At 40.1% G+C, this 71,565-nt stretch overlaps 2 protein-coding genes across 5 annotated transcripts; both read left to right on the top strand.

Moving 5' to 3' along the window:
• Window positions 1–7,646: 7,646 nt before the first annotated feature.
• ARGLU1 (arginine and glutamate rich 1) lies at window positions 7,647–18,551 on the top strand. 2 transcript variants are annotated; one of them, XM_062487823.1, is made up of 4 exons: window positions 7,657–9,878; window positions 13,772–13,997; window positions 16,334–16,417; window positions 17,692–18,551. In XM_062487823.1, the coding sequence occupies exons 1-4, from the start codon at window positions 9,523–9,525 to the stop codon at window positions 17,854–17,856; spliced, it is 831 nt and encodes a 276-aa protein (XP_062343807.1). In that variant the 5' UTR covers window positions 7,657–9,522; the 3' UTR covers window positions 17,857–18,551. The 2 variants fall into 2 exon arrangements, 1 of the variants encoding a protein (XP_062343807.1); XR_009932978.1 differs by lacking the exon at window positions 17,692–18,551 and having other exon boundaries at window positions 7,647–9,878; window positions 13,772–15,906.
• A 7,700-nt stretch (window positions 18,552–26,251) lies between these two features.
• Window positions 26,252–67,824, top strand: EFNB2 (ephrin B2). 3 transcript variants are annotated; one of them, XM_062514990.1, is made up of 5 exons: window positions 26,252–26,876; window positions 48,137–48,420; window positions 64,871–64,963; window positions 65,719–65,832; window positions 67,442–67,824. In XM_062514990.1, exons 1-5 carry the CDS (start codon window positions 26,749–26,751, stop codon window positions 67,822–67,824), a joined length of 1,002 nt encoding a protein of 333 aa, XP_062370974.1. In that variant the 5' UTR covers window positions 26,252–26,748. The 3 variants fall into 3 exon arrangements, with proteins under 3 accessions (XP_062370974.1, XP_062370975.1, XP_062370976.1); XM_062514991.1 differs by lacking the exon at window positions 64,871–64,963; XM_062514992.1 differs by lacking the exon at window positions 65,719–65,832.
• Window positions 67,825–71,565: the final 3,741 nt, after the last annotated feature.

The raw sequence follows: 71,565 nt of genomic DNA, 5'->3' as shown, positions 1-71,565 counted from the left end.
CCTAGGTAAACTTGACTGCTCAAGAAAAATCGTTTTGCTTGCCCTCCCAGTACAAATACTCTACTACTGATTCTGTCACCTCTGAAAGTTAGCAAAGAAAGCTACTGGCCTGTGATTTGCAAAGTCTCTTGCCTGCCATAAGCTTTGCAGGTGTAAGCACTGCTCTCCTGCAGGCTCTGTCCCTCATTTGTGAAGCAGAGATAATAGCTACTCCTTGCTTTCTGCACAATAGCTATGAGAAGTCAAGCACAATAGCTATGAGAAGTCAAGCACAATAGCTATGAGAAGTCAAACACAATAAACCCTTGGGAACAGTGGGGTCATAAGAAGAGTAAAGCAGCAAAGGTGAAAAGTCAGGACATCTTTATTTTCCTGGCAGAGCCCTGCTCTCAGAACAGTAAGGCAAACAGGCAAATGACCCTGGTATAACAACAGGTAGGGTTGGTTGCAAGTAAGATGCATTTGGCCTGTTGCTTTTAACTGGTATTGTTTCTGTTGCTGGCTTTGTAGGACACTGTGATCAAGTAATTATTGTTTCCTTGGTTGCCAACTATTTTTCTTTTATTAGTAATACCGACCTTTGTTTATTCTTCTTCCTCCCATGGGAAATTTCAACACATCTCCAGAAGGGACGTCGTATGACTCTCATTTATAATAGGATCCCTCCCCTTCTTCCCAGGCAAGGCTCTCTCTCTTTTTTTTTTCCCCCTCTATATTTGTAGAGAGGAACACCAAGTCAAATCTCTGCTGTGTTCACATTCATGTGATCTGAACAAGATGAACAGATCAGCAGTCCTCACACATTTGCCTAGGAGACGTACAGCTGAAGAGAATTCATCTCAGACACCATTCCATTTGAACCATTTAACATTCATTCTGACAACATTAGCAACAGACCATAAAGAAAAGTACTGTATATATATGTATATAGTATATATATATTTTTGTGGCTTTTTTTTTCTTCCGTTCATGCAGTGAATGTTTTCAGAGATTTTGCACCCCTCATTTCTCGGTTCTTTTGCTCTTAATTTCCTACTTGCTTTCCCACCACCCTCTTTCCTTTCTCACCAAGGCATGCATTTTACTATCCCCAATATTGCTCACTCACAGCCCGTATCTTGGTGTGGTTTTGTCTGCTTTAGTTACCTCTCCACCCCCCCACCACACACCTGATGACCATCTATGTGGTTGATTTTGCTTTCTTATCATGAGCTACTACCTTTTGTCCTAGAAAATCCTTTTCTTTCACTAGGTCATCATGTACTTCTGTCATTCTCATTTGTAGCCCCCAGCTCTACTACTGGCAGCTCCTGCTGATGACAGATGTCTCACAATCAGCTGCAAGCCTGCTCTTGGCTCCGAGCCTGAGGGAAGCTCCAGACTTTTGCTCACATTTTCTCTTTGCAACAGCACTTTTGTACAGATGCAGCAAAGTCACCTTTTCCTGAAGTACAGCTTCTTAGAGAATTCCAGGTCTCTCTGCACCACCAAGACTAAATACCTGTAAAAACAGTCTGAGAAAAATTGCAGACAATGCTGTCCAGCAGGGTGAGGAAGCATGGATGGCATTTTGCCCTGGAAGTCCTGTTTTGAGCAGTCAGAGCATGTCAGTGCATTATTTCATTGCCTAATATACACAGCAGGAGCTCCAGAATTGAGTGTGCAGATGAACCTTCAACATACCAAACTGAGGCTGCATGCATCCGCTCCCACCATCTAGTGCAATACTTTCATCTCTTCCCATGACTCCTGTGCCATTCAACCTCAGTATTATCTTCCCCTACTAATTTCTTCTACTTACCTTTGGCAAGTCATAAAGAATACATAATTGTCCAACATGGAGCTAAATGAAGAGAATCTAGGATGTGCTAAGTCATCAAGCAACTAGCAGGAAAGTCTATGTATTCAGATTAACTAGATATTCCAATGCTATACACATTTAGATTGGCCTGGTGCCTGTCTATGAGGTGCTGGCAGCCAAACACCACAGTCCTGTAGTGTGCAAGAAAATGTCTTAAGGGGATGTACAAATGTCTGTACAGATCCAATATATAAAGTAATCGTATCAACTTTTGGCCTTTTTGCCCTCTGTGCTCTGGAGCAAAAAAACCAACACCAAAGGACTTGCTAACTCAGCTCTATGTGATGTTACCGCATTGGCAAGTAGCACTTTCCAATAAAAAGTCTGTGAACTAAGAGAGCGGCTGCTGAGAACTGGATGCCCATGTGACCCTCTTTTGGCAAGAGCTTTAATTTTCAGCAGACTGCAGCCTCAATAGCAGAGAGAGTTCTAGAACACATCATCAGATATCACAGAAACAGAACAGTTCAGGCTGGAAGGGACCTTTGGAGGTCAGCTTGTCCAATCTGCCCTTGAACACAAGCAGGGCCACCTAGAGCATGCTGCCCAGGACCAGGCCCGGAATATCTCCAGGTATGAATACTCTAAAACCTTCTGGGACAACCTGTGCTGGGTCATCCTCGCAGTAAAAAACGTATTTATGTTCAAACAGAACATACCATATTTCAGTTTTTATTTTAGACTTGAGACATCCAAAAATAACCCAGTTCACCCAGTTTGAGACCACTCCAAATGAAATCAAATTGATGTTTGAGAGATTTGCTTCAACAGCAAAACCAAGATTTTATTCTAGCTGAAATGTTATTGTAGGTTTGTTCACTGTTTCATTTATACAACCATGTTCTGCCACTCTTATTCACAATCAGCAGTACCTGCCTTTTAAAAGTGGTGTTTGACACAGTAGGTCTTCAAATATTTTAATGTTGTATGGACAACTTTTTCTTCTTCCATTAGCTGCTTCCCCATCTGCAAAAACTAGACACAAAGCAAAATGCAGAGAACTGTCCAAATGCAAATATACCACCACACTACACGTTGCAATGATTTAAACAATACAAGCACATGTTTCATCCTTCAAAAAAGTTGGTAATAATGCAGGTAAGGCATAAAGAAGAAATGTGCTTTCCATTCCACATTTCCCTTGTTTCCCACATTACTGAGATTATATCCTGAGACTTCTTAAAGCCACAATTAGCATCTAAGATAGAAACGTGAAAACAACTTTACCAAACTTGCACACCAACACAAAACACTGTCAATGACCAGAAACCACACAGACATTGATGCCAGGTATATCTCTGGAATAGTACATCTAGGCAGTAGATAATCCATGCATTTAGAAGCTGGTTTTGTTCTAACACAGTGCCATCTTAGACTTAAATGAACCAAACCCATCGTGAAATCAGTGCCCAGCTGTTCCAAATACTGCTGAGATCAGAGTTATGGTTACAGCTGTATGGCAGATCATCATCAGGGACAAGTCAGCCAGATTCTTCATGAAAACACCTGCAAAATTGCTATAATTGCAATTTAAAACTTATCAAATAATCTGCAGAAAACTACTACTAATATAATTTAGGAATAAAACGTAAGGACCAATACTAGAGGAAAATAACATGTGCCACAGTATTTTTGGTCTTCCAAGAAAGAATGAAGAGACATTCAAATGAAAACTCCCAGAAGAACAGACTTCAAAATGTCTATTTCCTCCTCAGTATTTTATTACTCTTCAGATCACTGGGGGAAATGTCTACAAGTACAGGCTCTCAGCTTTTGTCACTGTAGTGAGATTTTTCTCAAACAGTTTCATAAGTAAAATTTCTGTTAAAACGAAACTGTACAATAAAATTGCATCATGCCCCAAAACTTTATTCCTTCAACTTTTGACCTAACAAGTCAGGGAAATTAATTAGCAAATCAACTTGCAAAACAAACCACTACTTTTGTGAATACAGGAGGCAGAAACTGGCACTCAGAACACTTCCTGTTAAACTGGCTTGCTCATGTCTTATATTTTTTAACTAAACATAACTGATATTTTCTGCCCACTCTAATATGTACAAGTTTTAAAGTTCATCAATTTGCATGGTGATTAGAAGAAAAAAAAAAAGAAAATAAAAGAAAAAGGCTTAATCTGATCTTTTTTTGATAACATTTTAACAGAATAGCTGTAAACATTAAATAATGCTTCAGGGTCAATTCCCATTAATTGTGGCAGCATTGATTTAATTTTAAAGTGTAGGTGGGCTGCTTTTCCCATACTTGTAACCCTATTTTTATCATAAACAAGTTGCTTCTTGACTACTTAAAAAAAAAAAAATCACTCCCAGTCATTTTCATACAAAAAAAAAAAAAAGTGGTAGCACTAGAGATATTAGTCTGTTTAAAGAAATAAGCAGGAAAAAACCCCAGGAAAAATCATGGTTACAGATAAAATATGCAAAACATTCTGGACATAAAATTTCCACAGCTAGTATTTAATCCAAATACTTTCTTTCAGGATTAAACATAATTTAGGAACTCATCAAATACACATGCTAACTAGGAGTCACCAAGCCAAGAGGAAGTGTTGTACAAGAAGGCGTGGCTGTCGACCTGTTCAAGCCAAGGTGTCTGAGTCAGCACCACAAAGGTGGCATCTTCATCTATTCAGGAGCCAAAAACTGGGAGTCCTCTCCCGAGGGCAGCGCCTACAGTAGCCTTTGAAGAACAGAACACGGCTGAGTCCTTTTGAAACGCAGCTGCTGTGGGAGGGGAAATGTTATACAACACCCATGCAGTTACAGCACCTGCCAAGTTTTGTGATCCAGCTCTCAGGGTTAGCCCTGTCTCTTTTCTCATGATTATGTAAAAAAATTCAAAACTAGTCTGTTGAATAGACTTAAATCCAGAGCAACTTGCTCCCCCACTTCCAGAGTACCACTGACATTAGGTTACAACATGTTGCCTCCTGCCTCTGAACATTCATTTTCTATTTTGTGAAATGTGTGAGGACAAAGAGGGGAACTTTGCCTCTAGCTCCCTTCTCACCTTCCTCCAGCCTAGACATTGGCCTGGTGATTAACATACGGTCATGGGAAGGAAGAGACACTGATATGAATGAGGACACACCTGAATCCCATTTTCCTGCTTGTCCAACTAGTCTAACCACTATGGCAACCACTGAATCATCAGCAACCTGGTTTTGAATAACAGTGTTCCCTTGCTACTCTGGTTTGTTTTGTTCGTGGTTTTTGGGGTTTTTTTAAAGGCATTGTCCCAGTATTCACATTGGATCAGTCCCTCATGAGGCTTAGATGACACCTCAACTCATTGGTGATTAGCTTAAATCCCTAGTCACACACTGTAATTGCTATGAAATCCTTGAGATAAATAACAACATGCCTACAGAGTTAAAGTAGCTCTTGATTATGAAGCTGCTCGGGAAGGTTGGTTTAACTTTTTTTTTGCCAAACTTTGATATATCAAGTCATAGCTCCATATATACATAATTATATGTGATCATAAATGTGCATGCATTATATGGTATCAATGATACGGAGAAAAAATACTGAGAGAAAGGTGCATTACTATTAATCACTATGGCTGCAGATCAGTGCCTCAAGTTTTGACCAGAACTTAAATTCACCACTTCTAATAGAATTCAAGAGCTTTTGTGAAGGACCTAAATAGACTAGGCACTGCAAACAAAGCATATAAATGAACATTCCTTTCCCTTCTTCCACGTAGACAGAAAAAAAAAATAGTCCAAATGTTAAAAAAGTGGTTAGTGGGCTTACAAAAAACAAAAAATAATGTCTTCTGACATTGATAATTACTTTTTAAATTCCCACATTGATCATAATTTGGCAATTTTATTTATTTGCTAGAACTAAATCCACATAGGAAAGAAACCAGATATTGTTTTAAATTAATTTGAATATTGTATATACACATACTAGTCCTGATTACTCAAGCTGTGCCTTTTTGCATATTCAAATTACAAAACACTCTCAACAGCATTCTGTACAGTATTGTTCATTTCCAAGGACATGATTATCATCTGAACATATGGAAAAGAAGAAAATAGTTATTTTACCTAATAACTATACTCATGTATACAATCTACTCAAGTTTCCTTTATAGGTACAATGTGAAAACTCCTTCCATTTATTTAATTTCTCACTTTTCAGTGCTTCCTCCACATTCTTTCAATTAAAGTGTTTTCCCCTTTTAACAGTGCTTTGAAGCAGAGCTTTAGTGACTTATTCTCTCAAGTTTTAGAAAGGAATATTTCTCTTTCTGCCAATTGTTCCATGCTCCTGCCATGCCTTCCTCACAGCTGTTCTGCCAGTCTCCCGGGTGCTTCATCTCTCTACCTCTGCAGCTTAGCAGCTCGGAACTCCACAGAGCTGCTCAAAGAGAAACAAAGCACCTGACAGAAAACATAGAAGCACAACAAGCAGTTCCAGCATCAGGTACAAAAATATCGTTAAAAAGTGACTAAGTGATACAACTTCTACTCCTGTACAGCTTCTGTGATCTACGTGACATGAATCCCAGCGCTGACTCAAAACAAAAAATAAAAATTAAGACCTCCCCAACCTGTATTCGTGGTTTCTGACCTTGTAATAACCCCTGGCTGAAACAGCTACTTTGAAAGAACCAATACACTTTTAAACCACCATTTTTTTCCCCCTTCAGCTCTTCTGTGCTACTTATGCCCGCCTACTATTGTGAGGCAGACTATACCAGATGACAGCAAATTACATACCAAACACTTTATCCTATTATGCTCTTGCTTTCTTCCCCTGTTTACCCTCCAGAGCTCTTCTGTTTTAGACCTATTGCCAAGATCTCACATCCAGCTGTGCCACACTAGCACAACCCAAAATAATCCACCTTTAATCTCCCAAGATCCCTCTTGACCCAGCTACTGACAGAAGTGGTGGTGCAAGTGAGAGCAGGTACAATCTGGAGATTATAAGAACATAGTATGTCCATGGAGCTACCCCCAAATGCCTATGGGTTGAGAGATTTCATGTGATGACAGTAGCCAAGGTAAAGAAGGGTGAGGTGTTCCAATTATGCTACCATTTGGCTGTCAAATAAGGTATTTTCCAACTCCAAGGCAACCGTTTTAAGAAGCAAATTATGTACTTTAATATACTGAAATAAATTAAAATGGAAAAAAAATGCAAAAACACAGGAGTGCATGGAAATTCAGTATGTCTTGCAAACTGGGAATAAAACATGTACTTACATGGGATTAAAAACTCAAAAATTATAATATTTAATAAAAAATTTGCATTGCTTTAATCAAATATTGAAAATTTTGAACGGAAACTGACAAGGGAAATTACCATCTTCTGTTTTAATTAACTGAAAACAAGAAATTAAATTATGTAATTAAACAAAGTTTTTAAATTAAGTATTTACTAAAAAGTTCCTTTTAGTAAATTCCATATCAATTGTAATTATATCTGAGTGGAAAAGAACACCTAAATATTAATATTCTACTACTATCAAGCTATGAAACATAAGGTGATATAATTAAAAAAAAAGAAAGAAAAAAAACAACAAAAGCAACAACAAAAGCCTAGCAATCAAACAACTACCAAACTTTTAAGTATAAAGAAATCATAGCTAAAAATGTTCTACTAAATTTGTATCTATTAGGAATACTAGGAATGTATTTTTAAGTGGACAAGGGGCTTTTTCTAGAAGTACTAGAATTTAGTCCTCATAAATAACAAAGTAAATAGACTAATGACTTTAAGCTATTACAGGTATTAAAAATCTTGTGTTCTTATTAATTTGGAAACTTAAAAAAAATGAGATGGAACAATGCAATAATGGTTTGGGGAAAATTATTGAATTAATCTATATAATTCCTTAATTCTACACAGTATATAATAATTAATTGTTCTCACAAAATATAGCATATTTGTTTTCATAACTCTGATGAGTCAATATTACTGAACAAGAATAAAACAACGATAAACATAGGTCCAGGTTATAGTGACTTACCAAGGAAAAAACTTGGTTTATGATAAATATTCAAAAACTCATTTACATTTATAAGTGACTGTAAAAAATCAATTCTGCTCCTTCCTCCCTGCTGCATTTCAGTTCAGATTTGGTACATCCACTATGATACGTAGTACTAAAATAAATATGATTCGTTTCTTATCCAGAACTTGACGCACTGTGTGCATTTAAAAGCTCCAGTACACACCTGTAGACAAGTTGCTGCAGGAAAAGTGCCAGCTAGAAACTCACCTACCCAGTCAGGGGCTAAAAGGTTTGATTATCAACTTCCTTAGTTACCTGTTGCATGAGCTTCCCCAGGGTTAGGGACAAAAAGGAGTGCCCAGGGCCTGCGGCACTGGAATTCCTGCCGTGAAGGTTTCACTGTGTCCATTACTGTGCTGCTATTTGCACAGTGACCTGTCAGAAAGATGCTTCCATTTTATTTATTTTTGGTACTACACAGACTGAACTTCAAAATAAGAAAGTCTTGCTTTGAGAAAAAGAAGGCAAAACAATCAAATTAATTAGAAAAAAAAAAGACCTTTAACTGAGATTGGATTTTGTCCAGTGGCTAAAGGAATGATTGGCAAGCTTAGTAAAAGTACTTCGAAAAAGTGCAGACCTATTAAAAAAAAAAAACCAAAAAAACACCAAAAAAACCCACAAATTGTGAAAGATATCAAGGAGCTAAAAATTGCAGTTCAAAGTAAAGAATGAGGTTAACTATCTATAGATTGCACCAGTTTACTGAAATAAAAAATAACACCAGGTCCAAATTTTGTCATAGCAGAAACGGCTAACAATTGCATGGCAGAACTGGGATAAGAAACATCTTACACAGATGCCCACAGAACCTCGGAGTTCATACTCTCTGCCTGACCTGGATACCACTGAGTTCATCCTCCCCTATGCCTACACACCCGTCGCTAACAATTGATAAAACTTTCTGGTTGTTTGCGACCCCTCTGACTTTCGTCGCTCTTTCCCACCAATGAGCATTTATTAATCTCAGGTGATTGTTTCCTTTCAAGGGTGGGTGTTCACAGCGGTGCAACAGAGGATTCAAAAATTCTTTCTCACAATTCAGCGGGGGCTCTAAGTGGTTTTCGCAACTTCCGTAACTTGCAATGATAATTCGCTCTGTTCCCCATACTAAAATTACGGGGGGGAAAAAAAGAAAAAAAAATATCAATGTTTGAGAGCACTTTCAGTTAAAGCAAACACAGCAGCTCTCTCTGAGGCGACCCCTGGACCGGCGAGCTCTCCGCCGCCGCTGCCCAGGGCCCGCTCCCACCGCCGCCCGCCATTGGCTGCCGAGTGGCGCCGAGCGCGCTCGTGCTGCTCCAGCGCGGCGCCGGAGGCGGCGGGGAGGGGAGCGAAGGGCTCGAGCACGGCGCGGTGCATTGTGGGGCGGGAGAGGAGAGTCACTGCTCAGCCAGGGCCGCCATCTTGGCTGCGTCCGGACTCGCTCCCGCTCCCGCGGCCTGTTCCTTCTCCTCGCAGCGCAAAGCGGTGAAAAGGGGGAAGACCAAAGGCCCGCCCGGGCGGTGCTGATGCACGCAGAGCATCCTCGCACCTCTCCGGGGCGTCGCTAGTAAAGGGGGCGGGGGTGGTCGAGCAGTCGCCGGTGCGGCCTCTCCTCTCCCGGGATGGGTCGGTCCCGCAGCCGGAGCTCATCCCGCTCCAAGCACACCAAGAGCTCCAAGCACAACAAGAAGAACCGGAGTCGATCGCGGTCCCGCTCCCGAGAAAAGGAGCGGGCAAGGAAGCGCTCCAAGTCCCGGGAGAGCAAGCGGAACCGGCGCCGGGAGTCCCGCTCCCGCTCGCGCTCTAACACGGCCCCCTCCTCCCGGCGCGACCGGGACCGGGACCGTGACCGTGCCTCCTCCCCCCCCGACCGTATCGACATCTTCGGCCGCACGGTGAGCAAGCGCAGCAGCCTGGACGAGAAACAGAAGCGGGAGGAGGAGGAGAAAAAAGCGGAGTTCGAGCGGCAGCGGAAAATGTGAGCCCCGGGCCTGCACTGGGGACGAGGGGGGTGGTGATGGAGGGGAGAAGAAGGGAAGTGCTCGGTGCCTCTCTCTCCGCGCGTTCTTCCGTGGGTTAGGGCAGCCTGCGGCCGAGTACAGGCGTTCGGGCCCTCGCTGAGGCCTGACCGGTGCCTGTTTTCCCGCCATCCGCCCCGTTCTCAAAGCTCGGCTCCCTCAGGTGCGTTAGGAGCCGCCCACTCGGAGTGCGGGCCCCCCGCACGCCTCCTCCCTCTCGGCCGGCTCTGCCCGCTTCCCGTCCGCTGGTCTCTCCCTCCTGCGCTGCTCCTAAACTTCCCTCTGCGGCGGAGGCCTCGGCGCCCCTGAGGCTTTGTGCTGCGCTGCCACACGCCCGCCCCTCCCCTCCGTGGCGTGGAGGTTCTTACGCGTTGAGCGGAGGCATCCGGAGTTGCTCGAGTGAAGGTTTCAAGAAACACTGTGCAGCTGCTGTATTTAACACTGGGGGATTACTTTATTGCCAGATGGGACGGTGAGATCCGGTGACTTGTTTCACTTGAAACCTTGCCCCTTTTTCAATTTATGTTATGGGGAGTATGGTTATTAAGTCTGCAGATAAAAATACTATTTTAATAAACGATGGGGTGCATTAATATGTTTAGTAGCATCTAAAGTTTTAAAATAGACCTTTTTGCAGCAGAGAGAAGAATGGTTTGTAATGAGGTGATTCTTCTTCTTTGAATACTACCCTTGCTCATTGGACCACCTAAAAAAAAAGGCAGGAAAAGCGCTTGTTTGTATATATGAAGCCAAGTGGTGCTGTTAATTCTCAGGTGGAGCTTTACTTAAGCCATATCATTCCCAGGAAATACTAGTTGTCATTATCGGGCTTGGTGAGGCCAAGCTGTCACTTTCATTTCCATTTGAAGATAATCACCTTCGCTAAGTTCAGAGTTTTGACAGTCAAAAACTTCCACAGTAACACAAACATGTGAAAATTGACATATTTTGACATACTCATCATAGTTTTGTGGTTTCGAGTTTTATTCAGTGCCTAAGAAAAATATTCTGTGCATATCTACAATGAACAACCGGAATGTGCTTAAAAATTTGAGAATAGAATGAATAGTTTGTTCTAGTACTTAGGAGCTGGTTTAGTTCAAATGTAAGTAAATTTTCTATGTAAGTTAGCTTTGAAGTTTTAAAAAGCTCATTAAGCTTTTAGAAGGAATATGGTATTTCAGCAATACTTGCTACAGAATAGTAGACATTTGAAGAAGAATCAATATTAGAGAAGATTGGGCATGGCATTTTGCTACAGTACACTTTAAATTTTAAAAAGAAAAAGCAATAAAACAAGAGTAGACAAATATGGTACTTTAGTAAGTCATCTGTAAATTGTGTTACATATGTTAGTACAGATTCATGTTAGATAACGTAAGCATTTCCTTTCTGACTGAATAAATTAGTGGACAGGCCGTAGATAGGAACTGACTTTCTTCTCATGTCTTGTTCAAATCTCAATACACAGCCTAACTTCAGCCCTTTCCTATAGTGCTCATTTCCTTGCCTTGCAAATATGACTTCTTTCCCCTCAGAAATGTGGTAAAATGTAAATGGTTTGTTTTCTGCAGACGTCATACAATTAGTCTTTAAGAACCAAATAGGTCATACCAAAAATACTTTTTTACATTAATGACTTATCCGTTGCTCTGGAATCATAACTCAGTAGGCCAGGAAAATAAAATGATAAAATACTGTAAGTTCATGTGATTAAAAAAAAAAAATAGTTGGTATGCTACAGAATAAATCATTGACATTTATGTCTGTGTTTATAATTTTATTTTCTTAGTAAGGTCTAAGCCATTGTGATATTGTCTGTGAGTCTAAAAATACATTTGATTAGTTTAATTAAGTTTTAATGGAGTTTGTTGGAGTGAAAGGAGTGTGCAGGCACAGTGGTGGATTTGAGTGCATCATCAGTTGCTGAGAATATTTGAAAATCTGTTTCAGACACAAGTGTCATGGTATTTTTGTAACTATGCACTATCTTTATTCAATTAGCTAACTTTTTTTCTGGATTTCCTGATGTTAAACGTAAAGCTATGATAGTTTAATAAAACATGAGAATATGAACTTAATTCTCTAGAACTCTGGCCTCTTAAGCAGTATTGGTTCAGGATGGTGAGAATACTTGCTGCTGAATAAGAAAGAATGAAACCTTTTAAAATAAAATCATATTTAGTATGTAAAAAGTGTTTAAATATTTGTCCACAAAGGGTTGTAGCTTGGCAGAGAGATACTGACAGAGGAGGGTTGATGCATTTTTCTGGGAGTGGTATAGGTTTTTTGTTTGCCTTATGTTGCTTTGCAGTTTTTTCTCTGAAAAAAAAATCACCTCAAGATATTTTGTGTCCATTTTGAAAAAATGAATTCTGGTCTAATGTGCCCCCAGCTAAATTTGCTATCTCTTGAGGATTGTAAGACTAAAATTGGTCTTCTCTGGCCAAATGATTGATTTGAGGATTCCAAAATTTTCTACTGAAGGAGATCCACTTAGTTCAGTACACTTTTTTTTGAAAAGATGACACATGACATGGGGAAGTTGGGAGCCTCTTGCCTTTGTATTTCCTATGGTTATCTAGATAAGTAATACATACTTCACATCTATTGCATATATGCAAGTTGTTCCTTGGGTCATCTAAAAGCTGGTAAATTATGTAACTTTTTTTTGTTTATTAGTTGGTTTTTGGATAAAATAGATTAGGAAAGATTTTCCAAATGAGATAAGAAAATGAAAACAATCTGAAAAATGACAGAATATTAAGATACTCGAATGGTAGCTGTTCTTCTGAATCCTGGATTTGTGTTGCTGACAGGCCAGAAGAAATGAAGTTTCATGAGATTGTTCTGTACTTCATGGAATATTGAAAACAAAAGTTTAATATCAAGTTTAAAACCAAGAGTCTTATCCCCAAAGCCCATAGTAATTCCAGATAAATAGTACTACGTGAGATATAGAAAAATCACTGTTCATCTTTGGATGTGTAATTGCCATGTTGTGATTACTACCTGGATATTTTTTTCTGTATTTGGTAATTAGCCTGTAATTAACACCTGGTGTTTTTGTATCCTTTTTAATGAAAAGTTGAAACAGTGCTCAGGCTAAGTGATAATGCTGCTGCTAAACAAAAATAAAGACAATACATTTGAATATATTTCCAAAATTCAGAACAGGAAAAGCTGCAGTTTCCAGGGATTTATTTAGTGCTTGGTTTTGGTATAATTTATTTTGGACTATTATGGTAGAAACAGAGTCCTGCAGTAAAAAATTTTTAGAGATTATTGAAATTTGCTAAGGTAAATTGTTGGATAACTAGGTTACAGGTAAAATATTTAAATCACAAATTTTATTGCTTCTGTCTTCTCTTTTAAGGTACTGGAGATAGTTTGGTGCCTCTAGGGTGGTAGCTTTAAGGCAAGATTTTACAGGATGTTATTGTTGTATGTGTCTTAAAATTGAGGTTATATAAACTCCTGAAGGCTGAATGATGCTCAAAGTTGGGTGGGCTTTGGATTTTTTGTAGTAGGGGGGCATGGTGTTGTAGTTGTTCCGTTTGGGTTGGGTTTTTTTCCTCTTTCTTCCCCCCTAATTGTGGTCAATAAGTAGTATGATAAGTTGCCTTCAATTTAATTTGTTGGTATATAGAAAGATGCTAAATATGGAATGGTCTGAATGGATTACCAGTGATAGGGACACTGCCTGAATATTCACTTTCTTTAAATGTACGGCAAAATATTCTTTAAATATATAACCTATGTGTGAAAGTTCTTCAGTAGCATAGCTGATGGTGTTTGTTTCAGTGCCAACATTATGGATTAAAGATGTAATCCTCATGTTTGCATTTTGCAGTCGTCAACAAGAAATTGAAGAGAAACTCATAGAGGAAGAAACTGCTCGAAGGGTGGAAGAACTTGTAGCTAAACGCGTAGAGGAAGAGTTGGAGAAAAGAAAGGATGAGATTGAGCGAGAGGTTCTCCGCAGGGTGGAGGAGGCTAAGCGCATCATGGAAAAACAGTTGCTCGAAGAACTCGAGCGACAGCGACAAGCTGAACTTGCAGCACAAAAAGCCAGAGAGGTAACGCTCGGTCGTTTGGAAAGTAGAGACAGTCCATGGCAAAACTTTCAGTGTCGGTTTGTGCCTCCTGTTGGGTTCAGAAAGAAATGGAATACAGCAAATCTAATTCCCTTCTCATATAAACTTGCATTGCTGCGAAACTTAATTTCTAGCCTATTCAGAGGAGCTCACTGATATTTAAACAGTTACTCTCCTAAAACCTGAACAAGGATACTTGATTCGTAATGGAACTGACCTACATATTTTAGAATTGTTTGAAACTTTTGCCATGGCTGCAGGATTTAACAGCAGTCCTTTCATTTTGGGGAAGGGTGTTTAAAAAAATGTAATTATGTATCCTTCATTTGTTTCATTTTGTTTACCTAGACTGTAAGAGGCTTTTGCCTTCAGCCAGGCAAAAAGCAGGGTCCAGCAGTGCGCTGCAGTACCTGTCTTTAACAAATAGGTTTCTTATTCTTCATTTAAAATGAACATTTTCCTTGAGCATACATTGGACTAATTGTGGGACTTCGAGCATAAGCCCATCCACGTCTTCACGAAGGATCTCTGTCCAAATCATTATATCCATTTTTAATAACTACTAACAACTCCTTTTTTTCTCCCTAGAAGTTATAAAAGAGCAGGTTGCCCTTGTCTGAAGTCAAGCTGAACGTGTGACTTGGGTCTTTTTTTGTTGTTTTGTTTTGTTTTTTTAATCAGCAGCTGGAACAGAAGCTGAAAATGTCTTTCTGTGAGACAGTAATTTGCTACTAAAGGCTTTGATGCCTGCCTGCACCAATCATTCCAGGATCCAGAAATTCCAAGACAAACTTCAAACTGTAGAGGGAATTTGTGCTAAATAGTTCTAAGTGTCAAATGCTTTTTTCACTCTCTACGTCCTACACAGTGTATTTTAAATTAGTATTTTGATTGGCTTAAGAAAGCAGAGACAGTAGCAATGCAGCTTTCCCCTTCATACTAGATGTGACTTGTCAGTCACATAGTATCAAATTAAATGGAAACAAATGGAATGCTGAGTTACAATAAATAATAAAAAGAATAAATAAATTATACTTCTTCTGCAAATTCAGACTTTAATATCAAACAGCTTAAGTTGAATTTACATGTTCATAGTCAGCAAATTCTTCATATTTAGAGGTTTTCATTTGATCTTGGATGACTTGTTTTTTTTAAAAAAAAAGTATTTTTGGTATTGTCATCATGTGGAGAAGTCCCACCAGTTCCTTGTAATGCAGAATGAACCTCCATGCCTGGAGTGAAGTGTGCTAGCTAGTAGCTGGTTACTAGTCATAGTAAGAAGTTTTCATATGCTTGCTTTGTTCATATTAACTTTTTTTTCTTACACAGACACAAACCTCTGGCTAACTTTAAATCCTCCAAATATAAAAATAATTTGGATATATATTATGTGAACTGAAACAATTCAAAATTTTTCACGCAGTCTTCATATTTGAGTTGCATAACAAGAGTTCCATAAAATTCACCAAGAAAACAACAATTACAGGGCTTTATTTCCTGATCTGCCTTCCCTGGACTCCTGAATTCCAAGTTCATACTGCAGACAGTTTCAGCTGTCTTAAAATTGTCAAAATACTGAATGTTAAGTCCATTCTCCCCATGAAAGAAGCCCATAGCTCCATGAAGTATGGATTACCATTTGTATTTTTCACTAACAGTAAATGTATTTTTCTTATTAATTGTTTGCCTTAGGAATGATTTACATATTTTTGTTCCTTCTTACCATAAACATCTGCATTCCTCAGCTCAGCCTTCCTTGTATGTTGTTTCTTTATAAATGGTTGAGCTGCTGATGCAGGTATTGCCAAGCTAACAGTACAAATCATTTTAAAGAGGAAGCTGGCGCGTATGGCAGCCGAGGAGCACACTCTGCAGGACACTGGACAAGACAGTAAATATTCAACTTTTAATGCTGATTAAAGGAGTATAGGTAAAGAATACGTAGGTATACTTAATTGGTGAGACAAACTATTCACTTTATTTATATTTTCTATATTACTTTTTAATTTGGTAAATACTATCCAGTTTTTGTAGTTGTCCTTGTTGATTTGTGTGATATTAAAATTCTAGTAATAAATTGTCAGGATTCTATGATTAGGGAGGGTTTAGTTGGTTGCTGTTTGGACTGGGCGGGATGATTTAAATTGAGTGCTAGAAACCAGTTTTAGTGGCTGCACAGTTTACCGTTGTGAGGCAAAATAGGTGGCTGTAAAGCTGCCACTTTAAGTCAGTTCACAAAAGAATTCTCAGAAAGTTTAGTGAACATGCAGAAATGAATATTTTACTTTACTAACATCTTGCCCTGTCCTCCCCTTTAGGAAGAAGAGCGTGCAAAGCGTGAGGAACTAGAGCGAATACTAGAAGAGAATAATCGAAAAATTGCAGAAGCACAAGCTAAACTGGTATGTGAAGGTGTAGTTAACTGTTCTGTAGGGAAATGCAGGTATCTCTGCCAGATATGCAACACAATTAAAATAAATTGACCTTTTCTAGAATTTAACTTACATGTTGCTGGTTCCATCAGCAATGTTGCTCTCCTTTCCCTGAGCATAAAAGCTGTAACACTACTGCACTTAGCAGTAACACTAGGCTGATAAAATAGTTTGGATACAGTTAATTTAGAGGGGAGATGGCTGCCTTCAGAATTTTATAAAGTACATTTTAACTATATCTCGTGTGGCAGGTTAAAGTAAGTTTGCAAACACGTTCAGCTTTGTGTGACTATGATGTTTTGTTGAGTGCGACAAGTAAAAACTAGATTTGATCCTGGTATAATGTTGATGTAGAAGTGCTGAAAGGGACTTTCAACATAAGCTTAAGATATGTAAGCTAGGAAAGTCTAACTAACGTTGGTCTCCAAGCCTTTTTAAATCAGGTGCTTGCCACATGGAAACATTCAATATGATTAGATGATTCTAATCAATTGATGTTAAGACAAACTAAGCAGCTTCTAAATCTTGATTGAACTCTGTCAGTTTCAATTGCCCAAGTAATTACACCTCTTTCGTATAAAAATGAGGCTTCTAAAATCTTTTTGCTTGAACTACATCTGCTGTAGATTTCTTTGTTTTACCTTTTACTCTACATCTTATGGTGGAAACGGGACAAATGGAAAATTTAAAGAATTGACGGATGTAATGAACTAAATAAGCACCTTAAAAAGACCACTGAGAGAGCTGTAAAGAACCATAGGTCAATGTAAGGATTGACCAGTTGCAAATCAAGTGAAGATGGTTTTGGATTAGGAGGGGTTTTTGGATATGTTTTGGAGCAGGGAGACTTCGGCCTGAAGGTATGTGACTTCATGTGTGTATGTTACTTCAGCTTACATATGACAAGTGCTGGGACAATTTCTGTACATATCTAATGTCTGTGTTGTAATGTAATAAAATTGTAATGCGTTGTTTGCAAAACACTGCTGAAAAATTCTGAAAAATACTGCATGTAAGCACTCCAGATTTTGATACATTAGCTGTAGCTCAGTGTTTGTTCTAAGCTTAATTCAAATAACCATTTTATAAATGGTTTCACTGAAACCAGCTATGGCACCTAGCTCAGACAGAACTGCTTACATACTTATGCAGGATTCAACCTGTTTGGAAGTTAATATGGACTTGTAAATTGCTTTTATGACTACAGAATATACTGGCCTAAATTTTACCATTTTCCTATATAGGCTGAAGAACAATTGAAAATTGTTGAAGAACAAAGAAAGATTCATGAGGAGAGGATGAAACTAGAACAAGAGAGACAGCGTCAGCAAAAGGAAGAGCAAAAAATTATCCTGGGCAAAGGAAAGTCTAGGCCAAAACTGTCCTTCTCCCTAAAAAGCCAGGATTAAATTTCAACTCTGAACTCCTAAAAGAAAAAAAGAAACAAACAAAAACAACAAAAAAGGAAAACAAACAAAAACTTTGTATGGTAGCTTCATGTTGAAGTGTTTTTTGTTTTTTTTTTCTTTCTCTCAGATTTTTTTGTCTTTTTTGAAAGTTGGAAAGTTAGCTTGTTCTAATAGGGGCTGTGCTCTGCAATTCTTATTTTTTTAAACTTCCATTAAGTTAAACCCTTATCAGATCATCGATGCCTTTTAGAGGGTAATCTGTTTTCTTCAGTTTTGTTTCTGTATTGGTGGTTGGAATCAGCTCATGTCACTTTATGAACTGTGGGTGATCTGATAAGGTTTTACTGACTTACTCATCAGAGTTTGACTCTGATAATTGACAGAACTTTTTACTGGGTATTGCTGACTTTTAATATTTTTATTTTAAAGTCAGTAAATACATGAGTAAATTGCCATAGTATTACTGGACCTCTGTGGTTTATTGTTAATCAGTGTCCTATGATACTGTCCAGTTGTTGCGCTTGATGTTCCTGATACAGGTAAGGAAATAGTTTGTCATTTCTGCTATGAATACATAGAGAGAGTTCAGTATTGTCTCTGTTAGATTTGTTTTTATTACATTGACAGCATTCAACCAGCGTTCCCCGTTGTGTAAATAAACCAATTTGCTGAATAAAGTGAAAGTCTTAAATTCATATGTTTAAGTAAATTTTTTTAGTACACTTCTATAAACATCTATTAATAAGAGTGACAATTCACATTATTAAATTCAAGACTATAGTGATATTTTTAAAATTTTTTGCTTTAAACTATTGTGGCTTCTACTTAAAATGCAAAATCACACACAGTAAAAAAACCCTGCAGTTGTGAATGTTATTGATGGCTGCTGCTGTTTTTATGAATGTTGTTCTTTTTTTTTTTCTGACAGAGACTTATTTCAGCTGTAGTATCATGTTTAAATGGCTGTTTGGCTTACTGCACCCAGACCGATACTTCCGATATTTAAACCCCTTCAGTTCACCTCATAATATAATATATTGTATAAGTTAAGGTCATTACCATATAATGAATCTGATGGATCCTGAAGGATTTAAAAATGGAAGTTTTTTCTCCCAAAGGACTGGACTGGCTAGTATATTTGAACGGAAAAACAGAAAGTGAGATTCTGTCTAAATATATTATTTTAGCCAGAAAGCAACTGTTATACAGATCTTGAATATTATCCATTTATATATACAGGTTTTATTTTGAAAAATGAAACTACAGATTGAAAACTATATATATTAAGTCCCCCTTTTTGTACGTAATTCCTCTACCAAAACCTAGATTACTATCGCTCGTCCAGTTCTAAAACTTCATTTTTCCTGTCAGCGTGCAACATCTGTAGTAACCATAAAATGAAAGTTACCAGTAGTTGCCTGAGCATTTGAATGTCACTGGACAAAGTTGGAAATAATTCCTGATATTCCCAAAGGGTCTGTTTCTGTAGATTTAGCAAACTAAATGTGGGAGCAAGTTGAATGTGCCACTGAAGGCAATATTCAACAAGCTTTGTATGAAACGGGGGCTTGGGGACAGACTGATGTGTATTGCTTTGTCCAGTATGTCAAGAAAATGTGAAGATGGTAAAATACCTACACTAACTGTACTTAAATTTGTCTATATATTGTATGACAAAAGAAGGTTGAAAGTTGCTTAATGCATAAAAACAAAAGCTGAAGCCAAATAAATCATGTACATGACCTGTTGGCAGGAGCAGGCTGTATTTAAAGATCAACTGATACCTGTATTTCTAAAACAGAAAACATGCCCTGTTCCCTTATGAGAAACAAGCTATTAAAAGTCGATACTCAAAACAGACCTATGCAGTTTTGTTTCCTCTTCTAAAATCAAGAAGCTAAGTAATTGTACATGCAGCTGTGGTATCAAGCATTTTGTTCTGCATCACATAATTTGCTGCTAAATAGCAACATTTGTTCTCTGCATTTAACATTGTGTAGGCTTAGATGTTACCAGGTTATTTACAGTCCCACCTCTAGGACTATCTTGTGGACAAAATGCCATTCCTAATGAGGCTGACCCTTCTGCCATTCCACATTTCACTACCTGTCTCTATTTCCCCTGCCCTCAAAAAGGAAAGGAAAATCAGCTAGTTGATTTGGTTTGGTTTGATTTGATTTCCTCTGTTGGGGTAGGAGTTCAGCTGGTGGAATCTGCTTTCTCTTTGCTGTCCTAAGGCATTCTTCTCTGTGTCTTAGATCTTTGTAGACCTGGTGTGGTTGAATGTTGCATTGCTGCAGGGTTTTCTTTTTAAAATTATTGTAGAACTTCAGAGACACTGTTGATTTCTAGAAAAATAAAGATGCATATAGTTTGGAAAGGGGGCAAGTTGACATTTGATGGTAAGAATTTGGGATATTCTTGTATTCCATTAAGACTGCATTAAATGGGTATGAAAAGCATGCAGGAACATAGACTGACATGTAGTGTTTAAACTGTGAGCTCCCTGCATGTCTGCATAGAGAAAATGCTGTTGGTGATTGTGTTCAGTGTTCATTTTTTATTTCATTACAGTTTGAAGTTTGAACTTCAGATTTTGGTTAGACAGGTTTTGGGTTGTTCTAGTGTTTTGTGTGTCATTGACCACCCCAGGGAGGCAGGTAGGCATTTTTGTTGCCACCTACCTTGAGCAGTATTTATTTCCCTTATACAGTAATAGAAGAGGTCTTAGTTTTCCCAAACTTGTATATAAATGTCCTGGATAATTATTTTAAAATGAAACAGTGCATCTCTCTGGCAAAGGTGGGAGCATCGAAGGCCTTAGAACAGCATGTGCAACATATGCCCTTATTTTGGTCATTTGCTAAACTGCCCTTTGAACTTCACTTATCATTGTTTTTCCAAGCCCAAGTGGAAAGCTGATTCCTAAGAAATGTTTTGGAGGGATGATGTCCTTGCAGCTTAGTGAAGCAGAGACTATTACGTTAGTGAGATGTCTAAACTGACAAGCAACTGCATGCATATATAATATACATTATATAATCTCACTGGAGTAGCAATACTTCATCCATTCCTATCTTGTCTTGAAAAAGGATTTACCTTTGATGTCTCCATTTCTCTTAAGCTATATGCTAGCTCATACACCTCGCCCTTCCTATTGTCCTTCCTGACCTGCAGCTGATATCCCCCTCCTTGCAGTGCTATTAACATGCTCTCAGGATTGAGTTTCTGCCATTTTCGCATGTACACAAATATGGAGATCTTGGTTCTTCACTTTTAACTGCATGCAGTATTTCATTAAACATTTTCAGAGCATTTGGAGTTTTGGCTCTGTCATTGCAAGGTCTCAACTTGGTACAAGTGAGGCTAAATTCAAGTCAATAAACACCTTCCAGGTTGCATTACAGAGGGGATTTATTTCAGGAGAGAACTGTGGAGCTGCCAGTGTGCCTAAGGCTCATTCCAAGGCAGGAGGATATGGTTGCAGTGCCCAGGTTGGTATGGTTTCAGACTGATGGGCCAGTCTAGCAGGAGCTGAACCATGACTTTCATGCACCTCTGTTCCGTTCTCATGCTGGTACCGCCTCAGGGTTATCCTCCTCTTTCTATCCCACCCTTGTGTTAGCCCACTGAGTTTCTGTTGACATTTCCATACTAAACAACCTCGTACTTAAAATCATCTTCCATGGACTGACACTTAGAATCGGGTTTTGCTAGCTCAGCATCAGCTCTGCTCAAAAGGACATAGATCCCCTTTGACAATAAAAGGCCAGTTGTGTAGCAGAAGCTTGAGCCCAGGTAATTTTTCCGACCCCTCATATCACAGACCACAGAATAATGTAAATAATTTTGTTTTCAGAGCGGTACAGAGAATCAGCATAGGTCAAGTCAAACAGAATTAAAATGTGTGGTTTGGATGTATGAATGTCTTCTCTGATTTTTATCACAAGGCTGCTTGAATTCTATGGCTGTATCTGGGAGATGCCAAGCTCATTTTCTAAGAAGCTGTGGTTGACCAAAACTATAGTTGTAAAACAGACCTGAAGAAGGCAAATCAACATATAGATGTGTACTTACTCTACCAAAAGTGCAGAAAATGCATTGTTGCAGTGTGAATGGTGTATTAAGACCTGTTTCATGCATCTGGCACACTTGGCCTTTTGTACAAACGAAAAACAATCCGTTTAAGTCAATAAGCATCAGTCATGATAATTTCTGTTTATTGAATTTACTGAATTTATCAGTAATTGTACACATCGAGTTACATATTTTCAACTTTCAAATCTGGTACATTTTCATGTAATGATGGTGACTTTCCTCTTCAAAAATTTCGTGTTTAGGCTGATGGTTAAAAAAGAATCACAGATTGTGGGCCCAATCCTGATCCCATTCAGGTTAGCTGCCCTTCATTATAGATTTTGTAGTACCAGAGCTGTAAGTACTTGTATCTTTGTATACAAAATGTTGTATTCCAAGTACAATAATTGTATCTATATAATTACTGCCGACATCACTGTTGGAAAGAAGGTGAAAGTTGTTATTCAGCGATAAACGGGATTTTTAAAGCCAGTGTGAGGTACAGGAAATAAAGATTTAAGCGGTACGAACAGCAAAGTCCCAGTTTTTCAGTGAGGGCAGGGATAGGCAGTTCTCACCTGCTCACTGGCAGCGCCCATCCGTCCATGTGCGCATCCCTCCCTCCCCGTCCGCCGAGCCGGGCCGCCCGGGCGCTGGGGGACCGCGGCAGGATTTCCCCCAGAAGCCTGTTCCCTGCGGGTTCGTCTGTCAGGAAACCGCGTTCCTTGCGAAACTCGAAATGTCTGCCGGGACCTCCTCCTGAAATAGCCCCCAGAGAAGCGGCGGCCGAAGCCGATTTCTAACTTCCGAAAATTCGTCGGCTTTTTTGCTTTGAAACCCCCGTGCCCAGCCTTTACTCTCACGTTTCTCCCGTGTCCGAGGCGCTTGTCGGAAGCGAGACGGAAAGGTCGGAGGGCGATGCAGCGGGCGCAGGGGTCGGGACCGGGGAAGGATTGCGGTGGCAGCGCGGTTGCCCAGGGGCTCCGCGCCGCCGCATCCCCTCCGAGCGCCGCCCGGCCCCGGCCCCCGCCTCCTGGTCCCTGCTCGGAACCGTAAGTAACTGCGGCTCCGGAAGGGCCCTGCGGCCCGACCCAACCGCAGGGACCGGTTCCTTGGCCCAAAAGGGTGACCCGAGTAGAGCAGCCACCGAGCTCGCCTTTCTTTGGGTATCTTAGTCTCTGTCGATTAGGTTATCTCGGAAACAAGCGCCCAGTTTTGTCTTGTTTTTTACTGAAAAAAAAAAGGTTTTATTAACGTGGATGTTTATGCATTTATGCAACACTTACAGAGTGCATTGGTAGGATGCTGGACAGTAAAACAGCTGTATTTGCGTAAAAAATGATTAGGCACTGGACAATAGGAGCCGTGTGATATATTTAGCTACAGGAGGATATTTTCAGACAATACCAGGGCTCTTCATTTCCTCTGGTTTACTTAAAGCAAGGATACGAAGAGTTAGAGGTCACAGTTTACTCACCGTTTTTACAAAACACCGCTCGTAGACCTTTTGCTTCTAAACAAACAGAATCAGCAGCATCACAAAATTGGAGCAGACTTATTTTACACGTCTCTGTTGCTGGAAGCATTTATCAGGCTCCGTGTTTACATTGCCTCACGACAGGCGACACACCACACATTTGTTTAAAAGTTTAATAATTAAGTACTTTCCTCCCTTCACCGGTGAAGTTCTCCTTTGATGCCCCTCGGTGTGCATAGATACCTAAGCTCCCACTTGAGTGCTAAGTTTCCGTCCTGGGAATCAGATCCTTTTTCACCAAATTGCGTCGCCAGATCTGCAATTCCTTCCTCACTGCAAATTAAATTTAATTAAGCAGTTTACTTAAAACGTATTCGATGTTTTGTGTGAAAAGCAAACTGATTTCCTTGTTTTCTCGAGTGGTAGATTTCATTAGAGAACTACTGAACACAATGAACTCAAAATCTATGGGGCTTCGAGCGCGCTCCCAATTTCTTTCCTCTCTGTTGCGAGCGGGAGAAGCAGGCGCTACCAATCTGAAACACCCGTTTAGTTGAAAAAGGGGTCGAAAGAGAACACTGGATTCCAAAATTGATCCGGGAAATAAATTACAGTGCCCGTTGTTTTCATTATAAGAGTTTCTTGGCGTTCGTCTTAGAGCCGGACGAGTACCACCACGAAGCCGATTTTTAAGCGAATACACATATTTCTTCAGGAATAAAATTATGCGAAATTGGCTCTTTATTAAGGTTTTTGGTAGGATGTTCTTTGCATGCCTCGACTAAAAGGTAGGGAAATGGCAGAAAAGAGCGCGGGATTTCCTGGGATTTAACTTTTAATCCTTTCTGCAGATACTAGTTTGGCAATAATTCCCTACTGGAAGAAATACGGTAACCCCCTTAACTTCACAGGAGCGACCATGCCATTTACGCCACGCGTGCTCAGCGCCTCGGTACAGCTCTTATCGCGGACCCCTCACGTGCGCCGCCTCCCCAGCCCGGTACCAGCTCCCGGGGCAGCGGTACCGCCGCCCCGTTTGGCTTCTGCCGGCGACTTTTGCGGCGGAGCCGTGTGGGCGCCGGAGCGCGCAGGACGCGGGGGAGCGGCGGAGGGGGCGGCCGGGGGGGGCCCGGCTCCCCCTGCGGAGGGCAGCCTCTGGCCGCTAGTGGGAGCTGTGGCCCCGTGCAAGTGCCGCGGGAGCCGCGGCGTGCCGGGCGGGCTCCGAGCGCGGCGTCGGGAGCGCCCGCGAACCCCCGGCGCCCTCCGCTCTGCCCCCCGCCCCCGCCAAGGGATCTGCGAATCCGCGGGGAAAGCATCTCCAGCGCTGCCCGCAGATAGCTCCCTCTGGCCAGAAATTAATGATAGAATGAAGTAAAACGGCCAGGTGCCGTGTCGTTGGGATACGCGGCGTCTGAAAAAAAGAACTGTGTCCGAACCCCCTCCCCACGAAAAACTAGAGGGGAAGAAAGAGTCTCTGAGCAGTAGCCAGGGAAAGGCGAGGGAATCGCAGCCGGTCCCGGAGGCCCGCGTTGCCCGCCGTATTGCATCCCTCCGAGGGGCTCCGCATGTCCGACTCCTCTTTATTGCGCCGGCCCATGGCTAATTGTCGCGCAACCACACAAAACTTCGGAAACTCACAGAACCCGTGGGGAGGACCAGCGGCAATCTAGCGCGGAAGCACCCCTAGACCTCCTTCCCGGCAGGGAAAGCGCGGAAAGTTGTGCGCGGAGCTCCGCGGCACTGGGAGCACGGCCCGGCCCCTTCCCCCGCCCCGGCGCGGAGTCGGCTGCTCCGCGAGCGCCTGCGGCCGCGCTCCCGCGGAGTGCCGCGCTCCCAGCGGCGGGCGGGGCGCTGCCCTGGTACCGGGGGGCCCGTGCCTCCCGGCCCTGCCGCTGCTCCCCCCGCTCTTTTGAACGGCAGCGTACTCGGGAAACACTTCCAGCAAGGACCGGCTTTTAACGCTTATTTAATTTCATCCCCCGCCCGATTTCGCTCCATCTGGGCCCTCCGCGCCTCCCGCACGGCCCCGACCGACGTGATTCAGAGCGAGCGGACCCGCCGCTCACGCCGGGCAGCGGCGGGGCCGAGGGGTGTTACCTGCCGGCCCGCTCGGCTGGGCTCGGCGCGGCCCCGCCCGCCGCTCGGCGCTAAGTGACAGGCGCGGCGCCCAACCAGCGCGGCGGCCCGCCGGCGGCCCTATGAGCGTCGGCGGCGGGGCAGCGGGGCCGCGCTTATATGGCTACGGCAGCGCGCTGCCGCCGGCTGCGCTCCTGCGCCGGGGACTCGCAGCGGCGGCATCGGGGGGTGGAAGCGCCGCGGTGGGAACGACAGTGGCTGGCGCCGCTTCTCTTCCCTCGCTCCATTCCTTCTCCTCCGTGGTGGGTTGCGCGTTAGCGCAAGTCCCTCGCCCGGCGTTCTTCCTTCTCATTCGGCCGCCGCGGCGCGTACTGCAGATCGCGCAACGGGAGAGGGACGATTAAACGCTGCGACCTCCCGCCCCCCCTCCCCCCTCTCCGTCTTGATTTATTTTATTTTTTATTTTCGTAATCGTTGTTCGCCCCTGTTTCTTTCCTTGCTCCGCTCCGCGGTCTTTGCCGGCGACAAGGACAGCAGTGCCCCTCGGGGAAGCCGGATCCCTGCGGATACTCCTCCCCGGGACTGGGGGAGCTGACTCGGAGTGGATTTATTGACTCGCGGTTGCTTCCGAGCTTCCCGAAACAGCCCGGGCTGGTGCCCGTGCGGATTGCAAACTGCGGGGAGCAGTGAGAGACATACAGGAGGAGCCGCCCGCCGAAGCTGTGTCCTTTTCCCCCGAGCCTTTTATTTCTCCCGCCACCCATTTTTTTTACCTTTTTAAATTGATTTTTTGTTTTACTAATTTTCACGCGGGCCTTAGACACTGTGAACGCGTATGGCGCTCTGGATCCAAATGGGAGTTGGCAGTTTGAGTGGCATCTTCCAAGGCAGCCGGGAGACCCCCACTAAGAGGAAGGACTGAGGCGTTTTGCGTTTCTTTTTACTATTGCTGTTACTTCGGAGATAGCTTGGATCTGACCTCACAGGAGATATTCCTACATGCGAGTGGCATACATGACTCAGTAGATCTGCTTGCAGCTCTCGCCAAGTGCATCGTCGACTCTTACTGTGTGTTTGTTTTTTGGTTTTTTTTTTTGTTGTTGTTGTTTTTTTTTTTTATGTTTTAAATTTTTTTTTCCCTGTCAATCTTCCCGGCTGTTGGGATACCGGGCACCCACCCTGCTGTTGCTGCTCAGGTGCGTGGGAAGGCGCACGGCGGAGTTGGCGAGGCTCCGGGGAGGGACTCGGTGCCGCCTGCGACCATGGCAGCGCGGAGGCGAGATGCCTCCGCCTGGAAGTACTGCTGGGGAGCCGTGATGGTTTTATGCAGAACTGCACTGGCGCGGTCCATCGTTTTAGACCCCATATATTGGAATTCCTCTAACCCCAAGTAAGTTTCCATCCCGCTCCCGCCGCCGTCTCCCCGGGGACCGGCGCTGTCCTCCGTGCGCGGGGGAGGGACGGGACGGTGCCGCAGGTCGGCCGCGGCCGCCGGGGGACACGGGCACGGGCGGAGTGCACCAGCGGTGAGCGGCGGCGGCTCCGGCCGTGGCTGGCAGCCGGACCCGGCCCTTCCCCGGGCGGCTGTTCGTGTGACGGCGGAGCTGCCCCGTCGCTCCTTGCCCCGGCGGCAGGGTCTTGGGTGGGAGGAGAGAGGGGAGGCCGGACCGAGAGCGGGCTGGGGAGTGGTGCGGCGGTAGCGGGATAAAACCTGCGGGCAAGGTCCGGGCTCGCCCGGGCTGGAGCAGCGGAGGAGCCGTGCTGCTCTGAGTTGCCAGGAAAGGGTGATACTCTCTAACTTCTCCGTCTGCAGATGCAAACTTATCCCATTGACTCCAGTGAAGTTACATCTGCTTGTAACAGGGCTAAATTTGGTTGTGGAGTTGATGGTATCAAGGCACATGTCAGTGAGTAATGAACTAAGCATTACCCATCACACAACCATATAGTGTCATTCTTCATTAACAAACCCAAGCAAAAATGTACGGCTGTTCCCAGGACATCACTTTTAAAGCTCACTCTTAAGAGAGATGCCTTATTTATTTTTTTTTAAAGGCAGGCAAAACAGCAACTTACAAAATTATTGCTGTTGGAAAGAGGAACTTTTTGAAAAGTGGGCTGTGCTTCTGAAGAAAAGTCTGAGGCAGTGATGTAAAGCTACTTACACTTCCCTTTTGTCTCCTTGGATTTTTGATGTACAAAATGGAAGATGGCTTTGTTCATTTGTGAGAGCCTCTGAACTTTTGTGATTAGCATCACAAGTTTGGAGAACGAAAATCACGATAGGGAGAAGTAGACTCTAATGAATTAAGGGAATTTTAAAGCAGAAATGGGTTAAGTATATTTTTAATATGCATGCTCCATCTTCAGTTATATATATTTAAAATTAAATCATATGCAATGTGTTAATTGAATTTAGCGTTTCCCATTAACTCTAGTAAGTACATGTCTTGTTTTCCCGGGGGAGTTTGTAAAGGAAATGTTACGTGGTGATGAGACGAGTATGAATGGAATATTTCCTGGATCAGGGATTAATGCTGCGCAGGTGGCAGGATCTCTAGGAGTTTAGTGAAGATTTCAAGTTTGAATTAGGAGTAGGATCTCAAGTTTACCAAGTAACTTTGCCTTACAGTCATCATCTGCTGCTTCTTTCACTAAAGGAAAATCTCTATAGATTTCTACCTGTATTATTTTTTAATACTTGCTCTGTTTCTCTTTACTGAGAAGTGTCCTGATCTTTCTTAAAGAAAAATAGCTTAAAAAAAAAAAAGAAACTGGCAGGAGCGCGGTGGACTGCTCAATTCGAAGTCTTTACTTGTAGCATTGATTGACAAATGTTTATTTTATATATGCACCAGGTGGGGAAGCCTGTTAAAATTTACCTCCATTTCCACGATGCTGCATAGCTGAGGCCTTTCTTTGGTGTAAGAAAGGCACGGCATCGCATCAGAGGGTAAAGCGGCCTGGCTGGATATAAAGCGGGCTTTCTAAGGCTGTTGAGGCTCTCGAAAGGCGAAGGCTGAGAGCCGGGGTTGCATTGCAGGAGTGGGCCTGCTGTGCTCGTGGAAAACAGCCTTGGCTCGGCCTAGGAGGAAGGGAAATGCTTTCGCATCCCAGCCCTCGCTGGGTTTGTGCCTACAGAGGTCACTCTTCCAAAGCAGAAGAGCCGGCTGCTCGGGGCTCTCTGCCAGCCCCAACCTGCTTTGGCTTTTTTTTTTTTTTAAAAAAAAAAAAAAAAAACTTACCTTGATCGCTTTTATTAGCCATCAGTGAAACGAAAGCATCCGAGAAGCTGAATTCAGCTCATCTCACGGAGCCTGGGGATATGCTTCTTTTGTCAAACACGATTTGTGTTTCCATTTAGTTAATTCTAAACTGTTTGATTACAAAAAGGTTTGAATGTTGTTAATGGTAGATCTAATGATAATATCTAATTACTTTTTCAACTTAAATGCACGCTTAAAAATAGGTTGTGTTGCTGATGTAATTGAATTTTCTTGAGTGATTCATTGAGGCTTAATCACCACAGTGAAGAAGTACACTATTAAAATTTGTCTTTTCAATTGCTGGGGCTAGTGATTTATAGGCCTCTTGGAGGCCCGGAGTTTGAGGAGGCTTGCAAATGCATTCCTGATACTGCTGCTGGTGAGGCAGCTCTATTTCTCCCGGCAGAATTTCTTACTAATTCTTCTCACACTTGTTGGCCTGAAGGATCCTGAATAATTTCTCCCTGTATAAGGTTGTCCTCACTCTGGATTCAAGCTGATTGTTAGCTTGGGAAGTAAAGCTGTTGAATAGATCTTGGCATGGTGTAATAATAAACTCCTTTCTAGGTTTGAAATAATAACTATCTTTGGTGCTGGTTAATTTATTCAGGGAAGCTGTTCATTTAACTCTATTGAAAGTCTGAAGACATAAATCTGCTGAACCAGGTAGGCAATTAAAATGGGAGAAGTTGTTAGGTTAATATAAAGTATGAAATAATAAATTCTAGGTTAAGGCGAATGTATAAACTGAATTAGTTTTGCACTGAAGTCTAGAAGTTATAATTTCTAGCAGGTGGCTGGGATGGAGAGCACGTGGTAGCTATTTGAACACAGATCTCCCCTCCCTGTTGCTCCCTTACCTTTTTAGACATCTGGTTTATTGCCTTGACCAAATAATGAGATTGAAGTGACCTCCATAAAATAATTATACCTGGGACTTTATTGCTTGGGAGATTAAACATCATTGTTGTAGATGCTCTTGGCAGACTTTATAGACTGATCATCTGAAGAACTTTAGATCACCTGGTCTTGAAAACACATAGGAAAAATTACTCTAGATTTAACTCCTGTTGACATTTTTTAAGGGGAGACTTTCTGCCTGTGTTATTTCTGCCAAGACAAGCAGTGTATGCAGATAGCATGGATTACCTCAGTTTCCCCTCACAAGGGCTAAGTGCTGCCTCTGACACACAGGACCACAGTAGTAAAGCACTAGAGAAATCTCATTCAAAAAAGCATCGCTTATGTCTAAACGTCACTCTTTCCTGTGTGCTATAGGCCAGCAAGCAAGGCGGTTCTCCTCAGTGACATGTGGAAGGTTATCCTCATAAGTGGTGCCTTTGACACTGATTAAGTTAGATTATATAGCTTTTTCTCTCCCTCTGATAGCCAGTTATATATGGGATATTTCACAACCTGCCTCTGAATGAATGCTAACATGTCAGAAACTGATAAAATAAACTACAATTGATGACCCTGTTAAATGTTCTATTCAGTAGCATATAGACTAGTCTGCTTCTCATTGTATGTGAAATTCTTATTTTTGTAGGTAAACAAATGCACATTCACTACCGATTGAATAGCCCCTTGAACTATGCTCTGCAGTTTGCGTTTGGGTTAATCTTGTCAGTTTTAATACAGAGGGGAAAAAAGGAGAAAGCACCAGGGGTGGAATTGTTAGTGCTTTCACATCCACATTCCTCACATTTTGTCAGGATGATAAACTGTAGGTAATGGACAGCCCTTGTTTCACAGGACAGGCAAGCCAGCCAGAGCACAAAGAGCTTGCTTAAACGGTATCTCACAACATGTTTGGGAGGCTCTCAGCTGGACAAGAATTTATTTGGGAGTCCTGTGCTGTGGGATTACGCTTTCTAACCTAAGCAATTACAGCTTCAAGCTGAAGAAACAGGAGTGGAAGGTTAAAATGGCTTAAACACATGCTCTTAAATTGCATCCAAAACATAGCTGTTGACACTTGGTGTGCTAATGGCTGGAGCAAGTGGTGGCTTCCAGTCAGTCCATTTGATAGTTCTAGCATTTGTAGCCAGGTCTCCAAAGCACAAGTGAATTAGCAAAATGAATTCGGAATAAACTGAAGGCCGATTTCTTGAGCTGGTTATTTTTTCCTCAGCCTTCTGTATGTAGAGTATAATCGCTATATTATTTATAGTAATTATCTTAAAGCATGTTATCTGTAAGCTGTGCTACGTTACTTCGCTTTGTTTAATGAAGTAATTGCCTTTAGAAAGGTGGTGACTAAAAGTCATGCTAAAATCACTTAAGTTCTCCTTCTTCCCACACACAAGAATGCCTTTCTCTCTCTTTCTCTCTCTCTCTCTCTCATTCTTTTTTCTCCCCCTCTTGCCTGTTTTATTGTAAGGAGATCACATTGCTTGAGGTGTGATACTCTGGATCCTCTCAAATTCGGCCAAGGTTCCTGGCATGGGAGATCAGCAGCGGAGGAGCTGAGGTGACTGCTCTGACACACTGGCAAAGACAGGCCTCCTTTGGGGACCTTTTTTTTTTTCTTCTTGGTCTCATCTTCATGCATCGTGCAAACCTGCAGTACTTGAAATTGCTTGTTGCAAATGAGTAGAAAGTGTTCTTCTGAGAGAAAAATAGTGATTAAAATGTTATTCATGTGTGCCTAATGTCTGTCTGCCTTGGCTGCTGACATAAAGAAACCTGTTTTTCTGGTCATTTATCATACATCTACATGGATTTGCTTATGAGCTCATTCTTTGTGAGGCGTTGTGGAAACTTACATAGGAATGTTAAACTGCTTGAAATATTTTGATTAAAATACTGAGTGCCACAATACGGAGACTTTTAACTAACACACCGTTGTCTCGAGGGAGGGGAAGTTTTTTTTGGGGGAGTGACGAAGGCAGCAGCGAGGGAGAAGAGTTTTTGGGGGAGTTGCATGAAAAAGCAGAGGAAGGGAGGATGGCAAATGGACAGTGTTAGAAGAGCTTGGAAAAAACTCCTGTGGCTTCATTGTCTCCTTAAAGCCAGAGCACACAAAGACAAATGCAGTTCAGCCTTTCTCCCATGATGGAAAATGTAAACCGTTGACACAGCTCCCATGTTTAACTTGTTTAATTCTCATTTTAAATTCAGTGCTATACCAGCCGTGTGAACTCTGAAGATTTCTTTAGTAATCCATTTTGTAGTTCCGAATCAAAAACAAAGTGAAAAGGTCTGACACAATTTGCTTTTATTTTTAGGCAAATCAACCCTGGTCATAGTTAATAAGGGGATTACAACCCAGACTAGGTCTTTACAGATGTAATGTAAATCAAGGGCAGAGTATAAAGAAACTGATCCCTTTTGATTGAAGTATGGTAAAAAGGCATAGAGAAACTAGCAGCAGTAATCTGATTGTATGGCAATAAAACCACCATTTTCTGTCTTTCAGATAAAAATAATGTGGTAAATCCATGCAGTTCATAAGATGTAAAGGCAGATAAAGGGTGATGCCATGGCAACATATAGATTAGCTTGATGTTAGAAATGACACGTCTCTGAAAGGGGTGTTATAAACTAAGGGCCTTGCTCCGGGCTCTAAGGTATTATGTGAGAACCGCACAAAACTTGGGGGCCAGGATTAGGAGCTATGAAAGGCCTACTTGTGGCTTGGGGTGGTTGGAGCGGTGAAGAAAAGCTGCTCAGTTCTTGCTCATTGGTGGTGTATAATATGGTGAAGATGGATTTCATTTACTGCTTTTTTTTTTTTTTTTTTTTTTTTTTGCCGAGATGAAGGCCGATTAAAACTCGAGATGGCTGCAGTTGTGAGGTGGGGAAGATTCTCCTTTTTAATTCCTGCCCTAGCAGCAGCCTTTCTGAAGAATTGGCTGCACTTGGGATTTGTTGCCTTAATCTATTTGGGCTTTGGGCAGGAGCATGCTGGCAAGGCTCAGAGAACAGAGGGGAGAGGTAGTATTGGGGTTATCTGGAAGGAAAACAGAGAGCTTTTGATTTCAGCTGTGTTTTAGTTTGTGGTCCATCTCACACTCCATGGGAGCAGCAAAGATAAACATTCTGCATTGTCTGTGCCTAGGCCAGGTGATACTTCAGCATCTCTTGTGTTTCCCAGCCTGCAAAAATACAAAAGAAAGAAAACAAAAACCCAAAAACTGAACAACCACAAACAAACCAGCATCCATTCCTATTTACCAGGCAAGCTGCAGATAACCAGATGTCTCTGGCTCAGTCTCTAGGTGGTGTTTATTTCCGAAAAGCTGGCTGAAATTTAGAAATGAATGAGATAAGCATCTGCCTCTCCCCATTCCCCTCCTCCCCGGCCAACTTAAAATGACCGGGATGAGTTTGCTGTCAGCCCCTTGAGTTTAGCCGGCAGACAATATAGCTATTGTTTCATCATTTATTTTAAGTGATCTGTAGCTGTAAAGGTAGTAAAATACATCTAGTGCAGCTACTTGGATGTATTTTTCCTTGCTTTTTGTCTTAAGAGCCTTTAAATGGTTAATATTTGCTTTTCTACCCAAGTGACAGCCCTGTATGCCCACAAGTTAAAGTCAAGCATTACATTGCAGATCAGGGGTACGATTCAAAGGAGAAATGCCTACTTTATTGCCTGTTCATTTGTCTTCGAAGAGGGGAGAAGAAAGCACAGCATTTGTTAAGCACAGTCTAGACACAAGGAAGAAAAAACACCGAAGCCTACAATAACAGTTGTCTCTTTCTTTACTGGGAATGAGCCTGGGATGAGCTCGGCAAAATGGAATTCATGCTGTTTGTTTGGCAGTGGCTCGGACACTTTTAAAGTGGATTGTTGTTTTGTTTTGTTTTGTTTGATTCTTCCAGGATTTTTTAATGTAAAGATGTTAATTACATGCTTGACTTTATCATTCTTACCCTATCCCATAGTTTGCTGGAAATTGTCACAGTTCTGTCTCAAAAGGGAGCTCTACACCCTAAACTGTCAAGCTGCTGATGTGATTTTGCAAATGAAAAATAAACAAATGCATATAGGGAGCCGGACAGATTGGCAGAATATACGGGACCTGAAGTGTTCAGATGGGTTTCCTGTCTTGAAACTTAACCTTCACAAATCTATAGCAAAAGATCCAATTCATTTGCTGAAATTCTCCAAAGCACAGGGGCAACCTCATCTAATTTACAGGCCGGTCACATTCAAGCACCTTGCATTCTGCATTTGACAATGATTGCTAATGGGCCATTCAACTAAAGTATTTGCTTGTTAACAGGGAACAGAGCATGATAAATGTCCAGCAAGCTTGCAGCCTCCTTCAGCTTTTCAAATGCAGACTGGTGCATATTTATGGCAGGCAAATGACAAAGGGGGAAGCTGAATTACTGTGGCCTTATGCTTTCTGTTAGAACAAGGGTTAAAGTAATTAAAGAAATAATGCAAAAACCGATATCCTTTGTTTGCCCACCATTATCCAACGTTTAGCTTTCGAACCTGCCTTGTCATGTTACATTTCAGAAATGTCCCAGATGAGGTCATACAGGTTTGGTAGGGCACACAAGAATTGGGGAGTCATCTGTGGAGAGCATCCTGGACAGTGGACCCCATCTCTCCTTGCACCCTGAGTCTTTCCCCTCCAGGTTCCCCTCACCTTAAGGAGTTTTCACTGATAGAAACTCGAAGGTGTATTTAAAACAGATTTTGCAATTTTCAGTCGTGTTCCCTAGACAGGGGCAAAAAACCCCAACACTGAAGAATGGACAGGCTTTGAGAAAACATGAGCTCAGTATGTTTTTTGGAAGCCAACTATGAAAATAACATGGCAGAACAAATTAAAAAAAAAAGGAGGTTTGCATTGTTCTTCTACCCCCAGATAGATCTTAAGACCCAAAAAGATTAAACATGCACAGAAATTTCCTAAACTTGAAGAGTCTTCAGTGCCATTTTGAATTATTTGGGTTGGGGGTTTTTAATCATTATTTTTGTCCTTGTAAATTCAGGTTTAATCTTGGCCTATCTAGCTCCTGTTCAGCTTTGGGAAAATACCTCCAGTGATTTCAGTGAGTACTGCAGGTCCTGCAAGCCTGAAAGGGTTTTACATTTGTAATTACTTTTCGTTATAGGCAAAATTTAAACTTTCTTGTTAGGGAAAAAAAAAAATCCATCAATTTACCCTAGGAAAGAGAACACGCAGATTATTTTTTTCTGTTAGATGTGATGCAGAGAATTTTCCTTTGATGTGATTATATACGTTGTCAAAGACAGCAAAATAAGGGCAGGACCTCTATCTTTTTTGGCAATCCTGGCCAGCCAACACCCAGTGTTTATTGAGGTATCAGCATGATAATTATAATGCAGCTGATTTAAACTTTGATGTAATAATATATGCTTTCTTCTGGTTTTAAACATAAGTTCCAAGCCAAAAAAGATAAAGGTTGGTAGAGGACTGTGGTGCTAGGTGAATCATTCCTGAGGTATGACATACATAACTATAAGAGAGGTTTCCTACCTGTAGTGTTCTTTTAAAATGTCTCATGGGTGATGGCTGAAATAGGATTTTCAAAACTTTATTTGGTAGGATCAGAGCTTTGTATGCTTTAAAAGAAAGTCAAGTTTTACACGTGTCAACAGAAAACAAGAAATGATTTGGCTTGTTTTACACAGCAGGATAGGTTAGATGGTGAAATGATGTTAGGCTGAAAAAATTGTGATGCTGCAAATTACTTCTCACTGCTTTCTTAGCTTTTGTTTGAATAGGGCATTTGTTTATATGCCCTAACATGGGGAAGGTGAACACTGCACTGCAAAGATAAATGTATTTTAAAGCTAATAAGAGTGATTTGAAGTTTTATTATTATTATTATTATTATTATTGTTAGTTAAAGCCCAGTCTCACTTGAACGCTGTTTTATTTTGGACTGGGAGCTCTGCCAGACTCCAGCCTGTCAAAGCTGAGAAGACTCAAATCAAGTCCAGGCCTATTTCTGCAGCAAACGGGAATCCTGGCTCCTTGCCTGCAGATTCATTCAGGAAGACCCATCTGGCTTTTGATGTTCTGCAAGTTTGAAGCAGTTTGTTTAAGGAACCTATGCAGCAAGCACTGGTGGAAGCACACATAACTGCGCTTCTTCTGACTCCTCGTCAGTGGTGCATCGTTTCACAGTTTCATTTTTGCTTGGTGCTTGCCATCTGCTTACCTACTGCCTGAGCAGCAGTTGGCTTCTATACCTGGCTGAATGAAAGTGTAAATTTGGAGTTGGGAACATCTTGATTCCTTTTGAGGATTTGCAGTCCCATGGCATTCTCTGTCCACACTTCAGTTGCTTTCTTCATGTTTAATTAATTTCAGTTTAGTTCAGAAGCAGTCTACCTTAATCACTGCACAACACTTTACCTTCAGGTTTTTGTGGGGTTTCTTTTTCCGGGGTATTTCTGGGCTCTACAGATTAGCTGAACAGGGAAAGTCACACTGGCAGACAGATGACTTCACTGCCTGAAAAATATTTAAAAGGTGTTTTTTAGTGCTAATCATTCTTTGTATCAGACAATTGTCAAGCACTTTTTGAAGAAAACCAGAATCCACATCTTAGATTTGTAGCATATTGTAGGCTTCCGTTCTGTGGATCAGTGTGTGACGCTAAGGCTAGCAGGACTGCCCTGTGTTCCTACAGCCTGACTCGGGACACTGTCCTTATTCAGAAAAGCTCATGTTGAGCATGTGCTGAATGCTGAATATTTTTGCTGAAGCAGGACGAATTAAGCATGAGCTGTCTTGAACCAAGGCCAATGTGAAGAGGTTCTTTGGGGCTGGACAAATACAGATCTCTCCAAAGCTTCACTGCTTTTTTTTTTTTTTTTTTTTTTTCAATCAGAAAGTGATGTCAGAAGCTACATCCCTGTCTGCATTTGGAAAGAGAACGTAGCTTGCCAGTAGTCAGTGTGTCCCTTGTGCCAGCTGGGAGCTCAAGCAGGTCTATCAGCTGTGCCTCTGGAGTCTGGCTACACAGGTAGCTCTGCTTCAACTGAATTTTCTGTGCTTTTTTTAGCTCGCTGTTTGGTGTTAGGCCAGCAGCACATTTCTGCTACAGCTGATCACTGAGAGTGACCCAAGAGCCCATGATTCCCCCTGCAAGAGAGGGCCTGCTCTGTGAGAGGTGCACTGCCTGAGCCTCCCTGCAGTGGAGGCTGAAGCAAATGTCAGTGTCTCACGAGGGCATGGCAGTGGTTAAAACTGGATGGCTGGATTCCCTGTTATTCCCAACTTCCTGCTGAACCCCTCCAGTGGACTCTTCCATCTGGGGCAGGGATGTCAGTTGAGTCAAATGCACATTTTGGATGTTTACAGAAGTTTTTAAACTACTCAGGTGTCAGTTTAACTTCATTTCAGAAGCTCAGACATTGTAGTGGGTCAAAATCTGTTTCTTCATATTACTGCTGCCTTGAAGGTGGCTGTGGCCACCTGGTTTTATTCTGCTTCTGCGCATCAGTCGAACCTTGGAAAGGTTGGTACTTCATGTAAGAGCACAGGATCTTTGTGCTTGTAAGTGGCTGAATCTTGGTTTTAGTGTAAGAAACAAGTGCAGACTGATTATAGGTCTCCCATTTGGATTTTTTGCTCAAGGTCATTTTCTCCTTGGCTTAAAAATGATTTGCCAAAATAGGTTTGTTTGTTACACAATTCTGTTACTGATTTGGCATAACTTTTTCTGAAAGTTGTGAGTTAACAATTTGTTCTACTTCCAGTGTTTACTTATTCAGGCAAATGGTATGCAATAATACATTTTCTAACAGCTGCAATGTAGATGAAATTTTGTCTTTGAATTGGAGATACAATCACCGATTATTAATGTCTCATCAACTAACAAGGCAGTCCCCGCCCTCTTTTATAGACTTTGCTTGGAGCATGTCTTGAAACAAGACTGTACAGGTGTGAGCAACTGTAGTTAAAGAGAAGGAAGACTGCAAACTTTGGTTGGCATCTTCATATTGTGGCTGACATAAGATGTTTGTTTTTCTAACAGGAATGGTAGAGAAGAGCACAGAATAGCTCAGCAATAGAACAATCTGGTTTGCACTTTTCAAAAAATAGTTCTTTGGCAAATGCCAGCTGCTCTCTGTTAGCTTCCTAAAAGCAAAGGCTTTAGTGACTTGTGTAAGAAACACACATGGTTTGGTTTGACTTTCTGTTCCATGTTAACTACTGCTCTGCATCTTTTCAATAAAGTGCCGTCTCTTGGGTTTGGCACACCCTGCTTCTGTGAGCACAAGTAGAGCGATGCTTTTGTGTTACACTGAATTCATGGCACAGATTTTTTTTATTCTACTATTTTTTTTCCCCCCAAAATTCAAACCATATAAATACCTGATTATCTTTGCCATGAGAGCAAAGAACTACTTTAATATTCCCAGTAGTATAGTTTGAACAACCATTCTTTAATTAAAACAACATTGGTCTCTTCCTGTATTTCATGGCTAGCAAATGAGAGAAAACACCAGTGTTAATATCAAAGGGAGTCAGTTTTCATTACAGTAATGGTTCAATTGTGCAATGCTGTAGGCACTGAAATTTAATATTATTGTGACTTGTATGGTAATTGCAGGATGACAGAGGAAAATGGATTTAGTTTAAATGTAAGTGTACACAGCAGCACATGGACTTTGTCAAATGGAAGCTGAGGGTTGGTACAGGATGGGTCCCCCTCTGGCTCTGTCATAATGAATTAGTATTTTGTAAATAACTGGCCACTAGACTATAGATTTATTACCTTTTGCATATCTATGGACACACACAGACATACATCGATTCTGTACTGACTGTAATTGCAGTGCAGAGTTGCAGAAAGGGAGTTGCAGAACGGGTTTATTGCCTGTAGGCTTGCAGGGTATTTGAATGTCTAGGCTTCTTGTCTTCACCTTTCATGAAAATATTCTTGCCTGCCAGTTTGTGAAGTTTTGTTCTGAAGGGTACACCCATCCTTTTAGTTCAGGCATTGCTAACATATGCATGGCCTCAGACTGGAAAGCCCTTTGTCATCCTGATGAATAAACCGAATTCAAGTTGCAGATGATCTTTGCTTTAGAAAATTATGCTAGAGACAAGTAGTGTTAATGAGCAATATCCCCCTCTTTTCCAGTTGCCCATAAACATTCAGATCGAAGTGGAAGACAGCAGTTTAAACCGTCCATTACTGATCTCTTCCATGGAAGTGTAATGACAATGAAAGCTAGATGTTTCATTTGTTTGCAGTGTAGGCAAGTGGAAGATGTCCCTAAAGCAGTACCTGCTAAGTGTATTAGTGACAAACATGATGTCCTGTCATTTTACCCTATATCTTCACACTGTTCCTCAGATGTATGCTCACACTGAAACCTGTTCTAATGTTAAAGTGCAAAAGGGGGCAGTAAAGTGCTATCCAAAAAAAAATAATTATTTTTATGGGTACTTTTTGTGGCAAAAGTTGCATTTCTCAGTAGGCTTATAATCATCCGTATTTTAGTAATGATCACAAGAATATCTTCTGTTTGAAAGGCTTACAGAAGTTGCCTAAGTGTATAATTAAGTGTTGTGGAAGTAATGTTTGTTCTGTGTACTTCCATATACTTCTGTCCTTGAATGGAGCCCTGAAACATGCTACATATTTGGAAGGAATCAAAGGCAGGAAACTTTCCTCAGATATATTTAGGACATAGCTATATGAAGCACTTCTGAAAGAATTCCAACTTGCTGCTAATCATCTCTGATTCTCATGTTGTGCATAACTTAGCACCATGTTTCTAGAAAAAGCAAAATGAAAAGAATGCTGAAGCTAGGGGTTTCTGCTTGAAGTACTAAAGTGTGTAGTGGTGGCATAGGTCAAGAGTTGGGCTCTCATCCAGACCCGCATGCATCATTTGTCAAGAGGTAACTAGAAAGAGCAACTAATTACAATGCACCTACTGAGTGTTTTTTTCTTTTAGAAATTTCTCAGAGTAAGCCATTTATACAGACTGGCTGCTATTTTCCACTGCAGCCACTTGCAGTTTTTAAACTCTACACAGAAAGCACATTTCTGCTGAAATGAAATGAAATAAAAAGGAGAGTGTGCCTGTGTGTTTCCGTTCTTGTGCATGAGAGCAAGTGAGCAATGATTCCATTTGCTGAACCTGAGTAAGTCCAGAACTGTTGTGAGGTTCATATTTCTGTAAATGCTGATGAAATTTTAATATAATACGCTTTAAAATAGAACATAGGTCATACTCATATTTTGTTTTTGTTTTTTTTTTTTTGGGTGGGGGGTTATTCTCCTTACTTAAAAGACTGTCATGAAGCACATTAGTGGTTCTTTTGTGGTAACAAGAATTGATTTAGTAAATGGATCAGAATTCTCTAGTGCTTTAAGTACTTTAAGCTGAGCAGTAATGGCTTTCTGCATGTAATACAAAAAGTTAATTGCTATTAATAGTGCCTTATGTGGAGGTCATGTATAAAAATGGAATATTAAATCTATATATTTTTTAAGAAATCCTTAGATTTAGTAAAGGATTGGATTGTGTAACTTTTCAACATTTTAGTCCTTACCCTTGGGGTAAATGTTCTGAGACAGGTTTCACATTCTTGTGCAAAAAACCCATTGCACAAGAAAAGACAGGTAAGTGTGCACTCTCAGAAGTTTCTTAAGGCGGGGAATAATCAAACTGACTTTTACATGGAGAAAAACAAGCATTTGTTTTTGCACTCTGGATTTAATGGGAGTGGAGGGGTAAAGCACAAGTTGGTTTCAAGGTTTTAGTTACGTAAGTGGGTTTTTTGCTTTTTTCTGTGAGTGAGAGCCAAAGCAACAAGGAAAAGGGCAACTTTCCAGCCAAACTGAAGCACCTCTTGCAGGCAGAGATGACATACCACTGAAACAGATATGCTGCCTAACAACAAAACCCTCCTGGCAGCTGCACACCAGGTGGCTGAAAACAGGATGCTGCCTTGGCTCCACATGGTGGGCTGGAGAAAGAAGGCTCTTGGTGCCCCTGTTCACTCCAAGATGCCGTGATCGCAAGCTGAGATGATGTGATTCCCTGGAGAGGGGCTGCAAAGTGACCTACCTCTGCTGGAGCCCCAGGCCTGGGGTAGCCTTGAAGAGGAGTCTGCAGCATTTGCTTTGGCTTATTTATATTTTGAGAAGAACAAGATCACATCTGTAACCTTGTACACGACAGCTTTTAAGGAAACGGATTTTCTGTCTTTAGTGTCTCCAATAAGACGTGCTTGGTGCTGAGTTGCAGATGACCTTCTGTATATGTGAAGGGGGAAAGGGGTATGGCTTTGCCAAATACCACGTCTTGGCTGTAGGGTTTGTGTTCTCTCATATGCAAGGCACCTTTAGGCTTGTGACGATGCTAAGCTGAGTGGAATGAAAAAGTGTCTGCATTTCTGCAACAGCCCTAGTTATAAGAGTTGTTTGTTGAAGGAAGCTTGTGACAGATCTTTCTAGGAGACCAGGTAGGGCATTTTCTGATGTCCTCGGAGATGAATGGTTTCTGTGGGTGTCACTGTACAGTAGAAGCTCTGTGCCTTAGAACTGTGATGTGATGGTACAATTGGACTGCCAAATCCAGCAGGTCCATGCAAAAGACTATTTCCTTTGGGGAGAAGTGCATGCGCTCTAAGCCCATCCTTGTTTTACACATATTAGAAATCCCTTGTTGCATTTTAAATGCTTTTCTCTAGTATTTTGCAAAAGGTAGTACAATGAATGGATAAATGAAATGGCTAAAATTTCATGCATTTTCCTAATTCCCTGTCCACTAAAAATTTTGAGAAAACATAGTAATGCTACAGAATCATTCTCGTGTTGGTAATTAAGATTTCAGTTGCAAACATACTGCATTGTTTTGCCCTGCTGAAGTCAGCGGAAACCACTGTCAGTAAGAATAGGTCCAGGAAAAGGGCACCAAGAATGGTTCCATTTGCATGGATGCTTGCAGCACATAAAATGGTGGCACCACTGACGTGTTGTGTCCAGCATTGTGATTAAAACAACATAAAACCTTTACCATTCCCTTTTTCAGTGCACTGCAAGCATTTGCCCCAGGCAGTCTGAAAGAAGATGGGCTCCTTTAGAGGTGAGGAAGAGTGAGGAGAATGAGGTACCCCAAATCCTAGGATGCAGATCAGCCGTGGTTTCAGGGGACTGCTTCAAAGCACTTAGGAGCTTTACTGCAGGTTTATTTCAGGGGAGCCTGAACATAAGTTTTTCCCTTAAAGTAGAAGTGAGAAATACAGGACTTGCAGCTTTACCAACTTGTGTTGCAATATTTTATAATTTGGCTTTGTATAATGTGGTACTTGCCATTAAAGATCTTAAGGGATGACCGTGAATATGTTTGTTTATTTGTTTGAATTCCATTTATTTCTAACCTGCAAGTCCCATTAATGCTAGTAACCATTCCATACATAAATTGTTTCATTAAACTATGTGGAAAAATGTTACATATAAATAAAGGTTAGCAGATCAAACTTCTTAAATTTTATTTAAATTCAAAAACATCCCTGCTTAGCATGTTGTGTAAAACTTTTCAGTAGTATTAAAATTGTTTAATAAGAATGCACTGGTAAAGAGCTTCCAAAACTCACTTAAAAGAATTTTATTAATATGAAATGCTATACTATTTTTTGCTCTCAAGGCTTCATTTGCTAGTCTGTGTATAAAGCCAGTCTGTCATCTTACTGTGTCACACTGTGGTATATTTTCTTGCAAAGACTTTATGTAAGCAGAGTGCCTTTTTCTCCTTGTAAAATTATGTACCAATTTTGAGGCAGACTCCACATTATTTTTTTTTGATGAAGCTTGTTTTTCTGTCTGTCCACAGCAGTTACTGATCCTGTTTTCAGTGAATTCATGTTCACTTAATCTATTTAAACTGGAGTGAGATGAGTACTATAAAATCACTCTTCTGCACAAAAAGCATTTGCAGTTGAGTGTGTGTACCTTATATGCATGTGGCATATTTTTATACGTGGTATTGAATATTACAAAAACCAACTGAAAGCTTTGTGTAGAGCTTTTGCAGAGAGCTCTGGTCTGTGTTTTTGGATTTTATGCAGTGTAGTGTTTTTGGGAATCAGGAAACTGATTTTCTGCTGCTTCACTGAAATCACTAGCCTTTTCCTGAAACTTTTATTTGCTTTACGTCAGGCTGGTAGGACTTTTGCCTTGCTTAAATATTTCTCCTTTGGACAAAGTGGTATTTGAAATATAAGTGTTTGTTATTTTCTCAGAAGTCAGATGATTAATATATATACTATTTAATAACCATTCTTTTTATACAGTAAGGACTTGTACATGAAATGTAATTTTGTATTCTGTTTCGGTTTGCAGTTTTACAAGTAACGGACCAACATACTGTGTTATTACTATTCATGATATTTCCTTAATAAAACTTTTCAATGAATAACTTCATAGTCAGGCTTATAGTTAAAACTTCATAAAGTTAAGTGGGTAGGATTCCCCAGCAGTAGGTTTCAGGCTGCATTTTAAGAAGTGTCTTGATTGTTCGCATTTTTAGGATTATTTTTGTGACGTTAATTTAAAGCTAACTGCCTACACCAATTAGTTCGGGTAAGTTATTAAAGTACAGAAATTTGGCACTGCCTTCCCAGTTAAATATACAAGCCTTGAATCAAGTACTAGCACGCTTTCTGAAATCATATTTATTTTATAATTACTATAATATAGTTAAAGCTAAGTGTGCATATATATTCATAGTATGTGTACATATATGTATGTGTATGGTTTTGCAAGTTGACAAAACACTTGGTTACGTCACTCAATACTGATTAAGAAAATCTCTTAAGAATTTATTTCTCCCAGAATTTTTTCTTCTGATAATTTTACAATTTCACAAATTTCTGCATACTAAGAAATGGTAGAATATTCTCAGTGAATGAGAGTGTGGGCAGGTTTTTCTTTTGAGAATTTGCTATTATGACGTTAGGCAGGTTTGAGTGGCTATCAATAAGCAAAATTCCTTTGGAATTTAATATGGTTGAATGTGCTAAGTTTCTCTAAACAATAAGTAGATTCTTAAGAAATTCATTAGAAGCTAATATGCATTTTTTTATAAAATTTCACTGTCAAATTTAACTTATTGAGGACTTTGACAAGTAAGGTTGCATTAATGCCAGGAGCTGCTGCTGAGACTTAAAATATGTGTGGTAGATAAAGTCATTGAAGCGCTGGTGTGAGCAGGGAGTGAACTACTCTGTTCCTAATTTCTGTCATGTGACTTTTTGGTCAAGTACAATAATTATTTTGGAAAGGGTTTGGGAACTCTGCAAGTTGTTGTTATTTGATGAGCTGCATGACTAGTTGGACATGTGGGAGGGATTCACATCCATGGGCTTTTGCGCAGATGTCAAATGTCGCCCACAATGAACCAGTTTTGGACTGACAGTAAAAATGCCATCTGTATTGAAAAGTGCCAGACAGAAAGTGCATGAATTTCATCATACAGCTTATATGGTACTTAATATATTTTCTGGGATTTCTCACAGCAGGCACCAGGATTATTTATTGTGAGCAGGATTTTTCAAACGCTCCAAGAGTCTCTCTGTGTCTGACTGCTGACAGAATTGACTTGGGAAGCTTGCTAAGCTTTTCTCTTAAGTTTCTGTCGGGGTACAGCGGCCTGTGTTGGTATTTAACTTTTGCAGTAAATCATACTTGGAGGTGAAATGCAGAAAATGAGAAGGCTTTTACAGAAAGTGATGGTTCCAGTGCTGTCGCTACCCTGACTGCTTGGAGAGCATGTCACTGTCCCAAAGCACCACTGGAGTAAGAGCCTCTAGAGGCTCAATCACAGGATTCTGGAAACACCTTGCTTTGTCTTAATTATATCTCTGTTTTGATGGGGAAAAAAATGCTTTCTCATTAGTTGAAGTCACATTTTGATCAGACTTTTAAATCCACTTTATTAACTTTATTTCCTCAGTTGTGATGCTACTTTGGAATGCTTAAGGTAACATCAACACTTGCAGAAATGAAGACTCAGGATTAATCCTGAAGTTTTTTTTAACCTCCACCAAGACTGAATTGTCCTTTCTTTTTGTTTGGGGTTTTTTTTTTTTTTTTCAAATAGAAGGTCTTCAAAAATAGGATCAGAAAACAGTAGTTTTAATCCTCCTGACATTTCATAAATAGCTTCAGAAAATGCTTAATACCCAGCAAATGATTTATTTAAAGTCTTTATAAAAAGTACAGTAGTAAAAGTATTACACAAATGCAGGGATAATAATCATGCCTACGACTAATCAGCCACTGTAAGTTTTGTGGTTGAACTGAAATGCATGAGGTGAAACTTTTTTATTATCTCCATCCATATTTGGGCTTTGTTGTTGGAAGAAAATAAGGAAAGTAAATTGGAAAAATATCTCTCCTAGCAAAGGTCATGATCAAAACTGCAAAGTGTGGAAAAAAATTTCAATACAATCAAGTTCTCAGATTAATCCTTGCATTTTAAGCTTTTTTTCTTCCCTAATCCCATCAGTGTTAGATCCTGCAAGTTCAGACACTCAAGTGGAAGGAGATTTACTGAGTTTAGTTCTAAAACTGTATGGACTTCAGAGTCATAGCAAGAATATTCCCCGCCATAAAGTCTAACAAGTGCATTGGTTTCAAGCTCTTGTAAAATGTAGTTTTAAGTGTCTTTTGGGGACAGTTCTGTCCTCTACCTTTTATGGGACAATTCCTTGCTGAAACTAAGGCTCACAAGTGTGCCTTCTCTTCTGCAGCTGTTTCTGAGGATTGCCTGGCATACCATGTCTGAGCCCATCCTGTTTGTGCTCAGAGTTTGTGTGGAGAACATATACTGTGGCTGTTTCATTTATATGCACAAAGTCTAAAATTAGAATCAGAGTATTTTGTTTCTCAGAGCAGCTTTTAGGTTATAATTTTGATAATGATGGTCAGGTGCATTTATCTAGTCTTAAGAATTTCATATTTGTAATGTATGGGAATCTAAATTGATTAACTTACAAGCAAAGATTCAGTTCTTTGAAATCTCCTGTGTTTCCTATTACACAGTCCTGTTATGTGAAGAAGAATTGCTGGCAAGAAGAAGTATTTGCAGCAGTGGGATCATACAGTGACCAGCCTTTGTCCTGGCATACAGATGGGGGAATATGAGTGATTGTCGTCTTTTTGATATAGCAGTGCTGCACAGGAGCAAAGTTAACATGGGGCTGTGGTCAGGCAAGGTAGTCAGGTCAGTCACAGGTGACGCAAGTTGGTTTGAAAACCCTGTCCCTTCGCTTTTTCATGGTCAGAGTTGATCCCTGAGGAGAGCCAAAATCAGTATATATGCTGCTCCCTTGGGAATATTTGCTGGCTGGGATCTTCCTCCCTGCCTTTTCTTTGTACCCTTGCAGAACTGGCCTCTCCCTCAGTGATAGGATCATAGAATCATTCAGGGTGGAATAGACCTGTAAGATCATCAAGTCTAGCTTGATGAGTGCTGAGTCCAGCGCTGCTGTGTTCACCACTAAACCACATCCCTAGGTGCCATATGTACACACACATATGGCTGTCCTTCTCCAGGCTGGTAACTTGGAGGATGCATTCCCACCTTTCCATTTGTTAGACCATTTCAGCTTTCAGGAGCTGGTAGTCACCGCATTCCTTTGGCATGTCTGAAAATGGGAGGAGGAGGTGCAGCTTTGCCCCATTTCCACTTCAATCTCAGTTTGAACAGCCGTGGCCAAGCCCAGTTTCTGCAGTCTGGAAATTACATTGCACAGCACAAAAGAGCACAGTGATTTATACATCAACAGTCGCTTTTCTTGCCATAACATTTCATTGTTCTAGTTCCCTAAATCTGTAATTACATGTCTTTGTCCTGCTACGTGCTGCTTCATAACAAATATAATTCTTACACTGGCTTTGTGAGTGAAAATAATCCTGCTCAATTAGCACAGATCATAAACTTGAATTGTGTGGAGCAAGCAGTTGTAAATGATGGATTTGGAATTTGGGGCGTTGCATCATCCTTTAATTTAGTGGGTTCTCCCCCACCAGTACTTCATGCTGGTGGCTCCTTTTGCCAAGCCAGAGGTTGGAGGTCACTGACGCCTACAGCTTTGTTCTGCGTGGGCCTTGAGACTCTTAATTTAAAGTTTCCAGGAAGGCTGCTTGTGAATAAGCTAGATTTACTACGTGTGCTGTTTAAATATTAGCACTTGGAGAAGTGTGTTCATTAGGCAGGAATTGTTTCACTTGGTTTTTTGGGCCGATTCGCCATTTAGGAAGATCTTTGGAAAATGCTGGCAGGCAGGAAAAAAGAAGAAAAGAAAGTCAGTCTTTTAGGTCTGTGCATTCGAGTATGTTGGTTGTGTTTCTGGCTGCTGTTCTAAAACATGCACTTCTTGGCCTTAATTGAAACAAGTACGTGTTAATGGAGAGAGAAACAAACAAACCTGCTGTGGCTTTTGTCCTTGTGAGAACATGACTCCACATTTTTTGGATAAATCAATACTATAAGTAATTATTTATATTTTTCTTCCATGAAGAAGTGGTCATGTTTGCCTGTTAATTAATTTGAGTAGGACAAAAATACAAAACACTATGTCTAACTGCAAATACTGAAGCTCACTGCCTGTTTTTGTAAGAAGTCTTCCCACACTAGGAAAAAAAGCACACCTGTCTTTAACTACTAGCACAAAAAAAAAAAAAGAGCTAAAATAATGGCAGTAATGGTGGAATTTGTGAAGAGAAATAATTTTAGTGGAATGATCACATTGTCTTGGATGTAAGTGTTTTTCCCAGAAGCATGTGTGGTCCATGGATCAGGTAGATCTCTGTCCGTCATAGATCTGTAAGCATGGTTCTGGTTGAGTGATTGATGTTCCTTTGTGTTATACAAGTGATATCAGTCAGCATGTTAATATATTGTTAAAAGTTTAAATTTTGTCATGTCTCACATTGCAGTTCAAGGGGGTTGAAAGATTATATTTGTCATTCTCCCATGTCCAAAATCAGCAAAATATATTCAAGACTAGTAGAAATATTAGCAAAACAGAAAAACAGAATCATAGTTCCCCAGGTATTGTGTTAGCTGCTCTTCATGGCTAAATGCAGTGCAAGAAACAGCAGTGCCTGCCAGAGAGAGATGTAAAATCTGCTAGAGTGCCCAAAGCTGGGATAAGGACTAAAAGACTCAATCCATCTGTAATTTCCAAGATCTAAATAAACATCTTGCTGATATTGAATCAAGCCCAAACTATTAAGATTTGGTTTGCTCAGTCTGTCATTTTGGTTTTGGAAACTGTTTATTCCTGTCTGTTCACTGCACTTGCTACTTTTCTGCATGAGATTTTATTAAGTGTCTCAAATTTTATCTCTTCTTCTCTTCCCCCATTCCTTCCCCCCCCCCTTTTTTTTTCTTTCCCCTTCCATTTAGATTCCTTCCTGGACAAGGATTGGTACTATATCCACAGATAGGAGACAAACTGGATATTATATGCCCAAAGGTGGACTCTAAAACTGTTGGCCAGTATGAATATTATAAGGTCTACATGGTTGATAAAGACCAAGCAGATAGCTGTGCTATTAAAAAGGACAATACACCTCTGCTTAACTGTGCCAAGCCAGATCAAGATGTTAAGTTTACCATCAAGTTTCAAGAGTTCAGTCCTAATCTCTGGGGCCTGGAATTTCAGAAGAACAAAGATTATTACGTCATATGTAAGTTCAAACTTTCAGTTGTTCATTCTTTTAAATATAATTGTTCATTATTTTGCATGCTGTACTGTACATTATAAGCAAACTAAGAGTAATATGAATGGGTTTGTATATTTTTACCTGAAAATGATTTGTTGCTGGCATATTTTCAGTATTGTTCCTGGTTTCCAAAGGGCCTCTGTCTCTTTTTTCCTTGGTTTTGTAGACCACATTCAATTGTATTTCTGTGCCTGTAAAAGGCTTTTTTTTGTTTGTTTTTTGTGCACAGTGTTGTGCCCTGCATTTGTATTAGAAGTTGCGTGCAACTGAACTGTGACACGTTTCCTGCTCACAGCCCTGGTGATGTGCCGTGCTACTGGCCTTGTCCTTGGGTTTTCTAATGCCAGGAGTGGGAGTGCAGTGACCCAGCTGTTCTCAGATGAGGCATCCTGTGTGACGTGGCTAACCATTGCTCCAGGTGGTCTGGGGCTCTCACAGGAAGCGTCTTCTGGCCACTTTGGTGCCAATTTTGTCAGTGTAGGTTCCTCACAGGGGTTTCTGCTAAGGGCCTGTAATTGAACATGCCTTTTCTCAAAACATATCGTGTCCGTACAGTAGCTAGGAGAGTTCTTGGGTGAAACCTAGTCTAGCATGGTCTTGAATTTTATCCTTTTTCGTGGTCTGGGCTTGCAAAACACGTGCGTGGCACAGGCCTCTGTGCAGCACTACAAACTTTGCGTGAGTTTCTGACCAGGGATTTATGGCTGGAAAGCAAGTCTGGAGGTAGCCACTGTGTTCAGTGATTCAAATTACTTATGATGTGTAAAGTTAATGATGTGAATCAGGAGTTAGCATAAGCTGAGACCTCAGCAGTGTAACAACAATTTGCATTAGTTTAGGTTTTGTTATTGTAATATTTTTATGCCCTGTGGATCTCATTTAGCCCCATGGGCACTTCTGAAGTCTTGAGCAAGTATCCGCAATTACTAGGTGATGGAACAAATTCTGCAAATACCTGGCTTTTCTGCAGTTACAAGGAAGTTAGATACTTGTGTGTCTTATTTCACAGAATCACAGAATAATTTGGGTTGGAGGGGACCTTTAAAGCTCATCTAGTCCAAGCCCCATTCAGTGTGCTGGGACATCTTCATCTAGATCAGGTTGCTCAGAGCTCTGTTCCCAGGTATGGAGCATCTACCACCCCTCTAAGCATTGTGTTCCAGTGTTTCACAGCACTCATTGTAAAACATTTATTCACTATACCTGGTATAAATCTACGCTCTGCTAGTTTAGGGCCATTAACCCATGTCCAGTCACAACAGGTCATGCTTAAAGATTAGTCCCAAACACATTTCTGCCGCCTCCTTGAAAACTGGAGGATTGATAACTGTTTCATGTAATGTCTGCCAGTGTAATTATTTCTTAATTTCTGATTTAAAACTATTGGCAGTTTTTAAAGTGCTCTGATCAAGTTTAAAATGGAAAAAAAAACTTTTTAAAATGGAAATGGAAAAATTCATTCCATATAAATTAATGCTCACATCCCAGTTACATCTATAATGGTACATGGTGATGTACAAAACAGGTTGTAGGTCACAGAAACTTAAGTAAGAATTTGTTGCATTCTTTAAATTAATTACTAATTTTAGAAATTACTAAGTAAGAGTTACAGGAGATACAAACCATCTTTTTTGGGGGGTTAAAGATTGCTTAATATAGGCACTTTCTCTGTTTAACTGGGGAGTATATAAAAATGCTATCCCACTTAAACAATATTAACTTTGACAAACTTCCCACTGAAATTCAGTGAGATATTTACCAGGGAGGAAGTGACAAAATTGCATGTTGAAAGATAGTTATCTGTAACTTCAGTGAAAATGTGTAGCATAAAAATGACCATGCTCAAATATTTGGCTTAAATGAGGAAATGTGCTCATTATTTAGTGCTGTTTTTAAAAACATCCACAGAAGACCAGCTGTAGTGGAACAAATGGCAGTGTTACAATTATTACCTGAAAATTATAGGCACAAATGGAGCTTTCTGATGCACTGTCAGTTCTGTCATATCTATGTCATGGATTTACCCAGAGAATTATTAAGTAAGTCTCATTTTCATTAGTTTTGTATAATTATTTCATTATAGCAATAAGACATAATAGACGTTGCATTTCCTGGAAGATTACAGCATAACTTGGTTGAAAGAACTTACTCAGCCTTCAGTCTAATGCCTCAAAAATCACACTGGCCTAGCAGTAATACTAGAGTGCCTTAGGGTATTACTTTTCCTACTCATTGTGGCATAAACAAATGGCTAACTTATCACTGTGTTGCTAGCATACTGACTGAGCTTCAGCAAGGGTACCCATACATTTTAATAGGCTGGACAAAAAAGCACTCCACCCTTGAAAACAGCCATCCTGAAGTTAAAACACTCACTTTCCTGTCATTCAAGGAGAAAACAATAAACTCGGTGATGTTGGTCTCAGAAACACTAAGAGGTGTGGGAAACTAGGCCAGTGTTCAGCTAGGACACCATTTTAGAGGGTACTGGAGCTAGACAGGGTTTTAACAGCTTGTATTCAAAAGCATGACACAGCCTTGTCAGTGCAAGTTCTGGTAGTCGGGACATTTGCTCTCATTTTTATAAGTAATAAAATGCATCTTAATCATGTATGCAAATCAAGCTTTAAATTGTTCACATGCATTCCTATTCACAGACCTGTAATTCTTTCCCTCCCTTTCCTCTCCCTTCCTCCCTCCCTCCCTCCCTCCCTTCCTTCCTTCCTTCCTTCCTTGCTTCCTTCCTTGCTTCCTTCCTTGCTTCCTTCCTTCCTTCCTTCCTGCCTCCCTCCCTCCCTTCCTTCCTTCCTTCCTTCCGAGGGGCTGTGAAGTGAAGGCAGTGATGCATTTTATGTGCCAGCTTTTGATTTTGAAGTATTTCAGGATCTTGCATTCCCTCAACTAAGTGGCATCAAACAAACCTAACACAAGAGCTCACTGAGCTCAGCATTTGCAGTGCTTGCTGTGGCTGTGCCTGCAGCCTTAATCTCACACTGTTTGTGCTGGCAGGCTGTTGTCAGCCCTTTAAATGTTTTGTGCATTGTCATGTACCTTTATCATCTTGCAATTATTTGAAAACAGAATTTGTTTTTCTAAGGTAATAGTATGTGGTTTGTGTAGCAGTATTAAACAGTAAAATCTCTATTCATATTAGGGGGTTAGTCATTTTGGGATGAGGAGTTGCAACACAGGATGAAGCAGCTTCCTGAGACCTTTAGAGACATGCAACTGCACAGGAATTCTTAAAGCCATAATTTTTATATCATCCAGATGTGTTCATGATAGGTATAGCAGAAGGAGGTGTTTTCTTTTCAGTGCTTTCCTAAGCCTAAGCATATAAAGTGTTCTCATTTCACAGTTCCCAATTTTTTAAAAAGTAAAAGTGTAAGTTTCCCATACCTGTTTTCACATTTAGTGGTACCTAAATAAATAAATAATTTAAAAGTAACCCATTTCTTGGCAAGATATTCCTCAATATGACTATCGTTATCCAAAGAGTTAATTCTATGAACAGCAGTAATTGGAAAGATGATACTGAATGGTATTGTGAAAGTGAATAAATGATGTAACAGAGTGTCCTTGCTTTTCTCTTCTTTGCTATCATCAATTTTTCATTCCTGGGAAATGAATAGATTCATTTTCCTACAGTTACCTGATTTCTTTTCAGCAGAACTGGAGAAGGTCAAATGTACTTGAGATTCAGAAGTATTAATGTTGGTTTATCCTAAAATATGTGACCATTTAGCTAACATATCATAAGTCTCTAAGGAAATCCTTAATCAAATGCATGAAAGAAGATACATCATGCCCAGCAACATAAATACCTATGTGAAGGGGAGATTTGGGCAGAAGGGTGTGAAGATTTGCAGCTTCGATGTTTGCATTAAAAAGTCTTTTTATGTCTTTGCATGGTTAGGGAATAATTTTCTGCTGTTGAGTTGCTCAAAGCACGCAATGAGTATATTCTCAATACTGAGGAGATACTCAGTACTTGATCTGCAAGTACTTGGGTCATGGTGTCACTGCTTCAGTACCTCTCTCGGATGCAGATTCTTCTTGTTTGTGAGACAGACACATTAGCATAGTTCAAGTGCATTTCGTATATCGAAGATGTTTACTCTTGGTGCACAGGAATCATCCCGAACCCTTCCCAGTAAACTTGGCCTTTAGTCAGAGGGCCTAGAGAGCCTGGTGATAGACTGGCTTAGTGCTGAGGGAGCTCTGGGGGAAGCCTGTGGGGTAGCTGTGCCAGAGGGAAGGGAGCAGTGTCACCTGCCTCCAAGCCACCATCAAGCTCCTTAGGTAGTTTGGCCAAGCAAGCACATATTTCATGCCATCTCTTCTTTGCATAAGTGAATTTTGTGGGCTGACATCCTCAACATTAAAAAAATAAGTCACCTGCCATGAAATCTTCACCTGTTCCAAATTTGTAATAGAGTGACTTGGGACTTGGGAAGGGCCTAAACAGTGGTTCTCTGAAAGATTCCTCTGTAAGGCTTGCTCTGCCTGGACCTCATTACCCGAGCTTGCCAAGCTAATGATGCTCATTGGCTTTGACGTTGGCAAAATTGAATATGCAGCTTTCCTTAAATGTTTTTTTGTCAACTTTTTTTTCAAGTGACCCACTTACATAATTGGCTTCTGGCTTAAATTAAAAACATATATTTATCTATATTTGATGCCTGACTGATTTAAAGGTTTATACTGGCTAGTAGCACTGTATTTTGGATAACTGCTTTAATAGTACTGTGGGTTTTAAAATCAAAACAGTCATTCTGAAACTTTAGCATTAGCTGCGTTTGAAAAAAATCACAAGACTTTTTATGTTTTCACTTTGTCATTCTGTTACAATTAAAGGGCAATAACTGTCTGAGGAAGAACATATTAAAGGACAGTATAGATTGTGCCCTGAAATATAGCCCAGCTGGGAAGAATAAATCTCTTTGCATGGCCAAATAGATTTACATTAAAATGTTATTTTAGTATTCTGACCAGTTTAAGCACTAGCTAATCTGTCTGGCTGGGCATTCTGAAAACATTCTGAGGCAGATTTCAGCCTACAGCCCACTGTAACCTCCGAATCACCTAGTGAAAGCTTCCCCAAAGGAAACAGTAACCAGGTTTTCCTTTGTTAATGCCAAACTAGCCATGATGGAAGCAAATACTGTATCAGAAATTCAGTTCTTTTACTTTTGCAACAAATACATTTTTTCCTGGTTTCTGTTAAAGACCCTGTGGTCCAGAAAACTACTGGTTTGGGTTTTGGTTTGTTTTTTGCTTTTTGCGTTTTTTTTTTTTTAGTTTTTTTGTTGTTGTTGTTGTGGTGGTGGTGGTGGTGGCGGTGATGGTTTTAATGAAAGCCAGAGTGATAATGGTCGCTCTGATTCCATTTGTACAAAGGTCACTTTGTGATCTTTCTCCTTTCTCCTCCTCCTTCCTCAGAAAATTAGATAAATAATTTCTCCTTAGTGTAAAATGATATCCAGAGGTCAGTCTTTGACTTTGCTGAAGAGTCTTTTAAGGGATGTATCAGTGATACCACTTAGCTCTTGTTGAATGAAATATAAATACAGCTTATACAAATAATATTATTAGAGAGAAAAATCACTGTCTGTGCAGCTTCAGATTTCTAACGGAGTCCAAGAGCTGCAGGATTAATGGAGTCATGGTCCTTTGGGGTTTTGTCCCAGACCACACAGGTCTTGTAAGAGAATAAGGCTATTTTATATTGATGGACTTTGTTCATATTCGGTGCCATTACCTAGGCAATACCAATCGTTTATCTCCTTTAAAATAGACAGAGATAGTTCAGCAGGAAATCTGTTATTATGTCTCTATTCCTAAGGGAAGGAAATGAAAGATAGGAATGCTCAGTTTGTTAATTGATGGCATGTTGTGAAAAAAATACAGTTATCTTCCCCTAGACCACTGCAAATATTCCAGATAGATATGGAATCAGATGAAAATGAAGAATAATTGTTTAGACTGGAAGAAAAGATTATTCAGGAAATACTCATGAATAGAACAGATTTTAAAACTCTATAGGAAGCTGTTTAATAGTTTTAGTCACTATTTTTATATCTTGCTTTCATGGTTCCTCAGAAACAGTTTATAAATATGGGAAATATAATACATTCACAAAGAAAGATACAGTATTCTCCCTTAGAAGTCTTTATGTTATCTAGTATTCCTAGTGCTTTGCAAAAAAAAACCCAAAAAACAGCTTAAACCCTGATCTTCTCCCAAATGTGTATATTCCCAGATTTGCTTAAACATTCTTAACAGGACTACATGCAGAAGAATACACTGAGTGTGTATTTTATCCTTTATATTCAGGGTATGAGTAACTGCTTAAATCAAGGGGGTATGTATTGCAAAGACGTACCATGCTGTGAGGAAAGCATGAAGAAAGTATCTGTCTAAACTGAAACTTGGGAGTGCACTACCACACTGAAACACATTTAACTTCTATTTTGTACGTAAGTTCAGTGATGATCATTTAGCTCATCAAATGGGATGATTTGTCTTTATAGAGTTGCTGGTATCATACGTGCTACATACTGCAGTATTTTAAGTCCTAAAATAAAAGATGAGGAGCTGCATAAGGACTTACAAAGATTTTAATGAAATTAATTTTAAAGACTTGAAATTGTTTGCCTCATTAAAGTCTTCACATTAAAGTCTTCACATGGAGGGAAATGTACTTTGTCTGGGAACTGCATTAGCTAAAACAAAATGCTGGAGTGGTTGAAAACCAGGGTTAAATGTCAGTTTGGATTTTGTTTCCTGACTTCGGTCAGTCCTGGAAACCTTGGATGAAGAATATTTCAGGATTTATTTCTGATAAATCAGACTATAAAACTAAGCCCTAATGGCAGTCTGCCAGTTTCTTATTTTTCAGTCCCAAGGAAATCATGCAAATATTTCTGGAAGTAAAAGCAGGATTAGGCTTAAGGTAGTCTTAGGTGTTCTTGGAGAAGAGTCCGTATTAAGCTGATAAGGCTGTTTTTTAAAAGCATGTTTGGATTTTTGTTAGCATGATTTATCTGTTTTCTGTTTGGTAGATGAAGACAGCAAAAATCACTAAACCGCAGCAGCAGAATAGTCCTTACATGCTCACTGGGCTGTTGTGAGAGAAAAACAGGGTTCTGAAAACAAATTCTGCCAGGAAAACTTACAATTATTTACTTTTCAAGTATTTCATGTTAGGACGTAAATGCGTTAGACCAGAACAGCCCAGCCGATTGCAGAATCCTAGAACGGATTGGTTTGGATGGCACCTCTGGAGCTCATCTAGTCCCCCTCTCAGACCTTTGCTCAAGCAGACCCACCTGCAGCCAGCTGCCTAGAACCCTGTCCAGATGAGTTTTGAGTATCCCCAAGGATGCAGCCCCTCCTCCTATGCAGTGCTCCAGTTCCTTCATCGTCTCCATGAGCATTTACTGCACTTGCTCCTGTAAACCCACGTCTGTCTTGTGTTGAGGAGCCTGTGACTGCACCCAGAGCTGCAGGTGGCCTGCCCAGTTCAGAGTGGTGTAGAAGGATCACCTCCCCAGACCAGCTGCCACTGCTCTGACAGATCGAGCCCAAGCTACCTCATGGTCAGCTGGGTGTCCACCAGGACCCTCAGGGCTTTTTTGCAGAGTTGCTTTCTGTGTGTTTTGCCCCAGCCTGTGCTGAAAGTTGATTCCATCAGCTTTGGTCTGATGCCATCCAGAGGCTGCCACAGCAGGTTCGGTAGCAGAATTAAGACATTAGCAAAATAGTCTTCATTGCAACAGGAAAAAAAAAACCAGCTAAATAACATTACGCTGTTAAAACCCCAGTGAATTTTTTTAAAACTCTATGAACATAAGTATTAAAAGTATCTGTGCACCTGTCTAGTTGTGACTTTTCAAAATTCCAAACACTGGTGGCATTTAAATTATCATAGCCCATTGGAGTTTCTTAAAATGAACCAAGATATGCCTACATGATAATTTCTAAAGAAGCTAAACCTCTTAATTTATTAATGGTAAGTATTTGAACAGGAGGTCCTGTAGAACTGCGGAAATTCAGATTGCTTTATTTCTGCAATGCTCTCTCATTAAGGTTTACTCTGTGGGTATTTTACAGCTCTAAACACAAACATAAGCATACTGCAGTCAAAACAGTGCTTAACTTGTGATCATCTTTGCCAAGCATACAGTCATCCAATAGTATCATAATTGATCTCGGTACTAAGGTGCCAAACTCTGTGTTGCTAAAGGATAGTTAGATGATGTAAATAGCTTTTTGTGTTTTGCAATAAAGTACACTTTTGTTGTGCTACATGTAAAAGCAGGAGATGAAGGTATTCTTTTATTGAAGCAAACATGTGGAAAATTGCTCTGGATTGTTATAGTACAGAGCATCTCCCCTGAAAGGAATGAGGTTCATCTACAGGGCAAAGTCTGGCTGTGGCGCATTATTGGGGTTACTCCTAGACTCTGTGTGGTCAAAGCAAATAACATCATGTCCATCTAAACTGTTATAACCATGAGACTGGCACATTTTCTCATCTATAGTGTTATATTCTAAACTGTCACTCGGCATTAACTCAGTCACTGGTGAAGTCCTACCACCTAGAGATGAACTCTGCCTCAAAATGATGTTTTCCACTTCAGTGCTACTCGTATAGCAATTACTGGGTCATTAATATCATTGCATGCAATTAGTGACAGTAGAATGAGCAAGAGGTTTGTTATTTATTTAATATGAACTTTCACTATAACCCTTTCTTGTCCAACTGCCACAGACAAAAAACAGAGCTTTTCAAGGCAGGTGAACATCCTTTTAGAGTGAAGTTGAATTTGTATGATACAGAAAGTGGGTCCTCATTTAATGATAAAGCTGCTTCTTTTGTTTCCAGCAAGCCCTCTTGTCATTAGCAACAATCAGTGTAACTTGAATGCTAGCTAATTCTATTAGTTCTGTTCAGCTGAATTGTTAAGCAAAGCTTGCTGTGGTAGAGGGAGACACTTCTCCCCATCCATGCAAGGTTTTAGTCAGTAGCATGCTGGGAGAGTGGATAAATTTGCGTAAAATACCTGTTTGTGAATGGTGAAGTCAACTAACTAGTAATCTGTTTGAGATGCATGCTTTTGGGTATACACTAAATACATCATAATTAGTGGGCTTACATCTGCCACAGTTACTTCAGCACTCACAAATATATAATTTGTTTATGTAAACTAGAAGCAGCCATGTGTGCAGTGGATCATTATCTGACAACATTTCTCAGACTATGTGAAATATAGAACTGAAATTCTTCTAGAAATGCTTAACTGTAATGAAAGACTCATCATTCCTAGTGATACAGTATTGAGATACTTTTCTGGTTTGTTTTTATATAATCTCTAAATCATTCCCAGAGAATTTTGTAAAGGGGCACTGCACTTGACAGCAGTGAAGCAAGTAGGATTTTGTTGTGGGTGGGTGGAACCTATGACCTTCAGTAATGGATAATAATTCAGCAAACAGTTGACTGTTCAGTACCCTTCAGCTGTGGTATTCCTTAACCCAGTGAGAAAGTGGTGGTGTTTTTAAAATGATAGGCAGCAATAACCAGTCATAATTCACAGCCTTTTAAAAATATTTTCCAGCACTCTCTCTCACTATCTCTTTTTCCCTTCATGGAAAGACTTTGTTGACATAAATGGCTTTTTTTTTTCTTTCTTTTTTCTTTCTTTTTTTTTTCTTTTTTACCATGTATACTTTTCTTGCTTGGTGCCGTGCATGCCTGGAATTAATAAAATCATTCTGAATGTAGGAAAATTTACAACTCTCTCCCTCTTTTGTGCTGCTGGATGGCATGAGATGTGGGAAGAAGAGTCTGGATTCCCAGAGATGTCCCTGCAGTCATACAGCTGGTATATACCAAAGTATATTACAGAACAAAACTGACTGGCTCTGTCTTGACTGTGTCCTCCATGTTCCACCCTCAGAAAAACATTGAAACAGTAATAGGATCTGCCCCTCTCTTAACATATAAGTACAAGTGGTGACTTTTATGGGGAATTATATAAATATCCTTGTATCATGAGTCCCATCTAAGAACCACAAGTCACGCTATTCACGGTTGGACAAGATACATTTTAGAGCTGTGGTTAGAAAAGTGAATTGCAAAGTTTCACTGCAGAGCCTTTGCCTCTTCCTGGCAAAAAGAGGCCTGTTCTTTATTTTGTTCTGGTTTTAGCTTGAGTGGAGAGGGCATTGCTGCTTACTTGCTGTGGATCCTGTTTATATGTAAATCTTGAGACATGCAGTATAGGACTTAATCAAGAATGCAAAGTGAAAAAAAAAAGAATATAGAAATCTTGTCCTTTCCCTCTCACTGAAGTTCTGCCTTATATGCGGATAGAGGAGGAAAAAAGGCTGGCATCAGGAGTATTTACAAACACTTCATGTGCCCTAGTTTAGGGAAAAAATCTATTTTAATTTGAAACAATGTGTAGAATAAGGTAGAATGAAACTTTTTTAAATGTTTTTTAGGCTGAGAAACTCCTCAAAATTCTGCTGCCACCTTGACTTTGCAAGTAGGGCAAATTAAAAAAAAAAACAGATGTTAGAAAAAAGCAAAATTATTCGTAAGCTGCTTTTATACTTTTTTTTGTTACAGTCTTGGTGTCCTAAATTATATTGAGCAAATTCAGCAGTGTTTTGTTTTGTTGTTTTGGGGTTTTTTTTAGGATCATTTCTTTGTCTCTAAAAGATCACTACAAAGTTTTGATTTTATTGTCTGTTGATTAAAAACACAGTCAACACATAACAGCACTCCATTCAGCTATTCATAATGCATTTACGTTTTAGTACTTACAGTCCAGGTAAGGGACTGTTGATGGTGAAATTTCAGAAGACAATTTTTTTTAAAAAGTGAAGGTTTCAGTATCAATCTTACTTTTTGTCACTACAAGAAAAGGGAAACCATTAGTTGCTAGTATTTGAAATCAGCGTATTTCTCTTATCTCTAAACATTCTTCAGCTCACCCAGAGTAATGTGTGCCAAACTACCTGTTCTTTGGTGAGAGGCCTGAACAATTTTTTTTTGTTTTTTCAGATCTCCATGCAGACGTGGCGTTGTTATTGGGGGGCAGATTAATTTAATTTAATTAAAACACTCTTTCTATTATCTCAGCTATCTTGCTCTTTTGTCTATGGCTAGTTTAGAAACAACCTCCCTGTTGTGATCAGTGCTTTGTGGTTTTTCAGTGTGTGATTTCTGGTGTTCTTAAACCTCTCCCATAAATTATCTAAGTTTATAGAAAAGAAGAATTATTTATTCAGTGCTTTAGTAAGAGGATCATTAAAAGGACCAAAAGCAGATGAAAGCAGCCAGAGCACAAACGATGCCTGGCAAAAATTCTGTTTTATTACTTGATAAAATAAATTAAAAAAAAATTCTCAAAAACTTTACATGTACATAGTAAATCCTGAGAGTGCATGTGAGATCGAGTGCAGCTTTGCTTTAAGAATAACTTATTACTGCTGTTGGATCTAAAGCTTGTGTGGATTTTTGCTGCTGTTTTTTCATTCTTTTTCTGAGCACAGCAGGGGAAAAGTGGAAATGGATAGTGTTATTTGATTTTATTTTATTCTGATTATGAGAGATCTATTTTCTTATGCAGTATTCAGGCAGTATTTAATGAACAAAAACTGAAAAATACTACTATTGGATAGTACTGATCTGCCCCTAAAAAACCTGTAATTCTCAGTTTGCTATTAACAGATCTACTTCAGCAGCAATTAATTCTTCATGACCTCATCAATAATGTGTCTTTAATACATTGCCAAATGACTTTTATTGTCCAGCACACTAAGGAGGGACAAAATCAATTTTGCCCTTGCCTATCAGTTGACATCACTCATTCCTATAATCTGTGGTTTAAGGTCCATTTAGTTTTCACAGGAAAATTAAGTATGATGATCATCGTTTCTCTCATCAGCTGTGTAGTCCATTTCATGTTCAAGCTCTAGAAACAGATGTGTTTTAAAGTTGTGTTGGTTCAAAGCATATGTCATTTAATTTGCAAATAGGTAATGTTTTTCATAATCCTAAAACATGAAATTGTGGGTAATAAGTGTAGCAGGATTAAATTAGCTGAGATTTTTTTCTGCTGGTGTTTTAAGTAATTGTGATGACATTTTTTCATTTCGTAACATGTGTTTTTAGGAGTGAGGGAAGTTGAATTTTTGTGACTGTGCCTTCATTTCTAATCTCTTTGTGAATGAAAAGCTATATACAGGCACAAATCCAGCAACTTAATTCTCCATCTGATTAGAGCAATGTTACCAACCTGGTAGGTTGAAAACAGCCATGATCCATGCAGTGGCGTAGCCTCCTGGGAGGCAGAGTAATAACAATCAAATGAAGACATATTAAAATGTAATATTACTTCCTCTCCATGGGGACTGTATAAGAATCATAGCCAGGAACTATTCTTGTCAGCTGACTGCCATGCTCACTGACTGCCTGCCTCTGCATTTATGACTAATGCACTTTGTACAATAAACAGCACTTGTGGAGTTTTAAAAGCAAATAAATGTAAAACATCATACATAGATTTACATGAGTTCCAGCCTTTTTTGTTTGTTTGTTTGTTTTGTTGGGGGTTTGGGGTTTTTTAATACAATTCACGTATTTCAAAGAAGGGGAGGCAGATCAGAATGAAGTTCTTTGGTCTGAATAATTTAATTTCTCCCTTGTGTATGGAGCAGGATATGTTAAAGTAGTATGTTATGAACCTGCAAATGTATACTAGCTTCTCTAAAGTAAGTATGGATCAGCAAAACTTCTAACCATAATTTCATAACAGATAAGTGTTTTCTGAATGTTGAAAAGCTAAACTTATATTCCTTATAAAATGGCAGCTGCTGTTGTATTCAAGGAATGCAGACAGACTGTGTCTGATAAACTACTGTAAAAATGGCCTGTAAGTTATTACAGTTTTGTTAGAAAGTCTTAAAATATTTCAGCACAATTATATATGTTTATTTTTAGGTGTGGACAAACTGTTGAATAATTTAATGTGGTTTGACTGTAATTATTAGTTTTGCAATTGACACCAGTGGAGCGGGCCAGGTTTCAGAAAATCAGAGGTATTTAACCATCAAAAGATTTAAAAATATTTTTCTACCTGTTCAGCAACATTTTACTTAGTTCTAGGTTCCTGTGTATTGCTGTGTTAATACAAAGTGAAGTGTGGGATCCTGAGAACATACTAATACTAATACTAATACTAATGAGAAACTTCATATGAATCATTAGTTATGTTTATTAATGTTAATACTTAAGTATTTAGTCTTCTTAGCAGAGGGCTTTGTATGGTAGCTCATCTGAGTAATTGAGTTTAAAATATATCCATATTTTGACCTAAATGTAAAAAAGCCTGTTCTTTATATATATATATAATATATATAAATTGGATGGAAAGTTTAAAACCAGATTATATAAACACACTGGAGGATAACATTTCCATTTTGGATACCAGAAGTTTGTGTTACATTTGTGTTTAAATCCAAAACTCCTATCAGGACGCTTTTGTTTTTTTAAATATCCTTTCAGTGTGAGCAGAGCTGCAGGGTCACTTTCCCACAGAGGTGTGAGTGCAGTGGAGGAGCTAAAATGACAGTGGGTGCAATTTTCATTTGGACATCAATATAGAAAGGCTGCAGCAAGTGTTTGAGGAATATTTTGTACTCGCTCCCTTGTTTGACTTCTGCACAATGCACTGTCAAGGGGCGTTAGCTGTATGAAACTGTGTTTTCTCTGCTGTCCCAGATTACTTATTTTTCTCACTGCAGCTTTTCCAAGCTTAAAATGATGTGTTTGAAGCTACCTACTTTCTTCCTGGTGCACTAGGGATATGCAAGGTTGTATTTCGATAGTCTTAATGAATTTCAAAAAATAATTTCCTCCAGTGGCCTTGGGTAATTGTCAGTTTAATTACAGGAAAAGCTGAGAAGGAAACTTTGCCTTGTCACTGAAATGCTTCTCTTTGAAAATTCCCTATTCCTTAGGATGTAGCAGTCTGTACTCTGAGCTACAATGTAGGCTTTCCTAAAATCCCTTGAAGAACTGTGGAAAAAATGAATACTTCTGCAAATTCATTCATCTGACATCAAAGCTATGAAAGCATTCTTCTAGCAAGCAAGCAAGGCAGATTGCGCTGGCGTAGGCACACAACCAGACTCATTGTACATCTGGGTCTTCCCATTTGGAGACTGTATTTGAAGTAATTTTGCATTCTTTTTGCCATTTTACTTTCTTATTCTGTAGTGAGGTCAGACTGTGTCTTCTGCATCCTGTTGAGGTCTCCTGCTCTGTGGGTTAAGTGGATAAGCCTTCAAAGAATAAAAAGGCATTGATGTTCAGAAGAAGCAGCATTCTGTTCAATTAAAATCAAGTAGAAGGTGTTTAAGGAGATGTGATTCCCTTCAGCTCAATTAAAAAAAAGAATGAAATAACAAAACCACAAGACAAAGTCAGTGTTTGTTATTTCTACGTTCAGTTGGTGCTCAGCTTTGGTATTTATATTTTGCATTTTTTCTCTGTGTCCTTGTGCTGGTACATTGGCAAATGGATCATAAAAAACACCTTCAGCAAACACACATTTGATTTATGTCCAGGATGGGTTCTTGGTATTGATTTTTTTTCCCTCTGGAAAAAAAAAAAAAAAAAACAACGAAAAGAAAACAAAACTATATGTCTCCATTATTTTCCAAGCCTGGCAATGCAGTGACACATTTCAGATCAGCTTTTATCTTAAATTACTCAACATGCTCTTTTGTATTTTGAAAAGTCTTTTTTTGCCATACAGCTATTGTTATGTTTTTACAGGGGGGAGGGAACAAGAGGAGGAGCTGGGAGGGAGCACTTATGAGGAGAAGGGAATTTTTGGAAAAGAAAGCACAGTTTGGGAAGTTTGTATGGTAGCTGTAATTTGAGTTGGTCACAAAAGAGTCAGAAGTGGAACAAAAACAAGACACAGATCAAAGGCTAGGAAGCAGCGTTCAGCAGTATGGGGTTTATATCTTTATGGCTAGAGAGAAGATTAGAGCAAGAAAAATACTGCCATGGGGATAGGAGGACATTGTGAAGGGAAAAGGAAATATACATAGATTTCATTTGAAAGAAAACCCCCAAGAAGGTGAAAGAGAAGGAGTGATAATTAAAAACAAAGACCTGAAGAGTGTAAAGCCCACAAGCAGAAAGGAGAGGGGCAGAGGGAGGCATGTGCTGCTTAAGCAGTTCAGTACCGCCACGACAAGCAGGGAGCTCCCTGACAGCCCATTTTCCATTTGTTTTCTCCAGTTGGCGGCCCAGTGCTGGTGCCTGCGCACCCTCTCATAAGTTCATTTTGGGCCCCAGATAAACAGCTCCAAGAAAAGACGGTGAAATTTCCATCCCCAGGACAAGCAAGGTGGAAAAGCCCCCGGTTCATTGCCTGCATGGCGAGTCCAGAGCCCACTGTTTGCAGCTGTGCCCTGCTCATGGTGGCCAGTGGCTGGTGCACTGCAGTGGCTGCAGTACCCTACGGCCGAGGAGCTCCTGTGTCATTTTTCCAGCAGCTGTTTTGCAACCAACAGCTGGCTGGGGCGTCAGCGGCGCGCCCGAGCACCGTGATTCAGTGTTGTGGATTCTCCAAGGGAGTGGTGCTTCCCTTTCACATCTCAGGGCAGCGTCAGCCTGCGCCTGGATCGCGTGGCTCCGGCTGGCACCTAGATAAGCAAGAACAATATCAACACAGGGGAAAGCGCCCTGTTGTTTGTGTGAGCTGAAAGGTTTCCCTGAGAATAGAGCGTATTCCCCTTTGCCACCCACCCCCGCAGAGGCTCAATGCTGAGAAAAGTGAGATTGTACTTTAAAATATTAAATGGTTTTCCAATCAGTTCAGAATCTTAGCTTTCACCTGAGCCTTTGTGTGCGTTCACTTCTTCCAGCGGGAGATTTGTAATAGAGGAAGCAGGTGTAACATGGTGATTATAAAGATATTGTTGGGAGGGGGAAAAAAAGGGGTGATTTTTCAGTGCTTTTCTCTGAGCCTGCCAGAGCTTCCTTTTCAGCTGACTCCATCACCTTTTTAACAAGATGGTATGTTTTTGTCCAAGTCAGTCAGTCAATTGTGCATAGGAAAATAAAAGGCTGCTGGGTAAATCTGAAACCTTGATAACACATTCCTCCATTTGTATATATTGTACAGCTTACCAGTGTATTCATTCCTTTGGCTTTCAACATTTCACAATTTTCCATAGGTCAGCCTGAGCAACAAGAACAGGTCCTGGTAGATTGAAAGATCCCTGCTTTCAGACACTCATGTTCACATCACTTTGCCTGTTGATTTCCTGATTTTTATTTATTTTTATTTTTATTTATTTTTCTTTTATTTTTAATCAGCAACATCAAATGGGTCTTTGGAGGGCCTGGATAACCAGGAGGGAGGGGTGTGCCAGACAAAAACCATGAAGATCCTCATGAAAGTTGGACAAGGTAAAGACCATCTGCTGTTTCATGAAATCACTTTGATCGGTCTCAATGTCCTTTTTAGTTTTCAGGCTTCTTTTAGCAGTGTAGAGCAGAGAGCCAGTTGAGTCTAGTGTGGTCATTCCTCCCTTATAGTCTGAAAGCAAAACCTATTTTCTCTTCCTCGGCTACTGACAGATTTCTACAGAAGGAGGTTTAGTGTAATAAGATCTCTTCATTGGAGAGATCCCTAGAAGGAAAGGTCACCTGGGAGTGGTGTGTTTCAGTCATTTTTATTTTTATTTTAAAAACAAAAGCCACGACTCTGCTGCTTAGAATTATTTAAAATACATGAAAAGAGGGAAGCTAATATTTCTATAGTTTGCTTGTTATGAATTCTGATTACAGAGAGGTTTTTGTTCATTGTCTCTTTTCACATATAGATAACCTATTGTGCAGGAAGAAAGAATTATTCTTCTAAGTAGCAGTTGGTTTAGTAGTCAATCAACTTCCTCAGTTAAACTGAAATGTCATCTGCAAAGCTTTTCTTACCAATTACAGGAGACCCTATAGTTTCTGCAGATGGCCTCACAATTTAAATCTGAAATAACTAATATAACCATTTTGCTTTAAAAGGAAAATTACGTTCTTATATCTCCCAGTCCTTTGCATAGAGGTTCTTCTGTTAAACCATTTGTGTCTCACGAGGTGCCTAGAGCCAGCTTGTAAGGCTCCATACCATCAAGTGCCAAAGCTGCATGAGTCGTCTTTCTCTCCCCCAGATCCCAACTCGGCAGGGCAGCCCCGGCACACGGATCCCACCAAGCGCCCCGAGCAGGAAGCTGGCACCAACGGGAAGAGTTCCACCACCAGCCCCTTTGTGAAGGACCACTCAGGTAGGTATGGTGGGACTTTGCGCTGGAACATCTTCTCCTCGTTTGTCCCCAAATGTGCTTCGTTTTCCCATTAACATGCCAGAAAAGCAAACGTTTTCATCATGAGATGAAGCAAAAGCTGATTCTGATTGCTCCAGTGGATAGTGTGTGGGAGCTGCAAGTTTTGGCAACAGCTGTTCTCTCCCCTCTTCCAGTCTGCTGTAGAATTTAATTACATCTTGTGACAGTGTCTCTCATTTACAGGAAAATTTTTGGATAGGACATTTGCTAAGCAGCTTTACAGTGGTCAGTGCTGCCTTAAATTTAGTACTCTGGCAAATGAACAAGTCTCTTTCTTTTCCCGCATAATACATTATCAAGTGGTTCTCGACAGCCATTTATAAAGTTTATTTCAAGGCATCTATAATTAATGTGCTGATCTTTTAGCTGGCCATATAAAGTCTAGATATGTATGGCTGGTCTTCTACTAAATGTAAAGTTTTGGGGTCTTGTTTTTGTTTTTTTCTTTAATAATTATCTAAACAAAATAAATAGATGATTTGAAATAAATATCTTCAGGATGCATTTCACTCATAGGGTGAACAAGAAATAACCCAACTCCTAAACCTCAAGCTGTCCAGAAGAAAATTCAGTAATTAGTAATGCTACAAAGCAAAAACTTTGCTGACAGGTGATTCTGGGTTTCCCAAAAAACAAGCCACAAGTTTTCCTCGCCAGCTCTGTCTTTACTTACTGGGCTAATGAATCTTTGGTATAGAGAGTGGCTTCAGCTGATCCCTGAAGAGGCTTTGGTAGGAAGAGTTAACAATTATGTGAATGGAGCATCTGTATCATTTTTTCCATTGTGAGTGAGCATCAAGAGAGGGAAATAGGTTCAAACTTAGAAGTGAAAAAAGTGTCAATGAGCATTCGTGTAATTTTTGTGACAAATAATATGGTGGTGTGATGAGCGGCAAATATTCAATAGGCTGTTTATCACGTGAGCTTTTCCTGACTACCAAATGCATGGTATTGTTTTCTTTTAAGTAAATGTAAGTTAATACTAACAGACATACCATAGCCATTCTGCCTGTCTCCCATGCTGCCTCAAGCTCCTTAGTTTCATTTCCAAGCAAGAGGGGTCCATGTAAAGAGGCACTAAGGATGGTTTAACTTAAATCAATATGCGAAAGATAAAATAGCAGAGGGAACAGTGTGACACTGAACAGTACCAGTTGTTCTGAGAATTGTCATTCCCTGTGTTATTTTCCCTTCCAGTCCTATCCCAGTCCTCTCTTGTGCCTGGGGCTGGCCTGCATCTGTTAAAAGATGCTGTGTGCATCAAAGGCTGCCTTGTCAGTGACAGTTCTCGCCGCTGATGGATGATGATGTATGAAACGGGGTGGTTTGGGAGCAACACAAAAGTGAGACCAACAGGCACAAAGTCTTGCTTTATATTGATTGCTGACTTCGGCTGTTTGCATTTAACTATCTAACAGGGTAATTGGTTTGTCAAAGTTTAGCTGTCAGTTAATTCTTCCAGTCTTGCTTACTCTACACATTTTTAAGCAACGTAAATGGGTCACAGGATGGCAATAACTTTTGTCTGTTGTATTTCCGTTCTTTCCAGGATCTAGCACAGATGGCAGTAAGGCTGGGCATTCCAGTATACTGGGTTCAGAGGTGGCCTTATTTGCAGGGATTGCATCAGGGTGCATCATTTTCATCGTCATCATCATCACTTTGGTGGTTCTTTTGTTGAAGTACCGGAGAAGACACAGGAAGCATTCCCCGCAACACACGACAACTCTATCACTTAGTACGTTAGCCACCCCAAAACGCAGTGGCAACAACAATGGTTCTGAGCCCAGTGACATTATCATTCCTCTAAGGACTGCAGACAGTGTCTTTTGCCCCCACTATGAAAAGGTCAGCGGCGACTATGGACATCCGGTGTACATAGTTCAAGAGATGCCTCCTCAGAGTCCAGCAAACATTTATTACAAGGTCTGAGAAACACACAACCAGCTCTGTGGTACAGTTGAGTCGTAGAGGAAACTCACTGGTCAAATGCTTTCTGTTGGGGTTTGTGATGACGCCTTGTGCGCTAGCATTGACTTAAGCACAGGGGGGAGAAGGCAACAGCTCTTTCTCCAGGAACCGACGCAAGCTGGACAGCTTACCTAGTCTGTAGAATTCCTATCTCGGTGAATAAGTATTCACTAAAAGCTGGAAGACTTTTATGTAGAAGATGCCCATTCTGATTGCTGTACTCTTGTTACATTCATCATTCTCAAAGCCATGTGCCATGGGCATTCAGGCATGTACAAAAGCCAAGGGAAGATGGAGCAATCCGTGGATGTTAATAGCTCTAGGCATCCTGGGAAGGTGCTCTAAGCTTGAAATGCAATCTTCTGACTTTTGTGTGTCTCTCTCAGTGCGTACTGGATTTGTCACACAGACCTTGGTGTCTAAGTAAGACTTGTTAAAGTTCTCTTGCTTTTAGTCCGTCACTGTTCCATTTGTTTCTGTTATCCGGGGCTCTGCCATCCTTCACATAAGATTTCCTTTCACTCCACCTCCTGAATCACTAATGGAACATTAATGTTCGGAGATCCGCACTCCATCCATCTGCTACAGCAGCCTCACTCGAATGGGTAATGCATTTATAAAAATTGTGTTTGATAGTAAGGAGCCTTCCAGCCAAAAAGTTAGGCTGTCAACAAAGTCAAGAGCAGGACTGGGTGGTAGAGGGAAGGGCTGATTGAAGTTGCAATTGAGTATTGCTGCCTCAAAAATAGAAGCTGGGGAGAAAAAAAATGCATTTAGGTAGCACAGCACTTTGGTATGCTAAGTTTTAAGAGGCAAGTAGGAAACACAATAACATGCGCAGTGGATTAAGGCTGCATTTGAAGGAATTCATGGTTATCAAATACCAGTGTGCAGAAGAAAATAGTACCTTCAATACAGTAGAACAAAGGGGTATTGTTAGTAAGTGAACAAGCCTGGAGAAGACAAGAAAATAGCAGGCCACTGAGGATATATTAGGGCAGGGCTGTTGTGGTACTGGCAATAAAATACACAGCTTTGAAGCTGTAGCAAAAACGTAGTCTGCTTTGGATGACTTTTAAGCAGACTCAGCTGCTATACTATCACATTATACTAAACACAGGGAAAGCATTTAAGAAAACAACTGAGAGCCAGGTGACCAAGATGATTATAAGCCAGTGGGTCAAGTGAGCTGTAATTCTATCACTGATAAAGTTGTGGGGAAAAAAACCAAACAAAACAGCAAACCACAAAACCTTGCTCATCTCTAAAAGTAAGGCAGAATTTCTTTGTGACTGACCCTTTTGGCACTTTGGCTTATTGTAGTGCTGTCCCTGCACAGTGAGTGTAGGTACTGACTGACACAGCAGTTCATTGGTGCTCTGTTGCAAAGTTAAAGCACATATGGCAAACCTCTCACAGTCCATAAGAGTAAAATGAATTATGACACTGAGATGGAGAAGGAAAATATGTCTTATTTATAATAGGTGTATAGAACACAAGGGATATAAAATGAGAGTTTTTCTTTTTTTCATTCTTTCTTACTTTTGGTTTGGATTTTTTTACTAATATATATTTTGAGATTGCACAGAATCTACACCAGAAGATGTGAAATTCATTTGCGGCAATTGCATAGTCTTAACTTGTCATCATTTTACACATATATGTGTGTGTGTCTATGTATATACACACATATATAAGTCTATGTATGCATACGTATGTATGTATATGTATGCATATGCGCACATTTATTTTTTTTTGATAAAATACTTCTGGAAAACAAAAATCAGCTATCCAAAACCACCAGTGGGAGCATAGTTAAAAAAAAAGATTCCAAAGCATCTTGTAAGAGAAAAGTAGAAAATATAAGGTCCAAAATATCAGGAATTCAGTGTTACTGCATCACATATTTAACAGCAACAAGATGTGCCGGCATTTTATTTTCTGTGTTGTGTTTTCCCTTGCCTTACAGGCTGATGTGTTCTGTAGATTTTGTTGAGGTTCGTAGAGAGGGGTTTCAGGTTAAAGTTTTCTCTTTAGCATGGCTATTCCCCTAAAGCTCCCACCCTAGGGAGGAAATAAAAAAAAAAAGAAAACCTCTACTTTTATATGTGCTATGCAAATAGACATTTCTAACATAGTCATGTTACTATGGTAACACTTTGCTTTTTGATTTGGAAAGAAAATGTAGCAACAGCATTTTAGGGTTCTCAGACCTCCGGTGAGCACCTGCAAGGAGAAAAAAAATAGAAATAAAAAAAAAAAAGAAAGAAAAATATCTGTCATAGAAATGATCACTCTCTTTGTTTTCTGAACCTGAAGATAATGTTGGGATGTTGGTCCAAAAGAGAGAAACAAAAAACAAAAAAAATTCCAACCCATGGATCTGTGGAATGTTACCATGGTGACTAACTACAGTACATATGTAATTCTTTTCAACAACCCTTCTTTTCTATGAATCCATCCATACAAGGTTCTCTTGTAAGTCATTAAGATTTTATTTTGGGGGAGGGGTAGGAAGGGAAAAGATGGGCTTACTGATCCTTATTTTTATTAAATCACATCTATGCCTCATCAGTTGGTTACATTCTAGTTACATACTAAACTGTGAAAAAAAAAAAAATCAGACGAATTGCTTAAGAGCAACCTGCAAACAATTGAAAAAAAAAATGTACTGTGCGTCTGTTTTGTGTCTGGTGCAGAATTATGACAATCTACCAACTGTTCCTTTCTTTGACGTTGGTCCAGCTTTGAAAAGTTACTGTAAATGCCTTGCTTGTATGATCATCCCTAGTCACCCGAATTGGAATTTGCACCATCATGTCTGAGTGAAGATGCTGTAAATAGGTTCAGATTTACTGTATATGGATTTGGGGTGTTACAGTAGCCTTATTCACATTTTTAAATAATTAAAAAACCCACATGAAAACAAGATAAAGAAGGCTTTTCTTAACCAGATTGTGTATATAGAGCAATGTTGGTTTTTTATAAAGTCTGAGCAAGATGTTTTGTATAAAATTTGAATTTTGCAATGTATTTAGCTACAGCTTGTTTAAAGGCAGTGTCATTCCCCTTTGCACTGTATTGAGGAAAAAATTATATAAAAGGTTGCCAAATTGCCGCATATTTGTGCTGAAATTGTGTACCATGAATATTTATTTAAGAATTTCTTTGTCCAGTTTGTAAGTAACACAGTATTATGCTTGAGTTATAAATAATTTCTTCTTTCTTTTTTTAATTTTTTTTTTGTTTTGTTTTGTTTGTTTGTTTCATTCTGTATTAAAACTAGCCGGTCATAAGTTTGAAATCTGCTTTAGTTCCACATTGCAATTAGTTCCCAGAAAATGAAAATTATGAAAATCACATTCCACATCTGTTTCAAACTGAATTTGTTCTTAAAAAAATAAAATATTTTTTTCCTATGGAAACCTTGCCTTCTAAGTATTTTCTTCTTTAGTTCTGTGATTATTTTTCTTACTTAAAATATGAAAATAAATAAGAAAGTCACCAAGCTTGCCTGCCTGCCTCCCTCCCATCTCTCCCTTCCTCCTCTCCAAACTGATTGCTAGTGGTTTATGGGAAATCTCCTTAGGATACACTAACCTCTCTTAACCTACTTCTTTCAAATTCTCTCTTCCATATATCAGCAGATTTTAGGAAATACCTGGACATCTTATGCCCTTGGAAGTCAGTGAACTGCAGTCA

The sequence above is a fragment of the Cinclus cinclus genome, chromosome 2, assembly GCF_963662255.1.
Source record: "Cinclus cinclus chromosome 2, bCinCin1.1, whole genome shotgun sequence".
Classification (NCBI taxonomy): domain Eukaryota; kingdom Metazoa; phylum Chordata; class Aves; order Passeriformes; family Cinclidae; genus Cinclus; species Cinclus cinclus.
This window is presented reverse-complemented; position numbering and strand designations above follow the sequence as displayed.

Coding starts and splice junctions, on each gene's coding strand:
- ARGLU1 (XM_062487823.1), top strand. CDS start 9,523: ATGGGTCGGTCCCGCAGCCGGAGCTCATCCCGCTCCAAGCACACCAAG. Junction 13,998..16,333: donor CAGCACAAAAAGCCAGAGAG/GTAACGCTCGGT, acceptor CCTCCCCTTTAG/GAAGAAGAGCGTGCAAAGCG. Junction 16,418..17,691: donor CAGAAGCACAAGCTAAACTG/GTATGTGAAGGT, acceptor TTTCCTATATAG/GCTGAAGAACAATTGAAAAT.
- EFNB2 (XM_062514990.1), top strand. CDS start 26,749: ATGGCAGCGCGGAGGCGAGATGCCTCCGCCTGGAAGTACTGCTGGGGA. Junction 26,877..48,136: donor TGGAATTCCTCTAACCCCAA/GTAAGTTTCCAT, acceptor CCTTCCATTTAG/ATTCCTTCCTGGACAAGGAT. Junction 65,833..67,441: donor CTTTGTGAAGGACCACTCAG/GTAGGTATGGTG, acceptor CGTTCTTTCCAG/GATCTAGCACAGATGGCAGT.